The sequence below is a fragment of the Lathyrus oleraceus genome, chromosome 1 (genome assembly GCF_024323335.1).
Source record: "Lathyrus oleraceus cultivar Zhongwan6 chromosome 1, CAAS_Psat_ZW6_1.0, whole genome shotgun sequence".
NCBI lineage: Eukaryota > Viridiplantae > Streptophyta > Magnoliopsida > Fabales > Fabaceae > Lathyrus > Lathyrus oleraceus.
In genome coordinates this window covers 375,483,085-375,555,173 of record NC_066579.1, presented here as the reverse complement: position 1 = coordinate 375,555,173, position 72,089 = coordinate 375,483,085, and the positions used below count along the sequence as shown (strand labels likewise).

General features: G+C 41.1%; 1 protein-coding gene and 1 pseudogene across 1 annotated transcript; both read right to left on the bottom strand.

The window, feature by feature from the left end:
- Window positions 1-28,106: 28,106 nt before the first annotated feature.
- Window positions 28,107-47,736, bottom strand: LOC127137656 (histone-lysine N-methyltransferase ASHH2). Its single transcript, XM_051064098.1, has 2 exons — window positions 47,147-47,736; window positions 28,107-28,775 (listed from the first exon to the last, which is right to left on the bottom strand). Exons 1-2 carry the CDS (start codon window positions 47,642-47,644, stop codon window positions 28,122-28,124), a joined length of 1,152 nt encoding a protein of 383 aa, XP_050920055.1. The 5' UTR covers window positions 47,645-47,736; the 3' UTR covers window positions 28,107-28,121.
- A 1,909-nt stretch (window positions 47,737-49,645) lies between these two features.
- Window positions 49,646-62,298, bottom strand: LOC127108007 (uncharacterized; annotated as a pseudogene).
- Window positions 62,299-72,089: the final 9,791 nt, after the last annotated feature.

Here is a 72,089-nt window from a genome sequence, read left to right as displayed (position 1 = left end):
TACTTGTTCATGTTTCATTCAATTATTCACTCAACTTGCAAAATTCATTTCTCTCTCAAATTAAATCCAAAAATCATGAAAATTGTTGCATCATCTTCACATGGATGTCTAGTATTTGATTATGATTTTTAATTAATTTTTCATTGGCTGGATTTTAATTGGTAATTGGTTTCCTAACATGTATGCACATTTGACACCCTTTGCCATTTCTTTTGTGAAATTGTCATGATGTATCCAATGAGCCTGAATTTTTTTGTGGTGAAACTAGACTCATTTACCTTTGTTTCCATATAGAGTTTATGCATTTCTCATATGTGGTTTGTGAGTTACAAAGTTTTGAAGGGAGGTGTTGCATTTGGTGCTACATGAATGATATGCATTTTCCCAATTTTTGTTCACATACTTCCCTACATCCAAATGACCCCAAATTTTGCATGATCCCTCCCTTACATGTCTAATTCATGTGTGAATTTTCTTGGAATTGATTGTGCTGTTTTCCATTTATTTGAGAATTTTCTTCCCTGCCTAGTTAAATGTTGACTTTTTGTGATACGCATTGCCATATCCTTTGGGAAATTCTCATACCATATTGTATGATCATGAAATTTCATATGTGATAACTAGACATCTTGAGCTTTGCATTGGTGTTAATCTCATTCATTTCTCATCTGTTTTCAATTTGATATAGTTTTTTGAAGTTGACCCATGTTTGTTGACTTTCATTGTGCTTACTTGAAATTGTGTTGACTTCATGATTTTCATTGACTGCCTTCCTCTCATCCAAATGCCATGAAATTTGACATGCTTGCCATGCTAGATGTTAGGATTGAATGTGATTTATTTGATGATTTTTGAGATTGTTTGGGTTGACTTTTGAATGAAGTCTTGCTGTTGACCTATTTGTGCTTTCCTTTGCCATGCTTTGCATCCTTTTGTGTATGAAATGATAATAATGCATGATTTGAATGTGGGCCCAATTGTGATAGCTTCTTGAATGTTTGACCTTGACTTTGGTTGACTTTTCTTTGCTGTTTTGACTTTTTCATTTACCCTTGACCCTAGGCTAGTCCTAGTGGTCTTTTGAGCTTACAATTGAGTTCTGGTTTCAGGTTAAGCACCAATGCCTCAAAGATCATTCAAACTTGTTTGAACTTGATTGTGTATCATATGCTAACCTTTGTTTTGTAGGTTTGACTCATGTGTTTGAGTCTTGTGCCTTGCACAGTTGACCATCTGTGTTGACTGTTTACCAATTCCTTTTGATTTAGACTTTTGAACTGTTTGCTGATTGTTTTGACTTTTTCAGGTACTTTAGTTGCTTAAGTTCTCTGAACTTAATTTGCTTTGCTTTTTAGCAACTTGCTTGAGGTATAATCTCTTTTACTTCATGTAGTCTGGAGACCCGGCCTGTTATTTGGCCGGGCAAACTGTCTGAAGTCCTCCTTAAGAGGCCATGCTTGTGTGTGTTTAAAATTGTCCCAAGCAGGAAAAGTCCTTCAAGTAAGGCAATTGGTGGAAGGTAGGGATATGCAATCTATCCCCCACTACTCTTGTTGTGTCATCCCTCTGCTCACACTGCTGTGTGTGGATGCATTGGGATACAAACCCAAGATCTTGTACAAAGTGTACAGTGTCAGAGTCTTCGAGTATAGAAGGGTTCCCACTTTCTGGACCCATGCTCATTTGTCTATTAGCTCTCCCTGGCCAGGGATAAGAGCTGTGAGGTCTCATCCTCACTTCATCCTTTCATCTGCTTCACCTTAGCCTCTCAATGGCAAGGTTAAGAGCACACTTACCCTATTCCAATTGGCCCTAGTGCCTAACCCTTGTATGAGCCTCTTGTATGCATATAGAGTGTGCTTCTTGTGATTGTGATTGCCTGTTTGCTTTGCCTCTTTAGGTGTAGCTTAGACTTGCCCTTGTGCAAGGTAGGTTGTGCTTGACTTGCTTCCTGTGCAAGTCAAGTCTGTGTGGCTTACTCTCTGTGTGAGCCATGCTTAGAGTTGTTTTGCCGAACTACGGCAACTCTGATTCTCATGTTCAGATGAGATACGTAGGCACGAGATGCGATGTCTTGTCGAGTTTGACTAACAACTAATCCGTGCTTGTTTTCGCCCTCGTTGCGATCCTTTCTCTCGCCCTCGTTGCGATCGAGACTTTCCCTTTCTCTTGCCCTAGTTGCAATCGAGTCTTTTTTCCCTCCAGCCGAACTACGGCAACTCTGATTCTCATGTTCAGATGAGATACGTAGGCACGAGATGCGATGTCTTGTCGAGTTTGACTAACAACTAATCCGTGCTTGTTTTCGCCCTCGTTGCGATCCTTTCTCTCGCCCTCGTTGCGATCGAGACTTTCCCTTTCTCTTGCCCTAGTTGCAATCGAGTCTTTTTTCCCTCCTGCCGAACTACGGCAACTCTGATTCTCATGTTCAGATGAGATACGTAGGCACGAGATGCGATGTCTTGTCGAGTTTGACTAACAACTAATCCGTGCTTGTTTTCGCCCTCGTTGCGATCCTTTCTCTCGCCCTCGTTGCGATCGAGACTTTCCCTTTCTCTTGCCCTAGTTGCAATCGAGTCTTTTTTCCCTCCTGCCGAACTACGGCAACTCTGATTCTCATGTTCAGATGAGATACGTAGGCACGAGACGCGATGTCTTGCCGAGTTTGACTAACAACTAACACTAACTCTTTTCTCTCACCCCTGTGTGATTGAGATCTTTCTCTTCTCTCGCCCTCGTTGCGATTGAGACCTCCCCTTTCTCTTGCCCTTGTTGCAATCGAGACCCTTGCTTCCTGTGCAAGCCTTGTCTAGGATAGGTTGGCCCTTGTGCCATTTAGCTAGAAACCTTAACTTAGGGTTGACTTTGCATGACAACATCTAGGCTCGAGTCGTAGTCTCCCTAGAGTTGTGTCTCCCTCTGTTATCTGGTTAGGCTAGATCCTTTGTCCCTGCGTAGGGGAACTACATCGCCTTGATCTTCACACCAGATGAAGTATGTAGGCAGGAGATTGAGCTGATCTCTCCGGGCGCCTTTTCTTTCTTTTGTGTGTGTTGTCTGACCTTTGCTAGGCTCGAGTCCGTGACTCCTTAGCATTTGCTGTCTGTCTGTTTGTGTGTGTTTGACAATTATAGGCTCGAGTCCCCGACTCCCTATTAACCTGTTGTGTTGTTGTGTGCTTGGAAGCTGATGTAAGTCCATCGAGTGGCATTTGGGTTCCAGTGTGAGTTTGTTTGGTTCGGATGCTGATGTAAGTCCAGCGATTGGCATTCAGGCTCCACGTTTGCCTTTGTCTTGTTTTGTTTGTGTGCGTGTCAGCCGAGCTACGAATGCTCTGATTCTTCTCTCGTCCGAGAAGATACGTATGCATAGGATGCGACATCCTAGCGAGCATGTGTCGTTTCCCCAGTCCGAACTACTTCGACTCTGATGTCTATGCCTGATAGACTAAGTAGGCCCAGGATACGATATCCTGCCGAGTCAGTCTCAGTCAGTCTCTTTTGTTTCTTTCAGCCAGTGTGTGTGTGTTTGAGCAGTGTTTAGCAACCTTTTTCCCTTCCTTTTGTGCGTGGATCCCGTAGAGTACTACGGATGCGTAGGGGGCCTAATACCTTCCCTTCGCATAACCGACTCCCGAACCCATCCTCTTTGGTCGCGAGACCATGTTCTTTCCTAGGTTTACTTCGAGCGTTTCCTTTCCCTCTTTTGGGATAAATAACGCACGGTGGCGGCTCTGTTGTTTCTTTCTTTTCCCGCCGGTTTTTCGCGTAATGCGACAGCTGGCGACTCTGCTGGGGATCAATAGCGAGAAGTTGACCTATGCTGGTCCATCTTCCCTGAGCGAGTCTCTCCTAGCGTTCTCTAGGATTAGGGTTTTGGTTGCTTTCTGCTTATTGTATTTTATTGCATTCATTGTATATATGTACATTTATTTGTTTGCATTGATTGTGTGCATTGATGTTTGCATTCATATTCATTATTCATTACTGGCTGGCTGTCTGTTTTTCTCTGTGTGGGGGGGGAGTCAGTTGAGGTAAAAGGTCCAATACCCAGACCATGAGTGAAAATCTAGGATGATTAGGAATAGAGTGATTCATGGGAAGCGGGTGGTATGGCGCCACTTAGCGGAACATTGATATCACGAGCAGTTCAGACCCTGGTGGGATACTGTCGTTACATACTTCGGGTGTGTATATGACAGTATTTCTGCGAAAGGTTATTTATGCTGCGTTTCTCTCAGCTTTACCCTGGCCTAGACTACACCCGTGAGTGGGAAGGGTTATTCATTACAGGTACAGTTGGTGACTCCTGGTACTGATGGTGACTACGAGTTATATTTCTGGACGCCGAAGGTTTGACCCTGGTTTTGATCAGAGGGTTCCGTTTATTTCGGATCCCTGGGCTGAATTTGAGGGTACTCGCTCAGATGGTGACTCAGTGCTCCAGACATGGGTTCAGATGCCAGTTGATCAGTTTGACTTTGGGTTTCAGATGATTATGGTCAGAGTTCAAGCCGAAGCTTTGACCCTGTGCCTTGAGACGCACAGCCTGACCCGTCATGTTGCATCATTTGCATCATAGCATGTTTATTTTCCAAAAAAATAGCAATGCATGGAAAAAGTTAACTCGCATACTCATATCCTTTTCAGGATCATTCATGATAAAATAGCATTCGCAGCATATGCATATCATACACATATCATCCTTGCATTACAGACATGTTTGGGGACGTGACCTCTCACTTTGGGTTTTGACTGAGACAGGATTGTTGATCACCGCCCGCACCGCGACTAGACTCAATCATCAGGAGGAGTATGGATCAAGTTCAGACTGAGCTAGCTGAGATGAGGGCGAACATGGCCCAGTTCATGAACATGATGCAAGGGGTCGTTCAGGGGCAAGAGGAGCTGCGTGCCTTAGCCCAGAGACAGGAAGTTGTGATTCCAACATCCAACCGTGCTTCGCCTGTTGCTGCACCCGCTCATGAGACCATCAATGTTGCTGCTCCCACTAACGACTACGCCGTCGGGGAAGAGTTGAGAGGAATAAGAATCAATGGACAGCCTCTTGCTGCAGAGGTCAATGTCAGAGCTACCCGGATTCCAGTTCATCGTCCTGCTTCACTTGTTGACAAACAAGAAGACACGTTTACTCTCCTCAGTGAGGACTATGATGTTGTGAAAACCGAAGAGAGGGACAGAAAAGTGGATGCTCTCGCTGAGAAAATCCGAGTCATGGAATGCCAGAACTCCCTCGGGTTTGATGTGACCGACATGGGTCTGGTGGAAGGGTTGAAGATCCCCTACAAATTCAAAGCACCTTCTTTCGACAAGTACAATGGTACCTCCTGTCCTCGCACCCATGTGCAGGCTTACTTCAGGAAGATCTCTGCTTATACTGACGACGAGAAGATGTGGATGTACTTTTTCCAAGATAGTCTATCTGGGGCATCTTTGGACTGGTACATGGATCTGAAGCGAGAATCAGTCAGAAGCTGGAAAGATTTGGGTGAGGCCTTCCTAAGGCAATACAAGCACAACATGGACATGGCGCCAAGCCGAACTCAGTTACAGAGCTTGTATCAGAAAGATAAGGAGAGTTTCAAAGAGTATGCCCAGAGGTGGCGTGAACTAGCCGCAAGAGTGCAACCTCCGATGTTGGAGAGAGAGCTGACTGACATGTTCATTGGAACCTTGCAAGGTGTGTTCATGGACCGCTTGGGAAGTTGCCCGTTCAGTAGCTTTTCAGATGTTGTTGTCTGTGGGGAAAGAACTGAAAGCCTTATCAAAGCAGGAAGGATACAAGATCCTGGCTCTTCAAACTCTTCCAATTCTAAGAAGCTATACTCTGGGGCACCCAAAAGGGGAGAGAATGAAACAAATGTTGTGCACCGTCGAAGGAGTGCAAATAGAGGACCATATCGGCAAGTTGCTGCTGTGACTATTCCAGCAACTCAAACTCAACAGCAACAGAGAAGACCAACTCAGCAGTATCAGACTCCACAACGTCATCCTCAGCAGCAGGCTTACCAGCCTCCCATTGACAATCAAGCTGGTACGAGTAATGAGAGGAAGAAGATCATTTTTGATCCAATCCCCATGTCCTACGCCGAACTGTATCCCACTCTGATAGAGCGGAACTTGATTACTCCCAGAGACCCGCCGCCCATACCCGTCAACCCTCGGTGGTGGTATAGGCCTGAACAGCGTTGTGTGTATCATTCGGGTGCTCCTGGTCATGACGTGGATAGTTGTTTCCAACTGAAGATGAAGGTTCAAGACCTTGTGAGGTCAGGTATTCTGATCTTGGAGGACTTAGGTCCCGATGCTAATCAAGTTTGAAGATAACAAGTCCTGGGCTGGCGCCGACTTTTCTTCAGAAGGGTTGTTCGGAAAGCAAAAGCTGTTGATGCAAGAAATACTGACAGTTGTCGTCCCTGAGGGGATCTATCATAATTGGGTCACTGTGGGCTTTCCTACAGCTGTTCATAAGTCAGAGTAACAATCACTTTGTTTAAAAACCCTTCTCCCATGCCAAAAGGAGAAGTAATGACATTGTTGGCAACATTTTGTGCAATGATATTTTCATTCAAATAAATGCATGTTAAACATTTGTTTTTCCATTTGTTTTCCCTTTTCGCTTTTTGCATGAAATTGGTGATCACAAAAAACATTAAAAAAAAAAAACAAGAATAAAAGCAATCTTTTCATCTGCATAACGATTGTCTTGTTTGATTTTCAAAAAGCTTTTCATATCAAAATCTTTATGCAGGTTGTTTCTCAAACCCATTGAACATAATGATCGGACGTCATCTCCCAATTTTGAATTCCCTGTATTCGAAGCGGACGAAGATGATGTTGAAGGGATTCCTGACGAGATTTCCCGACTTCTTGAGCAAGAAAAGAAGAACACTCAGCTGCATCGCGAGAATCAGCAGAACAGCCAACTGGGGCATCAAAAAAAAAAAAGAAAGAAAAAAAATCAATCAAAAAAAAAAAAAAAAAAAACGACAAAGAAAGAGGAGGGTGCAAAAATCAAAAGAAATCAAAAGAAAGAAAAAACAAAAGAGAAGATAGCACCCTCAAAGTCCCAAGTTGGCTGAGGCTGAATTCGATCGAAAAGAAGATATCAACTGCCATGTATCATGGTCAGTCATATCAGCAGAGAGTGACGAAAGCATTCGACTAGAAGGTCGAGTCTCGAGTTCTGAGAAAATGACCTTGTGCTCAAGAAAGTCTTGTCTTTCGTACCCGATTCCAGGGGCAAGTGAACCCTCAAGCTATGAAAGTCCATGTGTTGTCAAGAGAGCCTCTTCAGGCAATGTTTTGACACTTCCAACGATGGATGAAGAAGTTCACTCGTCCTGTGAATTCCAGATGCAGTCAAGAAATACTTCGCCTAAAACACAAAACAAAAAAAGCAAAACAGCTCGCTAAGTCGAACACCCCAAAGGGCGGCTTAGGCAAAAAAGGAGCGTCTCGGTGGATTGAAAACCCGAAAGGGCAATCCAGGCAAAAGTTAGAGACATTGAAAAAAGAATTTGCATCCCGCTAGATTGATCACCTCACACTGGGGCAATCTAGGCAAAAATTAGGGATTTGGCAAGTAACTGCATCTTGACAAGACTGTGCTGTATATCTGTCATCCGTCAGGGATTCTCGATTCGTCGTCGACTGAAGCTTTGAATACATTGAAAATTCAGAATGGTAGAGGAAAGGTCATTATGTTCAATGTAGCCCTCTTCCAATATATATCACCGATTTCAAACTTGTACAAATCTATGGAGTCCTGCCCTTTGCAGACTACCATTCCATTACATCGATTTGAGCTTTTATCTCATTATTTGCACTCTTATTTGTTTCAACTCAACAAATGTTTTGCATGTTTTAATTGATAAAGTATCATTGTTTTCAAAATAAACAAAAATTTTCAAAAAAATTGTTCTTAAACAAAGCGAACCTTCACAATGATGGAAGAATACTTAGGAGACCCACAGTGCTCTCCCGAGGGTGGTATGATTACCAACAGGTAAGACAATTGTTCGTATCTCGAGCACGACTGTATCTTGGTCCTGCAGAACCTCGTATGGTCTCTCCTCAGTGAAGTTGCCCGATGCAGTGTTGTTTGAAGTTGTTCGTCTTCGTGTTCCCGGCAGTACAGATTCTTCCTCCAAATCCCTGTTAGCTCTATTGTGGGGCATCCCCAGTAGAATGCTGTTTGAGCCCTATCGTGGGGCATCCCCAGCAAGTTTGCTATTTCGGACATTATTGTGGGGCAGCTCCCCTAGCAGAGTGTTTACTGAAGACTTCAACTTTCGCTCTCACCAGCAGAGCATTCTTCTCCTCTCCACCAGCATGGGTGCTTTTCTTGGAAGATTCAGTATTTGGAGGATCGACATCCCCGTAATTCGGCATTCCCTCAGATAGATCCCTCAGTGGAGTTGTTCGCGTAAGGAGCTTTATCAATGCCTATGTATCCTCATTAGAAATCTGGTTGCTTCTTGGTATCCCTGATTTCCAGCACAAGTTGTTGTGGCGCATACGCCTGTATGTTAAATTCTGTTCTCCGGTTGTGACTGACGATCCCTCCGGAAGCCTCCGGTGGCCTTCCTCCCTTGCAGGATAAGTGTTCCCTGATATCCCAGTCCCCAGTGGATTTTCTTTGCTCTCCGGTAACTTTGGTTTTCCCTCCGGAAGAGTGGTGCCGGATGGTTGATTCCTGGACCCGCGTGTTGAGCATGTCTGTTTGTCAGCATTCATCATACACTCATCATGCATAATGCATACATGCATAATCATAGCATTCGGATACTCATGGTGCAGCTGTTGCCGGGTATCTGTTGATTGTTACCTCCTGCTATTTGGTAATACAAATCTCTCCAGTAGATTTTCCTCAAGCAGATATGGGTGTGTCTGATCTCTCCATGTAGAGTCTACCCCTTAAGCAGAAAGTGTCTATCCTTTCCTGCCATTTCCCCACTGAGATACATCCTCGTGGATGACGGTTGCTTCCGTTCCCTCCCTACACGGGATGGGTTTTTCCCTATTGAGTTCTTTCCTCATTAGGATGAGTCTTGTTTCAGTCTGCCTTTTTGGATCAATCCTGAATTGGCTTCCTATTGGCTGTCTCTTGTGCTTCCCTGGGGCATAAATGAATAGTCGCTCACTAACCGGCACTCATTCATCTTATCCTCAGCGGAATTTGTTGGCCTCTACCTACAAACCGGTAGTTGTAAGTCCTATCTTTGTGGTTTTCTACCCACTAGCCGGTAGTTGTAAAATCCCACTTTCATTCCCGGGCGGATATTGTTTGTTGGCTTCTACCTACGAACCGGTAGTTGTAAGTCCTATCTTTGTGGTTTTCTACCCACAAGCTGGTAGTTGTAAAATCCCACTTTCATCCCATGGCGGAGTTTGTTTGTTGGCCTCTACCTACAAACCGGTAGTTGTAAGTCCTATCTTTGTGGTTTTCTACCCACTAGCCGGTAGTTGTAAAATCCCACTTTCATCCCCTGGCGGATATTGTTTGTTGGCCTCTACCTACAAACCGGTAGTTGTAAGTCCTATCTTTGTGGTTTTCTACCCACTAGCTGGTAGTTGTAAAATCCCACATTCCTCCCCTTGTTGGGGTTAACCCTTTTGCTCATCCCGATGATGACTGGTTACTTTTCCGTGGTTTTCTGCCTACAAACCGGTAGATGTAATCCCCCCTTTGTGGTTTTAATGGTCTTTTCCCCTTGGATACTTGCCTTGATCAAGCAGTATTGTCCCCATTGGGTTTTCACCTTCTTTTTGGATACTTGCTCCGAGTAAGCAACCTGATTGGTCATCTTTTGCATACCTAATCTGGTACCCAGAGGCCTTTCTTTTCGGTCGATTATTCATTTAACAACCTACAACCCGGTTATGGATAATCTGCCATGCGAGTGTATTATCTACGTTCTGACGGCTATAGATAATATATCTCATGCACTCTTTGGTCAATCTTTCGATTGTTATCACCAGCAGAGTAAGGGTCGTATTCCCTGAGGAATCGAATGTCCATCCTTTAACAAGTTTGCCTTCGCTCTCTTTAGGATGTTTTCGGTCGATTATTCATTTAACAACCTACCACCCGGTTATGGATAATCTTCCATGCGAGCGTATTATCTACGTTTTGACGGCTATAGATAATATGTCTTATGATTTTCCGGTATTCAGACCGAAGGAGTTTCCGACGATCAGGTCGATGTACTCATGGCACTCAGGCCAATTTTCCAGTATTCAGACCGAAGGAGTTTCCGACGATCAGGTCGATGTAATCAGGGCACTCAGGCCAATTTTCCGGTATTCAGACCGAAGAAGTTTCCGACGATCAGGTCGATGCACTTATGTTTTTCCGGTCTTCAGACCGAAGAAGTTTCCGACGATCAGGTCGATGTACTTATGGCATTCAAATCAATTCACGCTTTGGTCGGTCACTCGTTTCATACCTACAACCCGGTATCCATGGTGTTCCTTCCTGTTTGCTCGCTGTCGTGACCTTGATCCCCGAGTGGAGCGGATTTCACGAAATATTTCTCCAGCAGAGTTCATCCCACCAGTGGATTGGACAGGTTTCAGTAGCAGGTCGATACCTGCATCCCCAACTGAGTTGTTTTTACTTGTGTTGTGTGGGTCGTCCCCGGCGGAGTAACAGTTATTCCCCAAAGCAGAGTTTATTGTATCTGAGGTTTGTACGAGCCTTATCCCCAGAGAGTTGCCTGGATTATCTTCCCCAGCGGAGCATTTATTTCCCCAAGCGGAATTTTTTGTGGATTGATTGGGCTATCCCCAGCAGTTTACCGTTGTTGTCTCCTAGCAGAGTTTGCTTTGTTACTCCCCAGCGAGTTGCCTTGTCTTCCCCTAGTGGATTTGTGTTGTTGGTTCCCCAGCAGTTGATTTGCTCCCCCCAGTGGATTTATCTTGAAGATTCCTCAGCACAGTCGTCCTGTGTATCTCTCCCCGCAGAGTTCTCATCATACTACATTGCATATAGTAATCATTGCATCTTCAAAACTGCGTAGCATTTCCATCCCATATGGAGCATTACGCCATAGAAAAATTCAAACATATGCATTCATGTGCTCGAAACCCCATCAGACCATATCCCCGGCAGAGGCGGATCATCTTTTTTCAACATCAGCACAGCAAATCAGCTACAGTTGCTTCGACAGTATTCAAATTTGATTATCCCCACAGAGGTTTATTTCCTCACCCGATGGTGACAGAGGTTTATTTCCTCACCCGATGGTGACAGAAAATTTGTTTCTCCCCAGTGAGACCCCTATCAAGTGATCAGTCTTGCCTTAACATATCTCAGTTTTGATCTTGTGATACCAGTAAGTGTCATGTCAGCACCCGCGTGTGTTTTATTGTTTGGTGTCGGTAAACGCCATTGTTTCGGTGTCGGTAAACACCGAGTCTCACCCAGTCATCGGTAAATGTCTGGTCATTTTTTGGTGTCGGTAAACGCCATTGTTTCGGTGTCGGTAAACACCGAGTCTCACCCAGTCATCGGTAAATGTCTGGTCATTTTTTGGTGTCGGTAAACGCCATTGCTTCGGTGTCGGTAAACATCGAGTCCCACCCAGTCATCGGTAAATGTCTGGTTATTTGTTTGGTGTCGGTAAACGCCATTGCTTCGGTGTCGGTAAACATCGAGTCTTTCTTTCAGTCATCGGTAAATGTCTGATAGATCCCCAGCTAGAAATCCCCAGTAGAGTCATCTGTAAATGTCCTACCCGGTTTTCAGTTGCAAATATTTGTTTGTCTCTCACCAATAAAGTCTCACCCCAGTCATCGGTAAATGTCTGGTCATTCTTTTTGATGTCGGTAAACATCATCTTTCGATGTCGATAAACATCGAGTCTCATCCCAGTCATCGGTAAATGTCTGGTCATTCTTTGTACTCTTGTTAATAAAATCAGAATCCCCAGAAGTCGTCGGTAAACGTCTTGTCTGGTATCACCACGAAGATTTTGTTCCTCCCCAAGCGGAGATGCCATCGGTAAATGGCTCAGTTCTCTTCGGTATCGGTAAATATCGAATTCCCAGTTGCAGCTGCCATCGGTAAATGGCCTTGATATCGGTAAATATCAAGCTTGCTTTGAAGCCACCATCGGTAAATGGTCTCGCTTCCTTTCAACATCAAATTTGTTTCCCAGCAGCCATCGGTAAACGGTCTGGCTGAAGTTGATATCGGTAAATATCAAGTTTTAACCATCGGTAAATGGTTTTGGTTTTTCAGAAATTTGTTTTCCCCAGCCGCCATCGGTAGGTGGTCTCGCTGAAGTTGATATCGGTAAATATCAAGGTTCCAGTCCTTCAGCCATCGGTAAATGGTTTTTGCTTTTCTGAAGCTGTCATGCAGTTGTCATCGGTAAATGACGCGGTTCCTTTGTATCATATCCAGTCGGTGCAAATTTCTACGGTTCTTTTGTATTCAATCCCTGTTTACCCTGAAAGTCTGACAGCCATTTGCTATCATCCGTTCGGGTTCCCAGCTGATTGAATAGGGGCAGCTGTAGCACCTCAAATTTGCACCTATCATTGTACACACATTCTCATATTAGGTCATAGCATATCATGATACATTGCATAGCATTGCATTGTCCCCAGTTGCCTCAAGAGCAAGCAAGCCAAGAATTAGGTCAAACTGATCAGGAGATCAGTCAACCAAGCAAGCAAGTGTGTTTCTCAAGGGGCCAAAGCCCTAGGGTTTGTCCATCAAGTTCACATGACTTGGAGGTCCATTTGAAGTGTTCAAGTCAAGGGTTGAAGGCTCAAAGGTCATCAGTTCATGCACAGTCAGGCAAAAACCCTAGAAAGTCAACAATCAGTCAAAGCAGTGGATGGTGGCCATCCTTGTTTCATTTGGGCACCATGATCAATAATCAAGAGTCCATACAACTTGGGACATCATTTGAAGTCAAGGTCTCAAGGAATTAGGGTTTGGAATTCATCAGAAGTGTACAGTCAGTCCAAAACCCTAGAAAAGTCAAAGTTGGTCAACTGTGTTTGATTCTTTGGTTTTGATGGATGGAAATGGTTTGAGAGAGCTTATTCATGTCCTAATAGACCTCATGTGTCATGGCAATCAACCTCATTGAAGAATTTGAAGCCAATCAGAAAATTTCCCAAAATAGAAAGTGGACCTGTAATTTTAACTGCCAAAAATGGAAACTTCTTGATCCTCAACTTGTATTATGATACAAGTTTCAAATGAATTTTTGCCTAACATGAAAGTTGAAGATCTTGTTCTCCCATTTTCAAAAAGTCCAAGAACTCTCAAATCCCATGTGTGGTTGTCAAGATATGATCAATTCAATTTCAAAAATTTGTGAACTTCAAAGGGCCATATCTCTCAAACCATAAGGCCAAATTTGGTGGGGTTTTTTCCTACAAACCACATTTTTCCTCCTCTTTCCAAAAATGTAAACATCATGTACCTAAACCTTGCCAGTCAAAATGGCATTTTTTGACCTTTTTCATTTAAAAATCAAGTTTGACCAACCATTGACTTTTTGAATTATTGATTTTCACACCATTTGGCCAATTGGGAAATGTTTAGAATGACATTTGAAACTTGTTCCAAGCCTTAACTCATGCACATACCACCATTATACCATCATTTTGGCCAAAGGTGCAAACTTGGCATTTCTTGCAATTGGTTTGAAATAAGCAAAACAAAGTTGGCAATTCATGAGCAACATAAAAACAGCAGAGTTTTGGTCTGTTGGCAGCTGGTTTCAAGGCCCATTCGTGGCAGTCCATCACACCTCCATTTCCATTTGCTCACAATTAGTAAAAATGCAAAATGCTTCATTTAAGATAAGCTTGCTTAGCACTTGATTAACAAAGACTAAACAGCAAATAAATAGGATGTTTTCAGTCATTTCAACCCTAAGACACACAGCAGCCACGACCAGAATTCCCTCTCCTCTCCCAATTTGCATTTTTTGCCAAAAGAGAATTTCTGTCAAGAACCTCAAACCACTCGAGCTAGCTCTCCTTCCTTCATCACTTAGTCAACCTTGTGAAGCATTTGGAATCATCAATCATCATCTGCACAGCCCTTTCCTTGTTCTGTTTTTTTTAAGCATCCAACCATGGTGAAAGGAGATTTGAAGAGTCCTAAGCACTGCTGAGCCAAGCAACCTCAAGTTTTCATCATCTCAAGGCATTGTGAACTCCTGTTTTGAGCTACATCCACCAGAACAACACTGTTTTCATTTTTCTTCAAAAACAAGTAAGTGATTCGACCTCAACCATTTGCCTTGCCATGATATGTTTATGAAAGGTCTTTGTATGCTGGTTTCAATGCAACTTGTATCATTCAAAATGATGGTCTTATGATGGAGAAATCTGGATTTCTTTTTTTTTTATGTACAAATATATTTCTGCTCGATTTGCCATGCTTGCATTGATTTGATGAGATTTGATGCTATATTCTTGCTGCCTGATGCTTACTGATGCTATTGCCATGGTTAATTTTAAGTTCTGGGCACTTTGATTTTTGCTCATGTTTAGATGTTGATGAAGATGATACCCTGTTGTTAAATCCTGCCCAGAAATTCGTATGAATTTATGTTTGGTTTGTGGCTGTTTTGATGTTGCATGAACATTGTTATATCATTGCCTTGATGTTTGCCATGCCATTCGAATGTTTGTTTGATGATTGAACATGATGAACATGAAGCCATGCTGCTGTTCTTTAAACCCTAGAACTATGCCCAGAAAATCCACATGAATTGTGTTTGTTATGTTTGGTTCATGGCTGTTTGATGTTGCATGATGTGTTTCAATGCCATACTGTCATGATTGCTTGGTCGAATCTGGTTTGATGTTGTTGATTACCATTGCCTTGCTGCATAAACCCTAGGGTTTTTGTTAAACCCAGAACTTTGAAGTTCATTGGCCCGAGCACTGTTCCATTGGCCATCAGCCAATGAGAACATTTCGTTCTCTCCCCCAAAACGCAGCGTTCCAATAAGTGACACGCTGAATTACAAAATTGCCACTGTTGACCCTTGTTTGACTCATTAAACCATGCTACTTGTTCATGTTTCATTCAATTATTCACTCAACTTGCAAAATTCATTTCTCTCTCAAATTAAATCCAAAAATCATGAAAATTGTTGCATCATCTTCACATGGATGTCTAGTATTTGATTATGATTTTTAATTAATTTTTCATTGGGTGGATTTTAATTGGTAATTGGTTTCCTAACATGTATGCACATTTGACACCCTTTGCCATTTCTTTTGTGAAATTGTCATGATGTATCCAATGAGCCTGAATTTTTTTGTGGTGAAACTAGACTCATTTACCTTTGTTTCCATATAGAGTTTATGCATTTCTCATATGTGGTTTGTGAGTTACAAATTTTTGAAGGGAGGTGTTGCATTTGGTGCTACATGAATGATATGCATTTTCCCAATTTTTGTTCACATACTTCCCTACATCCAAATGACCCCAAATTTTGCATGATCCCTCCCTTACATGTCTAATTCATGTGTGAATTTTCTTGGAATTGATTGTGCTGTTTTCCATTTATTTGAGAATTTTCTTCCCTGCCTAGTCAAATGTTGACTTTTTGTGATACGCATTGCCATATCCTTTGGGAAATTCTCATACCATATTGTATGATCATGAAATTTCATATGTGATAACTAGACATCTTGAGCTTTGCATTGGTGTTAATCTCATTCATTTCTCATCTGTTTTCAATTTGATATAATTTTTTGAAGTTGACCCATGTTTGTTGACTTTCATTGTGCTTACTTGAAATTGTGTTGACTTCATGATTTTCATTGACTGCCTTCCTCTCATCCAAATGCCATGAAATTTGACATGCTTGCCATGCTAGATGTTAGGATTGAATGTGATTTATTTTATGATTTTTGAGATTGTTTGGGTTGACTTTTGAATGAAGTCTTGCTGTTGACCTATTTGTGCTTTCCTTTGCCATGCTTTGCATCCTTTTGTGTATGAAATGATAATAATGCATGATTTGAATGTGGGCCCAATTGTGATAGCTTCTTGAATGTTTGACCTTGACTTTGGTTGACTTTTCTTTGCTGTTTTGACTTTTTCTTTTACCCTTGACCCTAGGCTAGTCCTAGTGGTCTTTTGAGCTTACAATTGAGTTCTGGTTTCAGGTTAAGCACCAATGCCTCAAAGATCATTCAAACTTGTTTGAACTTGATTGTTTATCATATGCTAACCTTTGTTTTGTAGGTTTGACTCATGTGTTTGAGTCTTGTGCCTTGCACAGTTGACCATCTGTGTTGACTGTTTACCAATTCCTTTTGATTTAGACTTTTGAACTGTTTGCTGATTGTTTTGACTTTTTCAGGTACTTTAGTTGCTTAAGTTCTCTGAACTTAATTTGCTTTGCTTTTTAGAAACTTGCTTGAGGTATAATCTCTTTTACTTCATGTAGTCTGGAGACCCGGCCTGTTATTTGGCCGGGCAAACTGTCTGAAGTCCTCCTTAAGAGGCCATGCTTGTGTGTGTTTAAAATTGTCCCAAGCAGGAAAAGTCCTTCAAGTAAGGCAATTGGTGGAAGGTAGGGATATGCAATCTATCCCCCACTACTCTTGTTGTGTCATCCCTCTGCTCACACTGCTGTGTGTGGATGCATTGGGATACAAACCCAAGATCTTGTACAAAGTGTACAGTGTCAGAGTCTTCGAGTATAGAAGGGTTCCCACTTTCTGGACCCATGCTCATTTGTCTATTAGCTCTCCCTGGCCAGGGATAAGAGCTGTGAGGTCTCATCCTCACTTCATCCTTTCATCTGCTTCACCTTAGCCTCTCAATGGCAAGGTTAAGAGCACACTTACCCTATTCCAGTTGGCCCTAGTGCCTAACCCTTGTATGAGCCTCTTGTATGCATATAGAGTGTGCTTCTTGTGATTGTGATTGCCTGTTTGCTTTGCCTCTTTAGGTGTAGCTTAGACTTGCCCTTGTGCAAGGTAGGTTGTGCTTGACTTGCTTCCTGTGCAAGTCAAGTCTGTGTGGCTTACTCTCTGTGTGAGCCATGCTTAGAGTTGTTTTGCCGAACTACGGCAACTCTGATTCTCATGTTCAGATGAGATACGTAGGCACGAGATGCGATGTCTTGTCGAGTTTGACTAACAACTAATCCGTGCTTGTTTTCGCCCTCGTTGCGATCCTTTCTCTCGCCCTCGTTGCGATCGAGACTTTCCCTTTCTCTTGCCCTAGTTGCAATCGAGTCTTTTTTCCCTCCAGCCGAACTACGGCAACTCTGATTCTCATGTTCAGATGAGATACGTAGGCACGAGATGCGATGTCTTGTCGAGTTTGACTAACAACTAATCCGTGCTTGTTTTCGCCCTCGTTGCGATCCTTTCTCTCGCCCTCGTTGCGATCGAGACTTTCCCTTTCTCTTGCCCTAGTTGCAATCGAGTCTTTTTTCCCTCCTGCCGAACTACGGCAACTCTGATTCTCATGTTCAGATGAGATACGTAGGCACGAGATGCGATGTCTTGTCGAGTTTGACTAACAACTAATCCGTGCTTGTTTTCGCCCTCGTTGCGATCCTTTCTCTCGCCCTCGTTGCGATCGAGACTTTCCCTTTCTCTTGCCCTAGTTGCAATCGAGTCTTTTTTCCCTCCTGCCGAACTACGGCAACTCTGATTCTCATGTTCAGATGAGATACGTAGGCACGAGACGCGATGTCTTGCCGAGTTTGACTAACAACTAACACTAACTCTTTTCTCTCACCCCTGTGTGATTGAGATCTTTCTCTTCTCTCGCCCTCGTTGCGATTGAGACCTCCCCTTTCTCTTGCCCTTGTTGCAATCGAGACCCTTGCTTCCTGTGCAAGCCTTGTCTAGGATAGGTTGGCCCTTGTGCCATTTAGCTAGAAACCTTAACTTAGGGTTGACTTTGCATGACAACATCTAGGCTCGAGTCGTAGTCTCCCTAGAGTTGTGTCTCCCTCTGTTATCTGGTTAGGCTAGATCCTTTGTCCCTGCGTAGGGGAACTACATCGCCTTGATCTTCACACCAGATGAAGTATGTAGGCAGGAGATTGAGCTGATCTCTCCGGGCGCCTTTTCTTTCTTTTGTGTGTGTTGTCTGACCTTTGCTAGGCTCGAGTCCGTGACTCCTTAGCATTTGCTGTCTGTCTGTTTGTGTGTGTTTGACAATTATAGGCTCGAGTCCCCGACTCCCTATTAACCTGTTGTGTTGTTGTGTGCTTGGAAGCTGATGTAAGTCCATCGAGTGGCATTTGGGTTCCAGTGTGAGTTTGTTTGGTTCGGATGCTGATGTAAGTCCAGCGATTGGCATTCAGGCTCCACGTTTGCCTTTGTCTTGTTTTGTTTGTGTGCATGTCAGTCGAGCTACGAATGCTCTGATTCTTCTCTCGTCCGAGAAGATACGTATGCATAGGATGCGACATCCTAGCGAGCATGTGTCGTTTCCCCAGTCCGAACTACTTCGACTCTGATGTCTATGCCTGATAGACTAAGTAGGCCCAGGATACGATATCCTGTCGAGTCAGTCTCAGTCAGTCTCTTTTGTTTCTTTCAGCCAGTGTGTGTGTGTTTGAGCAGTGTTTAGCAACCTTTTTCCCTTCCTTTTGTGTGTGGATCCCGTAGAGTACTACGGATGCGTAGGGGGCCTAATACCTTCCCTTCGCATAACCGACTCCCGAACCCATCCTCTTTGGTCGCGAGACCATGTTCTTTCCTAGGTTTACTTCGAGCGTTTCCTTTCCCTCTTTTGGGATAAATAACGCACGGTGGCGGCTCTGTTGTTTCTTTCTTTTCCCGCCGGTTTTTCGCGTAATGCGACAAAGGTAACTCGGCAGGATGTCGCATCCTGGTCCTACGTAGTTTGTCGCACAAACATCAGAGTCGACGTAGTTCGGGGGAACGGGAAACGTGCTCGCTAGGATGTCGCATCCTATGCATACGTATCTTCTCTAACCAGAGTAAGAATCAGAGCACTCGTAGCTCGGCTAACGCACGCCAAACAAAATGCTAAACGAAGATGTTGAGACGTCAAAGCAAACACACAACCACAAAATGGAAACGGAATGCCAATCGCTGGGCTTACATCCAACTCCACAAAAGAAACGCAAACAGGAACCCGAATGCCAATCGCTGGACTTACATCTGACTCAAAACAAACAAACACACACGGGAAACCGACTGCCAATCGCTGGACTTATGTCAGACTCCAAGCACACACACAAGAAGAAGGAGGGTCTTAATTGTAACTAGGGCAAGAGAAAGGGAAGGTCTCAATCGCAACGAGGGCGAGAGAAAAGAATTAAAGTTTGTTGTCAGTCAAACTCGACCAGACATCGCATCTCGTGCCTACGTATCTCATCTGAACATGAGAATCAGAGTTATCGTAGTTCGGCTAAACTATTTCTGTTTGTTTTGTGTTTTTTATGTGAACAACGTTACTACGCAATCTACCGGATGCTCGACCTTGGGAGACTTACTCACCTGTAGTAGAAGGAGTTAACGTGTCTTTAAGAGGGGATCAAATTTGTTTGTGTTTTAGGAAAGCTCACGCAAGAAAGGAAGTCCTAGACGAAGGAACCGTGCTACCTTAATTGGCATGCAAACGAGAGACTATGCGAAGTCTAGCAATCCTATGGGATACAATCACACCACACACAAACATATACAACATGAAGTAAACACACCAACAAGGGGCTCAAACATCAAAGCTAGGCTTTAGTCAAGGGGTCATATCAACCTCGACAAACAAGCCAACTGGAAGGGTATGAAGGGCTCTTAACCACTGACATTGACCGTCAGGGTGAGCAGATGAAAGGTAATGAGGATTGCTCCTCATAGCTCTTAACCCGGGCCTGGGTGAGCTTGAATCAATGAAAACGTGGGGGTTCAGAATGAGGGAACCCTCTCCACTGACTGACTCTATATACAAAAGATCTTGGGTGTTTATTCAAAATGCATCAACACAATGGTGTGAGCATGATGAATGAATCAACTGAATAGCAGGGGATGGATTGGACATCCCTTCTATCTGCCAATGCCTCTTCACTTAGGAGGTCTTTACCTGTAACCATGCCTCATTGAGGTCTTAAACAAACAAGAACATGGCCTCTTAAGGAGGGCTTCAGACAGGTGCCTGCCAAAAACAATAGGTCTTCCAGACTACATGAAGTTAAGAAATTACCTAAGCGGTATGCTAACCAAGCAAAGCAAACTCAAACAATGAGTTATAAGTAGCTAAAGTACCTGTAAGAAAAGCTAACCAATCAGTACTATGTTCAGACAAACAACCAATAGTCAACAGATAACAATAGTCAGACAATCTCAATATGAACAATCAAGTAAGCCATAAGAGGTAAACACTCAAGTAAATCACCCAAGGACCTACAAAAGAACGAAAGGTTAGCAAAAATAGCAAATAGCCAAGCTCAAATGATGAGGCAACATCAATCATGTGGATGAATGCTTGAACCTGAAATTCAAAGCTTCAAATGTAAGTACAAACCTCTAGGTCAAAGCCTAGGGTCAAAAGTAAATCAAAAATTCAAAACAGAACTTGATATTCAACAAGAAGCATCCTTAATCAAATGAGAACATGTCATAAAAAGTTCCAAATCAAAATCATTAAGCAAGGTCATGTAATGAGCAAAGTATGTCAAAGACAATTTCAAAGCACACAAATGATCATTAAGAATCAAAATTCCAAATCAAAACAGAAATGAATCAAATAATTCTGGAAAAATTCATGAGCATACAACATGCCAAATGCAATCATCATACCAAAAATCATAAACAGAGGAGCTCATTTAATATGGAAATGAAAATGATCAAATAGGACATCCAATTGTGCGACATAAATTGTCACACCATGTTAACATGTACACAATACAGGAATGGAGCATGGGAAAAATATCAAACCAAGCCTAAATGGTCAATTATCATGTCAAGAATCATCACACAAAATTTGGTAGCAATTTGATTATTTTTGAGCATTTCACATAGGAAAGAACAAGGCAATGTCACAAAAACACACATGTTTAATTAAACGATCACCATTCAAAAACCAGAAAGTGTAAAATCATGAAATCAAAACCAAAAAATAAATGACATTCATGTGAACAATTAGCAAAAAGAATGGATTCATTTGGATCATTTTCCAATTAGATATGATTTTCTAAAGTTGGCAAAAAAATGTTTGAAATGAAAATGATCATGTACATGAAATGGGAGGGAAAAAATAAATGTGAGGTAAAATTTGAAAAGTGGAGTCAGCCAGGATCGAAGTGTGTTTGCACTGGAAACAGAAAACAAAATTCAAAATAACCATCTCCAGGGATCGAAGTAGGTGTGCGCCCGCTGGATGAAATGCTGCCGTTTCACACTCAAAACCCTAGCGAACCAGAGTGGACGCAAGGCCGATGCTATGCCGTTGCTATGGGTGGAAACAGCCGTCTTCTTCGCGAAGACGGCGAGGCAACAGTATGAAGTTCATGAGATTTTTCCAGAATTTTCCAGAATTCACAAATAATTATACCAAAACGAAGCTCATGCAACGTACATCAATAATCCAATGTCAATTCATGCTAAATCATCACAACAAATGCCAATCGAGCAAAATAAGTTTGATGTTCAAAACTTCAAACCAGCATATCTCTCTCAATTCTTATCCAAATCGCACGAAATTTATATCCGATTAATCAACATTCAATGTTCTACAAGATTATCCACATAAAAGAGAGAATTAAAAGGATCGAAAATATGACCTCTTGAAGAACAGTTTGAGAAAACGCACGATTCAAAGCTTCCAATGATCCAAATCAACTCCTGAGATGTTATCTTGAATCTTTGTGTAGTAATTATGGCTTGGCAAGTGCTAGATCCAGCTCAATTCACAACCTCCATGTTCATGTTCTTGAGATTTAAGTGCTTGATTATGGCTTGAATTCTTCAAACAGATACTGGATTCACACTCAATCAAGCTTACTGATCATGATTCTTCAATAAAATCAAGGTGCTATGTGGAAGAAATTGGAATTTCAATTGAGAGAAAAAATTTTGTGTGAGATGAAAACTAGATCTAGAAATGGTGAATCTGAACAATTCTGTTAGGATTATGTTTATATACCATGTGCTAATCTCAATTTAATTAAAATTAATCATGATTAATTGGAATTAAACAAGATAAGGTGTTTGGCCAAAAATGACATTTTGCATGGTGCATGGAGCAATCCCACGTGAACAGTGCTACATGGCTGATCAATTTCACTTAAAAACTTCCAATTAACACAATGGCAATGGTAAATAGTTCCCATGATGCACCAATTTCAAAATTTTGAAATTCCCTCCAAAAAAGGCATGGAAAAGCAAATGATTATGTGATGAGATTTCATGAAATGTGATGAATGATTTGGAAATTATAGGTAAAGAGAAGAATATTGCAAAAAGAATCACTGAAAGGTACATTATCAGAGGCCTCCCAGGAACTGGAGGTACAAGGATTGGAGGTTTCTGCAAATATTCTTTTATCTTATCAAAAGCTTTTTGACAGTCATCATTCCACCTGATTGCTTGATCTTTTCTTAGCAATTTGAATATCGGTTCACACGTGGCAGTTAGGCGAGATATGAACCGTGCAATGTATGTAAGAACAAAAATTGTTCTACAACAGATTCTAGGATTTTGATGATAACAAAGGATGAAACCAAAAATGGCACTCTAACGAAAAGTTTCTAAGTGTGCAAGACTCTAAACAAAAAGAAAGAAATCTGATCGCTTCATCAGATACAGAATCAAATCAGATACAAGTTACTAAGAATATTAGAAGCATCTGAAGAAACGTGCTCTAGAAGTTCTGACTCTGAGCAAAACAGCATATCAGAATATCAGAAGCATCTGAAGAAGAAGCGCGAATTAGAAGTTCTGACTCTGAGCAATGGCATATTAGAAGATCTCAACGTCATTTGAAGACTACACTAAAAATCTAAAAGAACAGGACTATCAGAAGCTTTGAAGTCACATCTCACAGATCTCAAACTAACAGAACAACGCTGACTCTGACAAAGAATTTCCATATCCAGAAAGAGTAACGGCAACTACAACTTCAAATGGAAAGAAACAATTTTTGGAAAGAAGTTATTCAGGGAGACAAATCTGTTATGGCAAGAAACAACAGAAGTTATGGCATTAAACTCTCATAAAGACAAAATATCTGCCATCACTACAACGGTCGTTTCACCTCTATATAAAGACGAAGAACCTCATTGAGAGACACACCTGAACGCACAGAAATACTCTACTCTCTCTTAATCTTTCACGAGATTTTGCTCATAACGTGAAATTTCTTATTTGTTCTAATCGCTAAAATATTTGCTTTATTCTAGAAGCACTCTAGATTACAAATTCTGCTTTTATCTAAGTTGTTTTTATTCCTCAAGTGACTCTGCGCAGTCTGTATACTTGGGAGGACTAAGAGATCCTTCTCTTAGACGTTGGTTGTAATAATCTTTCAAGATTAGTGGATTAAGTCCTTTTTGAAGGTGAAATCACCTTGGCCTGGTGGACTGGAGTAGCTTTGTGTTATAAGCGAACCAATATAAAATCCTGTGTGATTTTATTTTTGCAAAAGCACTTATTTTCCAAAACCATTCAAACCCCCCTTTATTGTTTTTCTCACCTTCAATTGGTATCAGAGCTTCGGCTCTGTTATTGATTTTCTAATCAAACACTTAACCGTGTAGAGAGATCCAGAACGAGAAAAACTATGGCCCACACAAATGAAAAGGGTACTTACAATGTTAAGCCTCCTGTCTTTGATGGAGAAAAATTTGACTACTGGAAAGACAGAATTGAAAGTTTCTTTCTAGGCTATGACGCTGATCTCTGGGATATTGTCACAGATGGATACAAACTTCCTGTAACTAATGCTGGAGTTGAAGTTCCCAGAAGCAAAATGACAGATGATCAGAAGCGCGAATTCAAGAATCATCACAAAGCCAGAACGATACTCCTAAATGCTATATCTTACAACGAGTATGAAAAAATCACCAACAGGGAAACAACTAAAGATATATTCGACTCCCTGAAGATGACTCATGAAGGAAACTCTCAGGTCAAGGAAACAAAAGCTCTGGCTCTCATCCAGAAATATGAAGCTTTCAAAATGGAGGATGATGAAGCTGTAGAGGTAATGTTCTCTAGATTCCAAACTCTTATTGCAGGTCTCAAAGTACTAGACAAAGGATACGCAACAGAAGACCACGTCAAAAAGATAGACAGAAGCTTGCCAAAGAAGTGGAGACCCATGGTCACTGCCTTAAAACTACCAAAGGATCTGAACAACATCAGCCTTGAAGAACTTGTTAGTTCTCTCAGAAGTCATGAGATAGAATTGGAGGAAGATGAGCCTCAGAAGAAGAACAAGTCTGTAGCGTTGAAATCCAGATCTGAAAGACAAAGGTCTGACAAGAACAAAGCCTTTCAGGCCGAAACAGAAGATGCTGATGACTCTGAATAAGAAGATTCTGATGATGAAGAAGAATTATTCCTCCTGACCGGAAGAGTAAAACAACTCTGGAAAAAGAGGAATAATAACTTCAGGAGACCAAGACCCAGAGGGGATCGATCAGAATCAACATCAAAAGGTAAAACTAACAAAGATGTTACCTGTTATGAATGTAAAGAAACAGGTCACTACAGGAATGAATGTCCCAAGTTAAAGAAAGACAGTTCCAGAAAGGAGAGCTTCAAGAAAAACTCCTTCAGAACCAAAAAGGGATTGATGGCTACCTGGGATGATAGCGAATCCGATTCATTCGAATCTGACTCTGATGAACAGGCTAATGTAGCTCTCATGGCTACCACATCCAAGAACACCTTAGATGAAGAATCTGAATCAGAAGAGGTATTTTCTAAACTCTCTCGATCTGACTTAGAATCTTGCTTGTTTGAAACTCTTAGCTCATATCAGAAACTAAAACAAAAATTTAAAGCTATAAAAGGCTATCTTGAAGAAAAATTTGAAGAATGTGACAAACTTGAGATGACAATTCTAGAACTAAAAGATGAAAACAAAGTTTTAACATCACTAAGAGATGCAGCAAAGAAAAATTGTTTAAAACTAGAAGAAGCATTATCTCAAGCTCCACAAACTTCAAACACGATAATTTATAAATACGAAAAGGCCTTTCAAAAGTTTCTGAAAAATGGGATAGGAAGGAGTGTAATGGCATCCATGATTTATGGAGTCAGTCAGAACAATAAAAGAGGAATTGGGTATGATCCTAAGGAAGATAAAACTTCTACTAGTGACCAACCTAAATCCCCATTTTCATATCACTATACACACACACAAGAACAAAAATTTGATAATGCTAGAAAGCCCAAGGTAATTAGAAACTCTGGGAAAACTAATCATAAAGGATCCAAGAGACTCTGGGTACCAAAAGATAAGATTGTTTATGTTGCAGATATCTTATGCATCAAAGTTCAAACACCAGTCATGGTACCTGGACTCTGGATGCTCGCGACACATGACGGGAAGAAAGTCTATGTTCCAAAGCCTGGAACTTAAAGACGCTGGATTCGTTGGCTTCAGAGGAGATCAGAAAGGAAGGATCAGAGGCTCCGGAACTATTGGTAATGGTACTCTTCCCTCTATATCTGATGTTTTATATGTAGAAGGATTAATGCATAACCTGTTATCCATAAGTCAATTAAGTGATAACGGTTATGATGTAATCTTCAATCAAAAAACATGTAAAGCTATAAATCAAAACAATGGTTCTGTTCTATTCACTGGCAAGAGGAAAAACAATATTTATAAAATCAATCTTTCTGATTTAAAAGAACAAAATGTTAAATGTCTAATGTCTGTTCACAAAGAGCAATGGGTATGGCATAGACGCTTGGGCCACGTTAGCATGAGAAAATTATCTCAGCTAAATAAACTCGAGTTAGTCAGAGGTCTGCCTAAACTGAAGTTTTCTTCAGATGCTCTATGTGAAGCATGTCAGAAAGGAAAATTTTCAAAAACATCTTTCAAAAAGAAAAATATTGTTACTACCTCCAAGCCTCTGGGAAAACTAATCGTAAAGGACCTGTCTCACCTCGAAAAAATGATAACACGACTTTAAAGCGAAGCGCGATCGCACGCTCGCAATGATGGACCGAACAGAGTCGCCACCAAACTTTATTTATTCCTAAAAAGGAAAGGGGAAATATCGATAAAATCCAGGACAAAATGACAATGATTATGGTCGTCGCAACCAAATCAGGGTTCGGGAGTCGATTACGCAAGGGGAAGGTATTAGCACCCCTCACGTCCGTTGTACTCAACGGGAACCATTAGGTCAGTAGTGCGCATTAGTGTTAGTTTAAAATGTTAGGCTTTTCAAGTTATTAGGTTGGAAAGAAAGAATAAAAAGAAAGGAAAATGTTTTTGAATTATTCAACGAAGGACTAAACCTAAGTTTTTTATTAGTGGGCCTGACAAGATTTACAAATCCTGCTCCTACGTATCTCAACAGAGAAATCAAGGCTTACGTAGTTCTGGGTAGAAAAATGTTTGTTTGTTGGTCGATTTTAGCGAAAGCTACTTTGTGTCAAATCGACGAAAACATTGTTTGGACTACCCAAAACAGGTGGAAAAACATCGCCTTGCATTATTTTGAAACAAAGTACCTTTCGTTTGTGAAAAGGTTTAAGAGATCAATCGCACGGCGGCGAGAAAAGAAATTGATTGGTTTGAGGTGTTTTGAATAATGGCGAGAACTTGGATGAGTGAGATATACATCTCGAATCCTAGTCTCAAGAGTGCACGGTATACACCATGTTCCATTTCCATCTTATTTGCAAAAATGTTTAATAAGGATTAAGTGTTTTTGAATTTGATTGAGAAAGGGTTTGAAGAAACCGCATTGGCAATTTTAGACGATGGCGAGAGCCAAGATAGGCGAGGCATACGTCTCGAATCTTAATCTCAGGAGTGCACGGTATACACCATGTTCCATTTCCACCTTTATTGAAAAAGTGTTAAATAAGAATTAGGTATTTTGAGTTTTGTTGTGAAAATGACTTGACCCTAGATCAAGTATTGATGGACGTTTAAGAGAAATTCGAATGAGTGTTTGAGAGAAAACAAAGTGGATAAATTTGGATGATGGCGAGAGCTAGGATTGGCGAGATATACATCTCGAATCCTAGTCTCAGGAGTGCGTGGTATACACCACGTTCCACTTCCATCTTTATTGAAAAGGTCTTAATTATGAATTAATATTTTTTGAGTTTTTATTAGAAAAAATGGCTTGACGTTGAATCAAGCGTTTGATGAAAGTTTGAAAGAAATGGAATAGAATAGGAGGGAGAAATGGATTGATTTGTTTACTGAGAAAATACTCGACGTTGGATCGAGTCATTATTTTTGATCTTTTAAAAATGGTTGATTTTATTCTTGTGTTAGTAGCTAACTAAACAGTCAAACAAATAAAGAAATGAAAAGCAGTAAAATTATTACACATCGGGGGAGTGGGGTACATTTTGTCAAATGGGGATTCACAGTACTGGAATAATTAAATCGGGCCCAAATAACAGATAATGCAATGCATGAGTGTAAGTGCAAGGGACATGTCTCATTGTAAGAAGGCCCAAGAGTAAGCCATGTGAAGAAAATAAATAAAACAACAAGTTATATTTACAACACACTTAAAAAATTAAATCGAAAAAATGGTAAAATCGGATTTGCACGGATGGAAATTGAGGGACACACAAAACCTAAATAATGTGCTCAAAGCCGGTTTGTGCATGTTGACAATAATTGAAATGTCATATGCGATTAATCGAAACGCGGCGAAATACTATCAATATATCGATAAAAATAATCATGGATGAACAACATGGGAATCGTTGAATCCATAAATTAAAATCGATGTTTAACAATTAAAATAAAATAAAAGGGTAAACATTATGAGGTCATTAAAATCGTTGGAATAATTGATTTTGGGTATTTGTATTGCAACAACTTCGATGTGGATTAAGGTCGTTTTCGGTTCTCTGATTCTCATAATAACAGCAGCAAAACGCTTGGGATTATTGACTGCATTACAAGCTTGTGATGGGCATCTTCACAAGACTGAGTTGGCTGACATGCGGAGGAGTTCCGTTAGCTGGGCAACAGACCATGAGTTCCGTTGTACTGTTTAATGACCGTATTGGACATGAAAACCCTGGTGGAATTTCTTCATTAATGCTCCGACTTTCATTGGTGGAGCCAATAACAGCATCAGAATATGAATTTGTTTCGGCCGGTTGATCCCATCGGCTCTTGCGCTTGCATTTTTTCTCCCCTTTGATTTCAACTCCATTCAAAGATAGTGTAGAGCAACTCTCCGGGGCACCAGCATCTACTGAAGTTGAAGTTGAAGTTGTCACAGGCTTTGACTGCTGACCACAATCAATTGCTTCCTTAGGTCTTAATCGCTGTTCTTGCCTATGATTATGAGATGCTGAAAATCTATTACAGTTGAAATTTCTGTGAGATTCCCTATTATCATCCCTGTCCATATAGCCACGTTTTCTGCCATGTCTTGGAATCCATCTGTCTCGGAAGCTTCGAGCAATTTGATGGACCTGTTTGTCATCGTGCTCTGTCAGAGACAACATTGATTCCCTAAAACTCTCCATTCCACGGCAAGGAGGGCCGCTCTTGATATGTTCCGGTGTCAAAACCTTGCCTGCTGCCAGATACTCCAAGACCTTAAGAAGCTTTCGAAGTATTGGAATTTTTTTGAAGTCTTGCCTGTACTGCTTCATGATCTTATGCAACATCTGTAAGCCATTTTTACTAATTACATCATTCAGCACGACTCTAGATTTTGTTTTCAGAAGAGCGTCAAGGATCATGGAAAGATCTCGACTGCTCTGAATTGCTTCACCATTAAGTCTATCACCTGAAGCCACGGTGAGAAGCAAAAGTTTAAAGTAGCCTTTGGTGGCATCTTTTCTTTTGCTTATTCCCCCATTAAGATCCAGCAACTCATTAAGTTTCCCCTGAACTGCTTCAAACCGTGCATTGGAAGAACCTTCGACTACTTTTTTGTGTTTGGTAGATGACACTGGCAATCGATTGGCTTGCACTTCAGCTATGAGGGAGTTTGCAACATTAGCACTGACTTTAGCCTTTTTACCCGAAGCACTTCGTTGAGTCTTCACATGCAGATGTGATTGTGAAAAACCATTTCCGCCTTCAACCATTTCAGACTTGGATTCTCTACTATCAGTAGAATTCGACAACACTTTGCTGACAGCTGGTATGGGTTTGCTTGTTGTAAGCGATTACATCATTTTCCTTTCATAAGAGATACATATCTTTTCATCACATTCCTTGGGTAATTTCTCAGAAAATAAGCTTCCTGTGAGTACTTGAAGAAGTGCACCATTGCTGGATGCATGGTGTAATGTGGTTACCACTCAATTCTACTTTTTCTACCGTACCGTCGAAAGAATCGACACGAGGCGTGAGTGTTTCTTCAAGAATATTTGTCTCGTCAATTGTGTCGGAATTGAATTTCACCAAAATGTGTGTTTGACATTGTATGAAGTTTTAAAGCAATCACGATTTTCTGATGGCGTCGGCTTGAACTCTAAGACTCCTTTGCATCGGTATACTCTAACCGAATAGTCCGAATTTTCCCAAGGTAGAAGAGATAGCGACAAAACTGTTGGTTTGATCGGTACTTAGACGACTTTCAATGATATCAAAGGCACTACCAAGCTTTTGCTTCCGCCGACGGTACATTGTGAAAGCTAGAATGCCTACTGTTGACACTGCTATTGATGCCAGAACTAAGTCGATAGTAACAGACACTGTCTTTTTTGATTTCGACGAGTTTTGGCACCGAGTTGTATTGCAAGGCAAATTTATGTTTGCAGTTTCGAGGATTTCCTTTGGCGTAACACCAACTCCTGCTCCATAAGGTTCAGGCCTTCATCTCTTTTTCAACCCGAAAACATTTTCGGGACAACTTTGAAAAGTGCTTATCACCAACCATACAAATTGGACACGATGGATCATACTTATCTGCTTCAGCAGTCATAGTCTCTAAGCATTATGCATGGAATGTGTGACCGCGTATTAGTACGGCTACAAAAGAGAGATCACTGTTGGCAACAAACTTCTGGTTGCTCCATGCTGATTTGTCGGACAAAAACTTCGTGCAAGCTCCACAAGATTGTAAATCCATGGATGGTGAATATGACAACCTGCTACTGGATCGACTAATCTTTCGACGGGTAACGGTTGCGGATCAACTCAGCAATATCGTCGACAAATTTCTCTGATGTAAACTGAATCAAGTACTTAACATATGCAGCAATTTGATCCTTCATTTGCTGACCATCTTGGAAAGAGAAGCAGGCCCTTCATCGGAAACACTCGCAACATTAACAGATCCATGGTGTTCTACTGTTATTTCATCCTCTACAATCTCACCTTGAGAATCCAATATTATTTCCTTTATAGCATGTTCCTCATGGCTATCGTCTTCAAAGTAAATTATATTTTGCAAGGATGTTAGTTTTGATCTTATTGGTTCTAACTTATTCAACAGTTTTGCGTCATAGATCGAGATATATATGATGGGACCATAGCAAAAAAAAAGTGTTGATGTCAAGCCAGCTCCGGAACCCTTAACCTCCTTCATTAATAGATAAGTTTCCCACGAGGCAAAGGCTGAGAATAAGTGCTGTAAATACACAAACAGTTTCAACCGAGAGGTATGTTCAAGGAATTCAATACCCACCAGAAGGTGCCTGCTGTTAAGGTCAAACCAGGATAGACAGTCCCACCAATGACAAATTCAGTCATGCCACATCGCTCCAATAAGCGATGTCCGGTGGTGGATTCCCATTCTTGCATAACAGGTTGAGGAAGTGCAGAGGACCCACACATCATTAGACGTAGGTTCCTTGCGCTAGATGCAGAAGTGGCTCGCAGCTCTGGATCCATGGCATGATAACCTTGTATTAATCGAGTGCACATAGTTGGAACTCCGGTGAATACAGTTATAGCATCACAGCCTCATATCCTTCAGTTGGATATGACTCACGCCATCTCTTCCAAATTCCACTGACACTAAATTTCGGAAGAAAACTCAACTGTGGAACCGACGTAGAGAGGGGCGAATAAACTATTGAAAAGCCCATGGACATGATGTAATGGTAGACAATGCAAAAACCGGTCAATTGATGTGTACTCCCATGCTTTTGTCGAGGCTTGGACCTGAGCAAGGATGCTTCTGTGTGTATAAACAACTCCCTTAGGTTTACCTGTTGTCCCGCTAGTGTACAAAATCAGTGCTGGATCTTCACTTGATCTTTCAATGTTTTCCAGGAAAATTCTATCTGCATCACTTTCTCCATTTTTTGAATGTCCGTTGTTGCTCTTCTCGGAGGACTTATTAGAAACGAGCGGAATATGAAAAAAAAACCGAGGAGATGTTTTGCATTAACTCACTATGATCTTCAGTACTTAGTATTGTAGACACATCCGAATTATTCATCACATACAGGAGCTCTACTTCTGGATAGCTGACTGCAAGTGGTACAGCAACACCTCCGCTAAACCAAGTTGCAAGTATTCCGGCAACAAATTTGGCAGACGGCTTAGCTACAATTCCTATTCGAACTCCTCCAAGATTTCCCTTCACATCATTAAATACCTCGCTGAAAGGAATTCTCAAGTTGATCCAGCGGTTGAAATAAGGTGGCTTTCATATTTTCTTGAAACGGCACTCAGATTCAAGCATCACACGACGGTCCCAGCTAGACCATGTAACCACAGTAAAGGATGCCTTCTTTATTCCCTTTTTCTCGAGCCATTTGTCATGCCTCAGTAGAGCCTCACTCAATGTAACACCTATGTCTACCTGAATTTGCTGGATACCGGTCAGATCCTTGTAGAAGTCACTCAGAAGCTGATTGCGAGTAGGCTTCACATAAGTTTGAAAACATGCTTCCAGCTGACCAGTGACACTACTCACCATGACAGATGGACACTCAATTATTTCTTGAGGATGGGGATTTTTATCCTTATCACAGGTTGCCTCAAAGTTTATGACCACAAAATACTGAAATTCTTGATATTGCTCCCGCGAGTAACCCTGAGATAACATATTAATTGGATCACACTGGAGCTGGTTCTCGATAGGATAAGGATAAAAGTGGCTCTCAAAAGCATTCATTTGACACTGCTGCAGCTGGTGAGGATTAAAATGGCAGGCTGTCCAGGCACTGTAGTCATGGTGATAAGCAGGTTTACTGTGAAATTCATTGGAGTGCTCAAGAAACTCACTGCCTAAATGACGGTTGGATTCGGGAACATTCCCAGCTGAATGAGGACCAGGCTCATCTGTAAATTATGTATTTTTTGGATAACCTACGATTTGCAATGAATGAAAATTGGTGTTTCTTGTAGCAAGACAAGGATCTCTCTTTGCATCTTAGAAACTTCATGTATTCATGTGATGAGATGCTTTTTGATTATAAGTTATTCATATGCCATGTACATGGATGATAATGATTGAATGAATGAATGAAGTAATCGAACTATGAATGAGCATGTGGAAATTCTTGAATATGAATGGAATTTTTTTTAATGTGAAATGAAAAAAATATGAATGTAAATTTGGAACTTGAAAAACGTAAAAAATATGAAATAGTAAACGTGAACATGAATGAAGGATATGAAGGTGAATGAAGAAAGAACGCAAACGAGTGATTGATGGGGAGAAATTTTCAGGGTCAAAATTGGGGTATGACAGTTGCCCCTATTTAAACATCCTCCACTAGAGGAAAATGAAACAACACTTTTTATCGGATCGCAGTGGGGGATGGTTAAATAACATGGAGACCCAGATTTTGAACCTGAAAAATGAAAATGCTATAATATGATATGCATGGATGCAGGGTTCTTTTTTTTGTTTGTTTTAGAATTGATATGTTAGGGACACGGAGATGCTACTAGATAGACCAATCTGTGGGGAATGTTGATGGTCCACAGGGTAACGGACAAAAGGGTAAAACAAACTCGCTGGGGATAACAATCATGTTGGAGAGTCAGACACACATTGGAGAGTACTCAAAGTGAAACTCGATGAACGACACTTAGAATACAAGAGATTTCGGCAGTAAGTTCATACATGACTTACTAAACCCGAATAAGAAAAAATTCTACAACAGGTTCATACATGACCTGATAACACTGAAACAATCATAGAGAAATATTCTTCAAAACAGGTTCATACATGACCTGGTAATACTGGAATGAAAGCTCAACAGCAGGTTCATACATGACCTGACAATGCTGGGGAATATCAAGAAGTTCTGACAGCAGGTTCAGACATGACTTGACAACAAACAGAAAAATCAAAAAGAGTGTATCAACAAGTTCATACATGACCTGATGACCAACTTGAACAATTTGAGAAAATTTCCACAACAAGTTCATACATGACTTGACAATATTGGAACAAAAGGTTCAGCAACAGGTTCATACATGACCTGACAACATTGGAATAATCAAAGAAAAAGATTCTTCAAAACAGGTTCATACATGACCTGGTAATACTGGAATAAAGGCTCAACAACAACGGGTTCATACATGACCTGACAATGCTGGAATAACAAGAAGTTTTGACAGCAGGTTCAGACATGACCTAACAAACTCAGAAAACTTCAAAAATAGTATATCAACAAGTTCATACATGACCTGATGACAAACTTGAATACTTTGAGAAAATTTCCACAACAAGTTCATACATGACTTGACAATATTGGAAAGATTCTTCAAAAACAGGTTCAGACATGACCTGGGAATATTGGAATACTCAACAGCAACGGGTTCATACATGACCTGACAATGCTGGAACATCCAACGAATTTTCAACAACAGGTTCATACATGACCTGGTAATACTTGACTATTCAAAGAATTTCAATTAACAGGTTCATACATGACCTGACAACACTTGACTATTCAAAGAATTTCAATTAACAGGTTCATACATGACCTGACAACACTGGAAAAAACTCAAAGAAAACTTTCAACAACAGATTCATACATGACCTGTTGATATTGGAAAACATACAAAGCAACATCATTGGAGTTTTCTAACACAAAAACCTCCAAGCTTCTGGGAATTCCTCAAGATGATGAGTCATACATGACTTTCACGGAACCATCAGGAAAGACAGCGTAATTAAACTCTCTGTACGTGCCAACAACAATTGGACTTTTGACCGTAAGTAATGGATCACAACCAACTTTTAACGGATAGGTGCCAACAACAATTGGACTTTGACTGTAAGCAAATGGATTACAACCACCTTTTAACAGATTTCTGCCAACAACAATTGGACTTGAAAATGACTGCGAAAACCAGATGATGGTTTAAGGGCACCAAATTCAAATTGGAATTAGAGGTTAAAGGATATAAGATCAACAACAAGACCTGGGTCAATGCAAAATGAGCACGAAGTATATTTCTGCTATGCATGATTTGGATTTTGCTTATATGCATGATGTATGAATGATCATGAAATGCAAATGCTGACAATATACAGACTGAGAATTAGGGAAAGATTTATGGAGGTACTGAATCCTCAACACCCATAACTCAACCAAAGGAGTGAGTAAATGCATCAAAGGAGGATCTATCAAGCTGAACAGTTACAACTGGCCCAATAATCCTTCCAGAGAATGATAAATTTGTGCTCTCTGGAGATAGTTATTGATCATCCAAGGGGCGTCTTGCAACTTGAGACTTGCGGGGAAAGACGAAAGATTTCCTTTTAATATTTCCACATGTCAAAGCAAAAATTGTGTTTCTCAATATGTTGAAAAATTCTTTTTTTGAGTTCAAAATTTCATTATTAACAAATAAATGACATTTTGCATAATAAAGAAAATCAGAGAAAAACAGCAAATGATAGAATTTGATGGGCAAACTTGTATTTATTCAAGAATGGTAGCACGCAAATGGCGTAGCTCCATGGAATGTTACAAATTTGAAAATGGCAATAGGGAAAGGTTTACATTGAATCACAATGACTACTACTATCCCTAATAACAATGGCTCCACGAGACCTTGCTTCTGAAGGGAGTAACTAGATCGATCTTCCACTTTCAGCTCTTCTGTGTTGATTAGTGACGAACTGATGCAGTCTATGCCTTTTGTCCCTAATTTTTGCCAGGATCGCCCTTTCGGGTTGTCAATCCACCGGGACGCTCCTTTTTGCCTAAGTCGCCCTTTCAGGTTTTCAACTTAGCGAGCTACCATTTTTTTTATCCCTAACTTTTGCCTGAACCGCCCTTTCGGGTTTTCAGTCCACCGGGATTTGTCAAGCATAGTATCTTTTGACTGCATCAGAGTTCACAGGGTGAATGAGCTCTTCGCCATCCATAGTTGTGAGAAATAGAGCACCTCCAGAGTATGCTCTTTTTACAACGTATGGGCCTTCATAGTTGGGAGTCCACTTCCCACGTGAATCTTTGTGTACTGGCAAGATCTTCTTGAGCACGAGATCTCCTTCCTTGAACTCTCGAGGACGGACCTTTTTGTCAAATGCCTTCTTGATTCGTTGTTGGTACAATTGTCCATGGCACAGAGCGGTCATACGCTTCTCATCAATGAGATTGAGTTGATCATAGTTATTCTGGATCCATTCAGCTTCATCCAGCTTGGCTTCCATCAATACTCTCGTGGAAGGTATCTCTACTTCGATTGGGAGGACTGCGTCCATCCCATATACTAAGGAGAATGGGGTTGCCCCTGTTGAAGTGCGGACTGAGGTCCGGTATCCATGCAAAGCGAAGGGTAGCATCTCGTGCCAATCCTTATAAGTTTTCACCATCTTTTGCAGGATCTTCTTGATATTTTTGTTGGCAGCTTCAACAGCACCGTTCATCTTTGGACGGTATGGAGAAGAATTATGGTGGTCAATCTTAAAACTCTAACATAATTTTGTCATTGTCTTATTGTTCAAGTTTGAACCGTTGTCGGTGATGATCTTGCTTGGGATTCCATAGCGGCAGATAATCTCCTTCTTGATAAAGCGAGCAACCACATGTCTCGTCACATTGGCGTAGGAAGCAACCTCTACCCATTTAGTAAAGTAATCGATGGCGACCAGGATGAAACGGTGACCATTGGAAGCCTTCGACTCTATAGCACCAATCATGTCGATGCCCCACATTGAGAAAGGCCAAGGTGATGTCAAAACATTCAGTAGTGTTGGTGGTACATGCACCTTATCAGCATAAATTTGGCATTTATGACATTTTCTTGCATAGCTGAAACAATCAGACTCCATGGTCAACCAGTAATAGCCAGCTCTCAAAATCTTCTTCGCCATGGCATGTCCATTGGCATGGGTCCCAGAGGTTCCTTCATGAATTTCCTTGATTAACATGTCTGCTTCGTGTGTATCCACGCATCTGAGCAGAACCATGTCATGGTTTCTCTTGTAAAGCACATCATTGCTCAAAAAGAATTTGGACGATAACCTCCTCAGAGTTTTCTTATCCAACAATGTAGTATCTTCTGGATATTCTTGACTTAAAAGATATCGCTTGATGTCATGAAACCCTGGTTTACCATCAGTTTCTTCTTCAATCAGCTGATAGTAAGCAGGCTCATCTCTTCGCTCGATTCGAATAAGTGGAGCTTCATTATGGAATCTGACTTGGTACATTGACGCTAATGTTGCCAAAGCTTCAGCCACCTAATTCTCTACTCTTGGGATGTGATGGAAAGTGATATCGTCGAAGTATTTTATCATCTTCACAACATGAGCGCGATACGGGATCAGCTTCGCATCGCGAGTTTCCCATTCTCCTTTGACTTGATAGATCACTAAGGCTGAATCCCCATACACCTTAAGGATCTTGATTCAGAGATCAATTGCAGCTTTAAGACCAAGGATACAAGCTTCATATTCAGCGACATTATTTGTACAATCAAAGCACAACCTTGCTGTGAATGGGGTAAAGCCACCATTCGGATTCATCAAAACAGCTCCCACACCATGACCATTATAATTGGAAGAACCATCGAACGCGAGCTTCCATCGAGATCCTGGTTCTGGTCCTTCATTTGGGCCTGGGATCTCACAATCCTTTATCACCATTATATCCTCATCGGGGAAATCAAACTTCAATGGCTGATAGTCTTCAACTGGTTGGTGAGCAAGATACTCTGCTAACACACTTCCCTTGATTGCCTTCTGGGTTACGTACTCTGACAACGGGAAAGTCTTCCAGTCAAGGCAGGTTTCTCAAAGATATACTTTATTGGATCCATTTTCGAGATCAACAAAGTAGTATGGCAAACCATGTACTGCCTTAAACGACGAGCGGCCCATGCTAGCGCACAACAAGTTTTCTCCAAAAGTGAATATCGACTTTCACAATCAGTAAACTTTTTACTCAGATAGTAAATAACATGTTCTTTCCGACCAGTTTCATCATGTTGCCCCAGCATGCATCCCATTGATCCTTCAAGCACAGTCATGTACATGATTAATGGCTTTCCTGGGACAGGAGGAATCAAAATAGGAGGTTCTTGTAAGTATTGGCGAATCTTCTCAAATGCATTTTGACAATCAGAATTCCATTCAACGGCTTGGTCTTTTCGAAGTAATTTGAAGATAGGCTCACACGTGGCCGTCATATGTGAGATAAACCTTGAGATGTAATTCAAACGTCCAAGGAAACCCCTAACTTCTCGCTCGGTGCGTGGAGCGGGCATTTCTTGTATAGCTCGGACCTTGTCAGGGTCTACCTCAATTCCTCGTTGACTAACAATGAAACCAAGCAACTTTCCTGAACGGACACCAAATGTGCATTTTGCAGGGTTTAATCGTAATCTAAACTTTCTGAGGCATTCAAATAACTTCTTCAGATGGCTCATATGATCTTCTTCATTCTGAGATTTAGCGATCATGTCGTCAACATAAACCTCTATCTCCTTGTGCATCATATCATGGAAAAGAGTGACCATAGCTCTTTGGTAAGTTGCCCCGGCATTTTTGAGACCGAAAGGCATTACCTTGTAGCAAAACGTGCCCCAAGGGGTGATAATAGTGGTCTTCTCCATGTCATCTGGAGCCATCTTGATTTGATTGTATCCAGAAAAACCATCCATAAAGGAGAATACAGCAAAACTTGCAGTGTTGTCTACCAGAGTATCAATGTGCGGTAGAGGAAAATCGTCCTTCGGACTAGCTCTGTTCAGATCCCTCTAGTCAACGCACATCCTCACCTTGCCATCCTTTTTGGGTACAGGTACAATATTAGCTACCCATTGTGGGTACTTCGCCACTGTGAGAAAACCAACATCAAATTGTCACTTGACTTCTTCACGAATCTTCAGAGCCATATCTGGTCTTGTTCTTCGGAGTTTCTGTTTTACTGGCGGGCATTCTGGATGAAGCGGGAGCTTGTGCTCAACGATGTCGGTGTCTAGACCTGGCATATCCTGGTATGACCATGCAAATACATCCACATATTCTTGTAACAGCTTGACTAATCTCTCATTGATGCTTGCTTCAAGCGTGGTGCCGATTTTGACTTCTTTCTTCTCTTCCTCTGTGCCAAGGTTGATTATTTTCACCGGTTCTTCATGTGGCTGAAGGGCTTTGGACTCGTGCTCGAGCAGCCTTGCCAATTCGTCGGGGATGTAACAATCTTCTTCACCCTCTTCTTCCGCTTGGTAGATAGGGGAATCAAAGTTATGAGAGGTAGTAAAGTCATTGGATTCAACGGGGTTATCATTTATTCTGCATGTTTGAATGATTGATTTCTTTTAGAAAAGTAGAAATAAAAGATGCATAAATGAAAGGTGTTGTTTTTTTTTTGTTTTTTGTTTGTTTTTGAAAAGATTGCCATTTTCTTATGAGAAAGCCAAGTAAATAAAAATAAAAAAGAAATTAACAAAATGTCTTTCATTCATTGATAATGATTATTTGAAAATGAAAAGAGGCCCTACAACATGATCCATTAGCCTTGGGCAGAACTAAGGATTTTAAAGGAAAAATACAACAATTATTACTTTGACAAAGGAAAATTTTTGGGGATCTCAACCGCCTTCCAGTTGTTTAAAGCTGTCTCACACCGGTAAACCAAACATGGCTCATCTTCATTTGCGGTGCTATCTTCAATTGCATTGACTTGATCTCCATGGATGAATCCTGTGCTGAGGAATACTTCCTGGATGCTTCGGGTGTTGTCCTTTGTAGGGACTCGGGCTCCTTTCGCAGCGGAAGGCACATATCCCAGACCAAAGCGATCATGCTTCTCACGAATATCAATAAGTTGACCCCAACCTTCAGGGTTTCCTCCTTCAATACTAGACTTTGCGCTTTTCAGAGAAGCGAAAGATGAACAAGCTTTCCCAACATGGTCCTTCATTTCCACAAAAGTGGCATTGGCTATTTCAAGAGCTTGGAAAGAAGTTTCCAAAGCGTCCTCATCAGCCTCAATGTATCTGAAGGATGAAAGGTGACTGACCACAAAGTCCTCCTCTCCAGAAATGATGATTAATTGATTGTCCACTACAAACTTCATTTTCTGATGTAAGGTGGAGGTAACTTCCCCTGCAGCATGAATCCAGGGACGCCCCAATAAGCAGATATATGCTGGATTAATATCCATGACTTGGAAATTAATCAGAAATACATGAGGGCCAATCAATATGGGCAATTCAACCTCTCCAATCACTGTTCTCCTGGAATCATCAAAAGCTTTCACTACCAAGGCACTAGGCTTCATAGTTGGTCCTTGATAAGATAACTTGGCGAGTGTTCTATTTGGCATAACATTCAGAGAAGATCTGGTATCGACCAACACTCTTTCCAAAGCATCATCTTTGCATTTTACTGAGATGTGGAGAGCACGATTATGATTTTGTCCATCCTCAGGTAATTCCTCTCCACTGAAGCTCAAAGTATTGCAGGTTGTGATGTTCGCAACTACCCCATTAAATTGGTCTACTGTTATGCTTTGCGTTACATGAGCTTGAGCAAGCACCTTCAACAAAGCCTCCCTATGGGCTTGGGAGTTCAATAACAGAGATAGAATAGATATTTTAGATGGTGTCTGATGCAACTGGTCCACAACCTTGTAGTCACTTTTCTTGATCAACTTCAAGAATTCAACAGCATCTTCGGATTGAACCACTTCGGGTTCTTTAGTGGGAGCTACAACTGTTGATTCCTTGGTCGGCCCTTGAGGAGCCACGTTGAATTCGGGCGTATAGATTCGACCACTACGGGTCATTCTGCTCATCCCTGCAATATTGGTGATGTCTTCACTTACAGCTTTTGTCGCTTCAACGTCTGAACTTCCCTCAGCTACCTTGTCTACAACGGTAATCTCATATTTCCAAGGCACGGCCTTTGTGCTCTCATATGGAAAAGGCGTGGGCATACATATTTCCACAGGCGACAGCTTACTATTCACTGGAACCACTCCACCACTATAATATGGGATTTCAATTGGTTCAGGTAAATTGAAACAAGGTTCAATTACCAACAGATCTTCGTTCTTCACATCACTGGATATTTGAACACTCCCTTATCCATTAAATTTTGAAAGTTGTCTCGTACCACCTGACATCCCTTTGGGTGTGTGGCACACTCTTCACAATTGTCGTGATCAACATTAACCAGACCAGCTTCCACCAATCGGGCATGGAATGCTGCCAAAGGAGTCTTAACATCCTCCACCTTATCAACCGTAACAACAGTAGATGCATCTTCAATGGTGTTCACCGCAGGATCTCCATGGGGAGGAAGAGGATTGTTCTTCACATTCGGTCCCATGTCCTTAAAAGACAAGATCTTGCTTTCAATCAATTCCCGAACCCTATGCTTCAGAGCGTAACAACCCTCTAAGTCATGCCCGGGGGCACCTTCATGGAAAGGACAATGTGCATTAGGGTTGTACCATGGAGGAAGACGGTCAGGTGGGGGTCCCATAGGTCCGGGAACCACCAAACCCTTTTGCAACAAGGAGGGATAAAGCTCAGTGTACGACATTGGGATTGGATTGAAGGTCGCCCTCTCCCCTTGCCTCCTATTCTGGTTCTGAGCATTTTTCCTTGGCGCTTGAGCTCTCGGTTCTTGATAAACAGGAGCTGCTGGTGCTTGTTGATAAGCTGGCGGAGCCGCAGCACATTGTTGAACTGGAGTTGGTCGATACGCTGGAGGCGCTTGATAAGCCTGAGCAGGCTGTTGATTGAATGCAGGCGTCACAGCAGCCACGTACGGCTGAGGAGCGTACTGGACTGGATACATGGGTTGTTGATAGGGAATTGGTTGTTGAACATACTGCTGAGGTGAATATTGTTGTGGTCTCCTTCTTGGAGGAGCTCTTTCTTGACCATCAGTCACAACATTCGTTTCCCCTTCCTTCTTTCTAGGAAACCCTCCAGAGAACTTCTTTGGATTGGCATTTGAAGTTCCAGCTACAGCCGCCAGTTTGCCATTCCTTACACCATATTCAACACGAGCTCCTATAGAAACAAGCTCGGAGAATCCCAAAGAAGCACTTCCAACCATCTTCTCATAGAATTGAGGCTGGACAGTGTCGATAAACAATTCGGCCAATTCATTCTCAGCAAGAGGTGGTTCAACCTAAGAAGCCAGTTCCCTCCATCTTTGAGCATACTCCTTGAAGGACTCCTTATCATGCTGAAACATGCTCTGCAACTGTCTTCTGTCAGGCGCCATATCCATGTTATACTTGTAGTGTTTTATGAACGTGTCTGACAGGTCTTGGAAACACCTGATCCTGTTTTGATCCAAACTTAGATACCATTTGGAAGGAGCCCCACTTAAACTGTCCTGAAAACACTGGATCATTAACTTGTCGTCCTCCACGTGTGCAGCCATTTTGCGGTAATACATGATGAGATGGCTTTTTGGACAAGTGTGCCCCTTGTATTTGTCGAAGTCCGGAGTTTTGAATTTTGCTGGATTCACCAACCCGGATACAAGGCACATTTCTTTGGCAGCAGATCCAAAGACGTGGTCTCCTTCTAGATCTCGGAATTTCTTCTCAAGGAGCTGCATGTTCTCCTTTACCTCTCTGAAATCTTCAAACCTTACTTCGTCACCAGCAACTGTTGAGTCAACAGTCTGATACATGTGGTTTTGATCTTCATAATGAGGAATATGCCTAGCATAGGCAGCTGGTGGAACCACAGTATGGATAACTGGACGTGCGTCGGTGTAGATTGGTAATGGCACGGCTTGTTGGACTGATTGCCCCATTTCGTGCACCACCTCCGCTCGGGGGACGAAGTCATAAGGTAGCCCATACGGAGGATGGGTTGAGGGTAACGTCCTCTGAGGTGGGACTTCCACTGCTGGGCCCGTGGTCTCTGAAATTACGGTCGCTTGTGGAACCTCAAACCTGAAGGTTAAAGCTTGCAGCATCTCTCGCATCTGGGACATGCCTCCTTTGATTTCGTCTAGTTCAGCTCTAACTCAGGCGCTCTCTTGCTCTTGTTCAGCCATTCTTTGTCTTGCTCTGGCGCGAGTATTATACTGGTGTTGAAAATTCAGCGTGAAACTGATGGAAGAAAGGGCGGTGTGAAACTCTCTTTTTTTTTGAAAATGTATGAATGCATGTATGGATGCATCTTGTTTGCAAAACTCTTGGTTCAAACTAAAAGTTTTGCTTTTTATGCGTATGCAACGAATGAATGGATGCAATGTTTTTTTGTTTTTTCTTTGGATAGGTTCAAAGGTCCGAGGTATGGATAAATTTGATTGCTTTTCCAAAACGGGGTTCTCACCGGGTATGATCTAGGGCTTTGTTACAAAGGATCCCTAGAGTCATTGATTCACAAGAATGTTTGACGCTTACGGGAAATACTTTCTGGTCGTCAACTCCATCAAGGGAATCTATTCTGGGTGAGGTTCTCGTACTAACTCTTATGAAGTATTCACCTCGGGAGTCCGCACTACGCAACCATCGACTCGGTTCTAGACAGGGTACTCAGAGTCATGGATTCAAAAGACTATTTGACGCTTACGGAAAATGCTTTCCGATTGTCAACTCCATCTAGAGAATCTATTCTGAGCGAGGTTCTCGTATCGATTCTTACGAAGTATTCACCTCGGGAATCCATACTACGCAACCATCATTTCTAGTTGGCCAAAGGTTCAATGTTCTAAAAGGTTCTTAGAGTCATGGACCCCTTTGAAACATCGAAGCTTACGAGGTATACACCTCGGGCGACAATATTTGCAAAAGAATCTACTCTAAGTGAGGTTCTCGTACCGACTCTTACGAAGTATCCACCTCGGGAGTCCGTACTACTCAACCATCGCCCTATCTTTATGTTTTTTTTTCACTCTAGACTCGGGTGTAGAGTCTTTCCCACATGGTTTGCAATCAAAATCCAAGTACCCAACACGGTGGAACCAATATATAACAAATATCAATATAACAATAAAGATATTAAAAATCAATAAATAAGGGAAAAGCCACAAAATTAAACAAACAAATGCACACAAACGTCCTAACTAGGCTTGACTCACTTAGGGATTGGACTCCCCAGCAGAGTCGCCATCTGTCGCACCTCGAAAAAATGATAACACGACTTTAAAGCGAACCGCGATCGCACGCTCGCAATGATGGACCGAACAGAGTCGCCACCGAACTTTATTTATTCCTAAAAAGGAAAGGGGAAATATCGATAAAACCCAGGATAAAATGACAATGATTATGGTCGTCGCAACCAAATCAGGGTTCGGGAGTCGATTACGCAAGAGGAAGGTATTAGCACCCCTCACGTCCGTTGTACTCAACGGGAACCATTAGGTCAGTTGTGCATATTAGTGTTAGTTTAAAATGTTAGGCTTTTCAAGTTATTAGGTGGGAAAGAAAGAATAAAAAGAAAGGAAAATGTTTTTGGATTTTTCAACGAAGGACTAAACCTAAGTTTTTTATTAGTGGGCCTGACAAGATTTACAAATCCTGCTCCTACGTATGTCAATAGAGAAATCAAGGCTTACGTAGTTCTGGGTAGAAAAATGTTTGTTTGTTGGTCGATTTTAGCGAAAGCTACTTTGTGTCAAATCGACGAAAACATTGTTGGACTACCCAAAACAGGTGGAAAAACATTGCCTTGCATTGTTTTGAAACAAAGTACCTTTCGTTTGTGAAAAGGTTTAAGAGATCAATCACACGGCGGCGAGAAAAGAAATTGATTGGTTTGAGGTGTTTTGAATAATGGCGAGAACTTGGATGAGTGAGATATACATCTCAAATCCTAGTCTCAAGAGTGCACGGTATACACCATGTTCCATTTCCATCTTATTTGCAAAAATGTTTAATAAGGATTAAGTGTTTTTGAATTTGATTGAGAAAGGGTTTGAAGAAACCGCATTGGCAATTTTAGACGATGGCGAGAGCCAAGATAGGCGAGGCATACGTCTCGAATCTTAATCTCAAGAGTGCACGGTATACACCATGTTCCATTTCCACCTTTATTGAAAAAGTGTTAAATAAGAATTAGGTATTTTGAGTTTTGTTGTGAAAATGACTGGACCCTAGATCAAGTATTGATGGACGTTTAAGAGAAATTTGAATGAGTGTTTGAGAGAAAACAAAGTGGATAAATTTGGATGATGGCGAGAGCTAGGATTGGCGAGATATACATCTCGAATCCTAGTCTCAGGAGTGCGTGGTATACACCACGTTCCACTTCCATCTTTATTGAAAAGGTCTTAATTATGAATTAATATTTTTTGAGTTTTTATTAGAAAAAATGGCTTGACGTTGAATCAAGCGTTTGATGAAAGTTTGAAAGAAATGGAATAGAATAGGAGGGAGAAATGGATTGATTTGTTTACTGAGAAAATACTCGACGTTTGATCGAGTCATTATTTTTGATCTTTTGAAAATGGTTGATTTTATTCTTGTGTTAGTAGCTAACTAAACAGTCAAACAAATAAAGAAATGAAAAGCAGTAAAATTATTACACATCGGGGGAGTGGGGTACATTTTGTCAAATGGGGATTCAAAGTACTGGAATAATTAAATCGGGCCCAAACAACAGATAATGCAATGCATGAGTGTAAGTGCAAGGGACATGTCTCATTGTAAGAAGGCCCAAGAGTAAGCCATGTGAAGAAAATAAATAAAACAACAAGTTATATTTACAACACACTTAAAAAATTAAATCGAAAAAAGGGTAAAATCGGATTTGCACGGATGGAAATTGAGGGACACACAAAACCTAAATAATGTGCTCAAAGCCGGTTTGTGCATGTTGACAATAATTGAAATGTCATATGCGATTAATCAAAACGCGGCGAAATACTATCAATATATCGATAAAAATAATCATGGATGAACAATATGGGAATCGTTGAATCCATAAATTAAAATCGATGTTTAACAATTAAAATAAAATAAAAGGATAAACATTATGAGGTGATTAAAACAAAATGTGAAATAGAAATTAAAAATGCTGTAAAATCAAATATGGTGCACACAGGTATTAAACCCAGGACCAAGGGTTTGCCAAAGCATTCCTTTACCAACTCAGCCATACAGACATCCCTGACATAAGATCTCATGCGCTAACAGATAACATAAAGAAAAACGGACCAAGCCCTTTTAAATAAAACAAAGTTGAAAACAGTAGCAGAACTCAACAAGTTCATCTTAACGCACAGAAGTACCGTTTCTTTCCATTTTCAATATCAAAGATTTAACAGCAAGATATTATCACGAACAAACAGTATTGCTAGATGAAATCGAATTGGAACAACAATCATGGTTCCCTCAGAAGGAAGCAAAGCAGAATCGAAACATAGAAATAAAGTTCGGAAAGGAAGCTAACCGGTTGCGGCAAGCTCGACCGACGAATGTGAGTAAGCGTTGCCTTCAATTCTCTCCTTTTCTTTTCTGAATGGTAGCCGCCAATCCTCTTCAAAATTAGGGTTTTTCAGCTCTCTCCGATCTTATGAACAATGACCTCTCTTATATATCTCCCATCTCCTCTGCTCTGTTTCCTGCTATGCAGTGGAGGTCTGTTAGTACATAGGACGTCTGGGGATTTTTGTCTTTACTCAAGCTAGTGGTCCCTCTCTCAATTCTCTTCATTTCGAAACTTCACCGCTAGTAAAAAAATTTCACCATTGTAAGTTACTCAGCTGAAAAGTTTGCATTTTGGAATAATTGATTTTGGGTATTTGTATTGCAACAGCTTCGATGTGGATTAAGGTCGTTTTCGGTTCTCTGATTCTCATAATAACAGCAGTAAAACACTTGGGATTATTGACTGCATTACAAGCTTGTGATGGGCATCTTCACAAGATTGAGTTGGCTGACATGCGGAGGAGTTCCGTTAGCTGGGCAACAGACCATGGCATTCCATATGAGACAGGCAAACGCGAATTGAATTTCTGTTTTGGCTGACCAGTAACTAAACTAGAGGGCCATCCAGGATTACTTGCATTTAGCAAAACCGGACCACCAGAGTTTATTGTACTATTTAATGACCGTATTGGACATGAAAACCCTGGTGGAATTTCTTCATTAATGCTCCGACTTTCACTAGTGGAGCCAATAACAGCATCAGAATATGAATTTGTTTCGGCCAGTTGATCCCATCGGCTCTTGCGCTTGCGTTTTTTCTCCCCTTTGATTTCAACTCCATTCAAAGACAGTGTAGAGCAACTCTCTGGGGCACCAGCATCTCTTGAAGTTGAAGTTGAAGTTGTCACAGGCTTTGACTGCTAACCACAATCAATTGCTTCCTTAGGTCTTAATCGTTGTTCTTGCCTATGATTATGAGATGCTGAAAATCTATTACAGTTGAAATTTCTGTGAGATTCCCTATTATCATCCCTGCCCATATAGCCACGTTTTCTGCTATGTCTTGGAATCCATCTGTCTCGGAAGCTTCGAGCAATTTGATGGACCTGTTTGTCATCGTGCTCTATCAGAGACAACATTGATTCCCTAAAACTCTCCATTCCACGGCAAGGAGGGCCGCTCTTGATATGTTTCGGTGTCAAAACCTTGCCTGCTTCCAGATACTCTAAGACCTTAAGAAGCTTTCGAAGTATTGGAATTTTTTTGAAGTCTTGCCTGTACTGCTTCATGATCTTATGCAACATATGTAAGCCATTTTTACTAATTACATCATTCAGCACGGCTCTAGATTTTGTTTTCAGAAGAGCGTCAAGGATCATGGAAAGATCTCGATTGCTCTGAATTGCTTCACCATTAATTCTATCACCTGAAGCCACGGTGAGAAGCAAAAGTTTCAAGTAGCCTTTGGTGGCATCTTTTCTTTTGCTTATTCCCCCATTAAGATCCAGCAACTCATTAAGTTTCCCCTGAACTGCTTCAAACCGTGCATTGGAAGAACCTTCGACTACTTTTTTGTGTTTGGTAGATGACACTGGCAATCGATTGGCTTGCACTTCAGCTGTGAGGGAGTTTGCAGCATTAGCACTGACTTTAGCCTTTTTACCCGAAGCACTTCGTTGAGTCTTCACATGCAGATGTGATTGTGAAAAACCATTTCCGCCTTCAACCATTTCAGACTTGGATTCTCTACTATCAGTAGAATTCGACAAAACTTTGCTGACAGCTGGTATGGGTTTGCTTGTTGTAAGCGATTACATCATTTTCCTTTCATAAGAGATACATATCTTTTCATCACATTCCTTGGGTAATTTCTCAGAAAATAAGCTTCCTGTGAGTACTTGAAGAAGTGCACCATTGCTGGATGCATGGTGTAATGTGGTTACCACTCAATTCTACTTTTTCTACCGTACCGTCGAAAGAATCGACACGAGGCGTGAGTGTTTCTTCAAGAATATTTGTCTCGTCAATTGTGTCGGAATTGAATTTCACCAATAATGTGTGTTTGACATTGTATGAAGTTTTAAAGCAATCACGATTTTCTGATGGCGTCGGCTTAAACTCTGAGACTCCTTTGCATCGGTATACTCCAACCGAATAGTCCGAATTTTCCCAAGGTAGAAGAGATAGCGATAAAACTGTTGGTTTGATCGGTACTAAGACGACTTTCAGTGATATCAAAGGCACTACCAAGCTTTTGCTTCGGCCGACGGTACATTGTGAAAGCTAGAAGGCCTACTGTTGACACTACTATTGATGCCAGAACTAAGCCGATAGTAACAGACACTGTCTTTTTGGATTTCGACGAGTTTTGGCACCGAGTTGTATTGCAAGGCAAATTTATGTTTGCAGTTTCGAGGATTTCCTTTGGCGTAACACCAACTCCTGCTCCATAAGGTTCAGGCCTTCATCTCTTTTTCAACCCGAAAACATTTTCTGGACAACTTTGAAAAGTGCTTATCACCAACCATACAAATTGGACATGATGGATCATACTTATTTGCTTCAGCAGTCATAGTCTCTAAGCATTCTGCATGGAATGTGTGACCGCGTATTAGCACGGCTACAAAAGAGAGATCATTGTTGGCAACAAACTTCTGGTTGCTCCATGCTGATTTGTCGGACAAAAACTTCGTGCAAGCTCCACAAGATTGTAAATCCATGGATGGTGAATATGACAACCTGCTACTGGATCGACTAATCTTTCGACGGGTAACGGTTACGGATCAACTCAGCAATATCGTCGGCAAATTTCTCTGATGTAAACTGAATCAAGTACTCAACATATGCAGCAATTTGATCCTTCATTTGCTGACCATCTTGGAAAGAGAAGCAGGCCCTTCATCGGAAACACTCGCAACATTAACATATCCATGGTGTTCTACTGTTATTTCATCCTCTACAATCTCACCTTGAGAATCCAATATTATTTCCTTTATAGAAATACTTGAGATCTCAGACATTGCAGCAGCAGAGGAGTTTAGCTTTTGGTGGTTTTTGATGATCCAGAAATAGTTGTGTCCAGCATGCTATTCAGTGGAAGATTCATGGCAACGAATTTTGGCTAAGTGTACATCTCATGGTTCGGGATGTACTTTTGGCGGATCTCCTGTTGTTTGCAGCAGGTGTGGGATTTAAAAAGTGCATCTCCCTTGGTTCCTTTCTTGATTTTATTAGATGTGTCGGTCAAAGTCATAGGAGTGCCGTACCCAATTGCAACATCTGCAGCCATCATAACAGACTCTGCTGCCATTTCAAAAACATGAGCAAAGGGTCAAGTATGTCAAGCACACGTCCTTACTACCCAGATTTGGAATCACTGTCATAACAGCTGATGTAGTGGCTACAATATTCCCGTGCGTAATCATGACACCCTTTGGCAGACCTGTACTGCCACTTATATACATGACAACTACAACAACATTCTTGGAAGGCAAGCTTGGTTTGACAAGACTTTCTTTCCCAAGTTTCTCAACTTCACCGAAAGATGCAATTGTATAGTTGCTCACCCCTTCAGAAAAAGCATGTTCCTCTTGGCTATCGTCTTCAAAGTAAATTATATTTTGCAAGGATGTTAGTTTTGATCTTATTGGTTCTAACTTATTCAACAGCTTTGCGTCATAGATCGAGATATATATGATGGGACCATAGCCAAAAAAAGTGTTGATGTCAAGCCAGCTCCGGAACCCTTAACCTCCTTCATTAATAGATAAGTTTCCCACGAGGCAAAGGCTGAGAATAAGTGCTGTAAATACACAAACAGTTTCAACCGAGAGAGGTACGTTCAAGGAATTCAATACCCACCACACGGTGCCTGCTGTTAAGGTCAAACCAGGATAGACAGTCCCGCCAATGACAAATTCAGTCATGCCACATCGCTCCAATAAGCGATGTCCGGTGGTGGATTCCCATTCTTGCATAACAGGTTGAAGAAGTGCAGAGGACCCACATATCATTAGACGTAGGTTCCTTGCGCTAGATGCAGAAGTGGCTCGCAGCTCTGGATCCATGGCATGAAAACCTTGTATTAATCGAGTGTACATAGTTGGAACTCCGGTGAATACAGTTATAGCATCATCAGCCTCATATCCTTCAGTTGGATATGACTCACGCCATCTCTTCCAAATTCCACTGACACTAAATTTCGGAAGAAAACTCAACCGTGGAACCGACGTAGAGAGGGGCGAATAAACTATTGAAAAGCCCATGGACATGATGTAATGGTAGACAATGCAAAAACCGGTCAGTTGATGTGTACTCCCATGCTTTTGTCGAGGCTTGGACCTGAGCAAGGATGCTTCTGTGTGTATAAACAACTCCCTTAGGTTTACCTGTTGTCCCGCTAGTGTACAAAATCAGTGCTAGATCTTCACTTGATCTTTCAATGTTTTCCAGGAAAATTCTATCTGCATCACTTTCTCCATTTTTTGAATGTCCGTTGTTGCTCTTCTCGGAGGACTTATTAGAAACGAGCGGAATATGAAAAAAAAACCGAGGAGATGTTTTGTTGGCAATGTTTTGCATTAACTCACTATGATCTTCAGTACTTAGTATTGCAGACACATCCGAATTATTCATCACATACAGGAGCTCTACTTCTGGATAGCTGAGTGCAAGTGGTACAACAACACCTCCGCTAAACCAAGTTGCAAGTATTCCGGCAACAAATTTGGCAGACGGCTTAGCTTCAATTCCTATTCGAACTCCTCCAAGATTTCCCTTCACATCATTAAATACCTCGCTGAAAGGAATTCTCAAGTTGATCCAGCGATTGAAATAAGGTGGCTTTCATATTTTCTTGAAATGGCACTCAGATTCAAGCATCACACGACGGTCCCAGCTAGACCATGTAACCACAGTAAAGTTGGCCTTCTTTATTCCCTTTTTCTCGAGCCATTTGTCATGCCTCAGTAGAGCCTCACTCAATGTAACACCTATGTCTACCTGAATTTGTTGGATACCGGTCAGATCCTTGCAGAAGTCACTCAGAAGCTGATTGCGAGTAGGCTTCACATAAGTTTGAAAACATGCTTCCAGCTGACCAGTGACACTACTCACCATGACAGATGGACACTCAATTATTTCTTGAGGACGGGGATTTTTATCCTTATCACAGGTTGCCTCAAAGTTTATGACCACAAAATACTGAAATTCTTGATATTGCTCCCGCGAGTAACCCTGAGATAACATATTAATTGGAACACACTGGAGCTGGTTCTCGATAGGATAAGGATAAAAGTGGCTCTCAAAAGCATTCATTTGACACTGCTGCAGCTGGTGAGGAATAAAATGGCAGGCTGTCCAGGCACTGTAGTCATGGTGATAAGCAGGTTTACTGTGAAATTCATTGGAGTGCTCGAGAAACTCACTACCTAAACGACGGTTGGATTCGGGAACATTCCCAGCTGAATGAGGACCAGGCTCATCTGTAAATTATGTATTTTTTGGAATAACCTACGATTTGCAATGAATGAAAATTGGTGTTTTTTGTAGCAAGACAAGGATCTCTCTTTGCATCTTAGAAACTTCATGTATTCATGTGATGAGATGCTTTTTTATTATAAGTTATTCATATGCCATGTGCATGGATGATAATGATTGAATGAATGAATGAAGTAATCGAACTATGAATGAGCATGTGGAAATTCTTGAATATGAATGGAATTTTTTTTAATGTGAAATGAAAAAAATATGAATGTAAATTTGGAACGTGAAAAACGTAAAAAATATGAAATAGTAAACGTGAACATGAATGAAGGATATGAAGGTGAATGAAGAAAGAACGCAAATGAGTGATTGATGGGGAGAAATTTTCAGGGCCAAAATTGGGGTATGACAGGACCCAAGAGACTCTGGGTACCAAAAGATAAGATTGTTTATGTTGCAGATATCTTATGCAGCAAAGTTCAAACACTAGTCATGGTACCTGGACTCTGGATGCTCGCGTCACACGACCGGAAGAAAGTCTATGTTCCAAAGCCTGGAACTTAAAGACGCTGGATTCGTTGGCTTCGGAGGAGATCAGAAAGGAAGGATCAGAGGCTCCGGAACTATTGGTAATGGTACTCTTCCCTCTATATTTGATGTTTTATATGTAGAAGGATTAATGCATAACCTGTTATCCATAAGTCAATTAAGTGATAACGGTTATGATGTAATCTTCAATCAAAAAACATGTAAAGCTATAAATCAAAACAATGGTTATGTTCTATTCACTGGCAAGAGGAAAAACAATATTTATAAAATCAATCTTTCTGATTTAAAAGAATAAAATGTTAAATGTCTAATGTTTGTTCACGAAGAGCAATGGGTATGGCATAGACGCTTGGGCCACGTTAGCATGAGAAAATTATCTCAGCTAAATAAACTCGAGTTAGTCAGAGGTCTGCCTAAACTGAAGTTTTCTTCAGATGCTCTATGTGAAGCATGTCAGAAAGGAAAATTTTCAAAAACATCTTTCAAAAAGAAAAATATTGTTACTACCTCCAAGCCTCTGGAACTTCTTCACATTGATTTACTTAGTCCTGTGAAAACAACATCAGTCAATGGAAAGAAGTATGGACTAGTCATTGTTGATGATTTCAGTCGCTGGACATGGGTTAAATTCCTAAAGCACAAGAGTGAGTCTCACTCTGTATTTACCAGTTTCTGCTCCAAAGTGCAAAAAGAGTTTGACTCTAAAATTATTAAAGTCAGAAGTTATCATGGTGGGGAATTTGAAAATAAATTTTTTGAGGAACTATTTGACTCTAATGGAATATCCCATGATTTCTCCTGCCCTAGAACTCCACAACAAAATGGAGTTGTAGAGAGGAAAAATAGGACACTCCAAGAGATGGCCAGAACCATGATCAACGAGACAAATGTAGCTAAGCACTTTTGGGCTGAAGCTGTAAATACAGCGTGTTACATCCAGAATAGAATATCCATAAGACCTATTCTGAACAAGACTCCCTATGAACTGTGTAAAGGAAGAAAACCAAACATTTCCTACTTTCATCCATTTGGATGTTCCTGTTTTATTTTAAACACTAAAGAACATCTGAACAAGTTTAATTCCAAAGCACAGAAAGGTATTATGTTAGGATACTCAGAACGCTCTAAAGGCTACAGAGTATACAATACAGAAACCAAAATTGTGGAAGAATCAATTCATGTCAGATTTGACGATAAGCTTGACCCTGAAAAGTCAAAGCTAGTTGAGAATTTTGCAGATATAGAAATCACTCTTGCAGGATCTGACAAAGTTCCAGAAGCAACTGCCATTCAAAATCCTGAGGAAATCAATCTTCCATTAATTCCAAAGAAAGCTAAAAGTCGCCATAACATATCTGAAGAATTGATTATGGGTAACAAGGACGAACCTGTCAGAACCAGATCTACCTTCAAGACCTCTGAAGAGACTCCTCCGGGACTAGTGTCTCTGATCGAGCCTATGTCCTGTGATGAGGCACTTCAAGATAACGACTGGGTTCTAGCCATGCAAGAAGAGTTAGATCAATTCACAAAGAATGATGTCTGGGATCTTGTTCCCAAGCCCAGAGGCACTCACGTTATTGGAACCAGATGGGTATTCAGAAACAAGCTGAATGAAAAAGGAGAAGTCGTCAGAAAAAAAGCTCGACTGGTAGCTCAAGGTTACAGTCAACAAGAAGGTATTGACTACAATGAAACCTTTGCTCCAGTCGCCAGGTTAGAATCTATTCGTCTTCTTGTATCTTTCGCTATAAATCACTCTATCAAATTATATCAAATGGATGTCAAGAGCGCATTCCTTAATGGTTATATATCAGAAGAAGTGTATGTCAACCAACCTCCAGGTTTTGAAAATCCAAATTATCCAGAACATGTTTTTAAACTTAAAAAATCTTTATATGGACTTAAACAAGCTCCCAGAGCTTGGTATGAACGTTTAAGTAACTTTCTTTTAGAACACAATTTTATCAGAGGGAAAGTTGACTCCACACTCTTCTGTAAAAACCTTAACAATGATCTCATGATATGCCAGATATACGTTGATGATATCATTTTTGGTTCAGCTAACGCCTCTGTGTGTCAAGAATTCTCTGAGTTAATGCAGGCAGAATTTGAAATGAGCTTAATATAAGAACTCACGTTCTTCTTAGGAATTCAAATCAACCAAACTCCAGAAGTCACGTACATTCATCAAAGCAAATATATAAAAGACATTCTGAAGAAGTTTGATATGGATGAATGCAATTCTACAAAGACCCCCATGCATCCAACATGCATTCTTGAGAAAGAAGAAATCAGTAAAAAGGTTTGTCAGAAGCTCTATCGTGGTATGATAGGCTCTCTTCTCTATCTGACTGCTACTCGTCCTGATATTTTATTCAGTGTCTGTCTGTGTGCCAGATTTCAATCAGATCCTAGAGAAACTCACTTAACAGCAGTTAAGAGAATTCTCAAATATCTGAAGGGAACCCCTAATCTAGGCTTGATGTATGAGAAAACATCAGAGTATAGACTATCTGGTTGTTGTGATGCAGATTACGCAGGAGACAGATTGGAACGAAAAACCACCTCTAGAAATTGCCAAATCTTGGGAAACAATCTGATATCCTGAGCCAGCAAAAGACAATCAACCATAGCTCTATCAACCGCAGAAGCAAAATATATCTCAGCATCACTGTGCACTACTCAGATGCTCTGGATGAAAAATCAGTTAGAGGATCTGCAAATCTTTGAGAGTAACATTCCTATCTTTTGTGATAATACTGCTGCCATTTGTTTAAGTAAGAATCCCATTCTACACTCCAGAGCTAAGCACATTGAAATAAAACATCATTTTATCAAAGACTATGTTCAGAAAGGGATAGTAACATTGAAGTTCATTGATACAGATCATCAATGGGAAGATATCTTTACCAAGCCTTTAGCTGAAGATAGATTCCTCTTTATCTTAGAAAATCTGAACTTTCAAAACTGCCCTGAGAAAAATGTGCCTCTGAAGTTGTTAAATGAGACTCTGACATAAACAAATGAATTCTGTCTCTGACTCTGATACTTCCACCTAGTTAAGAAGCTATCTGAATTAGAAATCTCCAGGAACCACTCGTTTGGTATTCCTGAAGATCAGATAAATCAAACACGTGGAGTGACTTGCGTCTAACCTTGGAACTTCTAGACAGCTGTCCAACAGTAATCAAGGAACAGACTCTTGAGATCTCCTCGAGCAGTGTGCGAACTGTTGGGATTAGACAATCATTTATGAGCCATAATCATTTCTCCCTCTAAACGTGCTAACTTGGTTTGTGTGCTTAAACTCTGTGTTCTGTGTCGTTTTGCATGTGCCCTTTTGGGTATTTAAACACTCTTTTCCCACTTTGCACACACTTCACTCTCACTCACTCGTTAACCCTAGTCTCTCAGGCATTTCTGCAAACAGTTCATCTTCATCTCAGTTCTTCATCATCTCCATGGATTCTCAACAACAATCTGTGTTCAACTTCTCTCAGCAAATGGATTCTAGCAACCCATATCAAAGCACCAGCAACCCTACTCCAACGGTCATAAGCGTTGTTCCAACACAAATCTACAAGGAGCCTCACATTCTTGATCGTGAGCCCCACATCAACCTTGCAACTCCTTTTGACAAACTGGAAGTGCTGTGTGAATCCCTAGTGGATTTTGATAACATGAAAAGAAATGGCGTAGACCTCACCGAAGAACTTCACAAACAAGGTTGGGGAAACTACTTTCAACGCCTCTACGGTCCAGTTTACCCATATCTCATTAAGGAGTTCTGGAGATTTGCTGATGCTGACGATCATTTCATCGTCTCCTACGTTCTGGGAGTAAAGATTGTGATCACTGAAAAGTCCATCGCTGCCTTGCTGAACATGGAGAAATCTGGAGGTAGAAGGATTTACAACATCAATCCCAGGGCGAAATACATATCTCAAGAAATCAATCCAACAATCTTCAAACTCAACGCAGAAGGTAACCCCTCAAAGAACAAGGAACTACATCAGAACCTCCGGGTTTGGCTCAAAATCATTCTGGGTACAATCCATCACCGCCCAGCGTCAAATTCATCAGATTACATCAACACAAATCAAAAATGCATTTTGTACTGCATTCACAAAGGTCTGAAGTTATGCCTCCCTGCACTTCTATTCAAATACCTCAGAGATTCTGTACGAGAAACCAGGAATCACATGAAGCCAAGAACGTACATCCCTCTGGGAAGACTAATCTCAGATGTACTGATAGAAAATGGTCTCGTGGACCATCTGGTAAAACACATGCTCATGGAAGACGCGGCAATAAAAATCGGAAGGCCTCTGAACTCCAGGAATTTAAAGAGCATGGGGATTCTGGAGAAGGTCATCGTTAGACCTACTCTGGACACCTCGTGGGAAGCCTTAAAAGATCAGAGGGAAATTCCCAATGGTCTATGAATGTTCTACAAGGAAGAACCCAAAGAAGCAATTCTCCATTATCTCCAACGTCTAAAGGATGAAGGAGTGGACATCTCAGAATTCAGGTTGAGCGAACTGTCAGATACAACTCCAGAGTTCGTGAGGGTTAAAAGAGGTCCATCTGAGAAGACGTCGAAGGCGAAGAAAGCAAAGCTAGGAGAATCCTCCGAATCAAGACCTCCAGACCTCTGCATAAGTCTTATGGTTAGTCTGCCTCTCCTGCTACTTTTGTACAGCAACTTGCTTCTTCCATTCCTCTACCAACACCCCACTACACCACATCTGAAACCCCTCCTTCAACGACCAGAACATCTCAACCTCTACCAAAATTCAATCTTGCCAATACCTCCTTACCCATATCTGAAGCTGAACAAATGAATCAAACCACTTCCTCATCCTCAGCCCCAGAATCACCTCCCTACTTTATCATCTCTTCTGACACAGAACTTTCTGACCCCGCTTCTCCTACTCTAGCCCAACTTCAGACTTTAAACCGTGCTTCACAACAACCACAACAACCTCCACTTGAACCTGAAGTAACCTCACCATCCACAGAACAACCAACCATCACTCCATCTGACGTTCAACCCTCTGACCTCAATACCTCTGACATTACCCCTCCAAACACTTCCGTTGAAGCTCAAACTCTCAACCTAAGCCCTCCAACCTCTTCACCTCCACCCTCTGAACTAGAAAACTCCCTGCCAACCTTAGAGGAAGCAATTATGCTGTTTGCAGGAGCATCAGTGGAAAAGGTCAAGTCTCTGACCATAAACTCTGACATCAGTGATGATCCTTCCTCTGTGAGGACACACTGGAACAGAGTCATTGGCTGGATGACCTCTGAGGCTTTTAAACTGAAAAACCTCTCTAAGCAAGTCAGAAACGACTTTATCAGAGACGCTGAGGCTAGACTACAGGAGCGCTTAGCCAGAGAAGCTGAGGAACAGGCCAGAAGGGAAGCAGAAGAAAAAGCTAGACAGGAAGAAATTCAAAGGGTCAAGGAAGCTGAAGCTAAAGCTCTTACTGACGCTGCTGCTGCTGAAGCCGAAGCACAAGTCGCTGCTGAAGCTGAATCTATTCGTGCTGCAGAACAGAGTGCTCTGACTGAGGGGGAGTCATCTAATTTTGTCCCTCTAGTTCTCAAGACTGTGGAGGAACTCCAGAAAGAGCAGAAGGAAGTTCGTGCCAGATTGGATCAACAGGACTCAGTCAACGTCAACATTCAGAACCTGCTGACACAACTGCTTTAGAGAATGCCTCCTCCTCCCAACCCTTAGGCACCTAGGATTTTTCTCTTGCTTGTTGATTTTTCCTATTTAGTCTCTAATGTTTTTTCTTCTATCTGGATATATATATATATATATATTTTCTTCCTGCTTATTATTTGCTTACTAAGTCTTTTTGATTCTGACAATAAGGGGGAGAAATCAAACAGCTATGATGAAAAACTTGTCTAATTTCCTTAAGTACTCTACAAACATACTATTCAATAAAAATCTATCTAACAATCTTCGACTTAGAAATTTGCAGAAAGATATCTAGAAACTTCATTGCTTGGAAGCTCTGGTAGGAACTTCTGAACTCCCTAGCCTATCTCAGGGGGAGCTCATGTCTATCTGATCTAATAAACTCTTATCTCTAATTGTTTCATCTGTCATTTGAGTTTGTTTTGTCATCATCAAAAAGGGGGAGATTGTAAGAACAAAAATTGTTCTACAACAGATCCCAGGATTTTGATGATAACAAAGGATGAAACCAAAAATGACACTCTAACGAAAAGTTTCTAAGTGTGCAGGACTCTAAACAAAAAGAAAGAAATCTGATCGCTTCATCAGATACAGAATCAAATCAGATACAGTTACCAAGAATATCAGAAGCATCTGAAGTAGAAACGCGCTCTAGAAGTTCTGACTCTAAGCAAAACAGCATATCAGAATATCAGAAGCATCTGAAGAAGAAGAGCGAATTAGAAGTTCTGACTCTGAGCAACGGCATATCAGAAGATCTCAACGTCATCTGAAGACTACACTAAAAATCTAAAAGAACAGGACTATCAGAAGCTCTGAAGTCACATCTCACAGATCTCAGACTAACAGAACAATGCTGACTCTGACAAAGAATTTCCATATCCAGAAAGAGTAACGGCAACTACAACTTCAAATGGAAAGAAACAATTTTTGGAAAGAAGTTATTCAGGGAGACAAATCTGTTATGGCAAGAAACAACAGAAGTTATGGCATTAAACTCTCATCAAGACAAAATATCTGCCATCACTACAACGGTCGTTTCACCTCTATATAAAGACGAAGAACCTCATTGAGAGACACACCTGAACGCACAGAAATACTCTACTCTCTCTTAATCTTTCACGAGCTTTTGCTCATAACGTGAAATTTCTTATTTGTTCTAATCGTTGTAATATTTGCTTTATTCTAGAAGCACTCTAGATTACAAATTCTGCTTTTATCTAAGTTGTTTTTATTCCTCAAGTGACTCTGCGCAATCTGTATACTTGGGAGGACTAAGAGATCCTTCTTTTAGACGTTGGTTGTAATAATCTTTCAAGATTAGTGGATTAAGTCCTTTTTGAAGGCGAAATCACCTTGGCCGGGTGGACTGAAGTATCTTTGTGTTATAAGCGAACCAGTATAAAATCCTGTGTGATTTTATTTTTGCAAAAGCGCTTATTTTCCAAAATAATTCAAACCCCCCTTTTTGTTGTTTTTCTCACCTTCAATGTAGTTCAACCTCCCTAAAAACCCACGGACCCGCTTTTCCGTTTTTGGTTCAGGCATTTCTTGAATAGCTTTGACCTTCGCTGGATCAACCTCAACCCTTTCTCACTGACAATGAAGCCTAACAGCTTCCCGGATCTCACCCCAAACGTACACTTGTTTGGATTCAGCCTCAGTTTGAACTTTCTCAGCCTTTCAAACAACTTATGCAAATTTACCAAGTGCTCCTCTTCTGTCTAAGACTTCGCAATCATATCATCCACGTACACTTCAATTTCTTTGTGCATCATGTCAAGAAAGAAAGTCGTCATAGCCCTCTGGTAGGTAGCATCGGCGTTCTTCAGCCCAAATGGCATCACCTTATAGCAGAACATGCCCCAAGGTGTAATGAATGTCGTCTTTTCCATGTCCTCTGGCGCCATCTTGATCTGATTATAGCCAGAAAATCCATCCATGAAAGAGAAAACCGAAGATTGAGCAGTGTTATCAACCAATACATCAATGTGAGGTAATGGGAAGTCATCTTTTGGACTGGCTCTGTTTAAATCTCTGTAATCGACACACATCCTGACTTTACCATCCTTCTTCAGCACGGGAACGATGTTGGCCACCCAAGGGGGATAGTTGGTAACTACTAGAAAACCCGCATCCCACTGCTTTTGAACCTCTTCTTTGATCTTGACAGCCATATCAGGACTATACGAAGCTTCTGCTTTACCGAAGGACAATCTTCTTTGAGAGGTAGCCTGTGCACCACAATATCTGTATCCAAACCAGGCATATCTTGGTACGACCATGCGAATATCTCCACATATTCTCGCAACATTTCGATCAGCCTTCTCTTGACAGATTCCTCTAAAGCAGCCCCGATCTTGATCTCTTTCTTGGCATCCTCGGTACCAAGGTTAATAACTTCTAACTCCTCCTGATGAGGTTGGATGACCCTTTCCTCCTGCTTCAATAATCTGACCAATTCTTTGGAGAGTTCACAATCTTCCTCACTCTCCTCTTCGGCTTGGTAAATGGGATTATCGAAATCATACTGAGCCATAACAGAACTGTTTATAATGCAGTCCGCGAGATCAATTCTGCATGAACGATGTTCAATGCTTTATTTTAGAAAAAGAGTTCAAGAAAGTCACAAAAACAAAAGAACATTTCCATTTTTATTGTTTTTGAAAATGAAAATAAAAACAGAAAGATAGTGAGCACAAATTTGATTGCAAAACGTCCTTTATTAATGATAATCATTGAAAATTCAAACATGATGTGGCCCTACAATGAACCAATACGCCTTGGGCAGAGCGTAGGGTTTTATGCAGAATGAAAAACAAAAGAAAATTACTCTGTCTGAAGAGTAACTGGGACTATTTCTTCGGCTGTCCAATTATTCACCATCTCCTCTGGAGCACACGGGCGCACCCAGTTGTCCACATCATAATCACTGTCACCGTCTTCACTACCAGTTGCAAAGACGTCGCCATGATTCATCAACCCAGCGCTGGTGAAGGCACTCGGCCCTTTCTGAACATCCTGCTCTGCCTGAAGAGGTTGATAGCCAATACCGAATTTGTCTTCCTTCACGAGCAGGTCAACCATCTTGCCCCAGCCTTCTGCATTGCCAGAGTTGACAACCTCCATAGCCTGCTTGTATGATGCGATTGAGGCACCTGACTTCTTCTACTCAACAAAAGCCACCTTCTCAAGATTAACGGTCTCAAACGCTTGACAAAGAGTTTCATGGATCTCGCCATCCATCTCCACATACTTGAAGGAAGATAGATGACTTACAAGAATGTCCTCCTCGCCGCACACAGTCACAACCTAACCGTTCCACACGTACTTCAGCTTCTGATGGAGAGTTGATGAAACTGCCCCAGCCCCATGTATCCAGGGACGCCCCAATAGACAACTATATGCTGGTTGAATATCCATCACATAGAAGATGATATCAAATACCTCCGGGCCTATCTTCACTGGCAACGTGACTTCACCGAAAATAGATCGCTTAGATCCATCGAAAGCTCGGACTGTCAGATCGCTCGGAGTGAGGACAACCCCTTCAACATCAATCTTGCTCAAAATCTTCTTGGGAAATACGTTCAAAGACGAGCCAGTATCCACTAACACATGCGACAATACTGCGCCTTTGCACTCCATGGTGATATGCAGGGCTTTGTTGTGATTACGACCTTCAGGTGTCAAATCCAAGTCTGTGAACCCCAAACCATGTCTCGTGCTCACATTTGCAATAACACCCTCCAGCTGGTTGACAGAAATGTCTTGAGGCACGTAAGCCAGATTCAACATCTTCAGCAAGGCGTTACGGTGTGCCTCAGAACACAACAACAGAGAAAGGATAGATATCTTGGACGGAGTTTGGTTCAGTTGGTCCACAATCTTATAGTCACTCTTCTTAATGATCTTCATAAACTCCTCTACATCTTTCTCAAAGGAGCCTTCAGGCGCCTCCTTCTGCACAGGTCCTTCTTCCATCACAGCTTGCTTACCTTTTGCTTTGGCAAGAGCCTCAGCATTGCTATCTCTCAAAGTTTGTGGCGCAAACAGACGACAACTCCTTGTAAACCCTCCAGGTCCTCCCACATTGTCCACAGCCGGACCAACTGTTACTGGAGCTTTAACTGGCACACCAATGGTCACTGGAGCCTGATTCACTGGTCTGATCTGACTTTCTGGCCTTCTGTTGTTACGGTAAGCATTATCATACTTCCAAGAAACGGCCCTACTGTTCTCAACAGGTCTTCTATCAGAAGCAACAATAGTAGTAGGAGTACCAACCGTTACTGGTGCAGATATGGTTACTTGAGTACCAACAGTTACGGGTGCACTAACATTTCTCGGAGCACGTCCGGGACCCTCAGACGATTTGAAGTAAATGGTGACAGTTGATACCACCCCACGATCTTTTACAGCCGGAGCAAACTGCAGGCAACCATCATCAATTAAACCCTGGATACCTCTCCTTAGCTTGTCACAACCATTCCCACGTTCATCACAGTCTGAACAACCATCATCGCAGCCCGGGAACACTCCCCCTTTCAACAGACGTTCCTTCACCACCAACAACAAGGTTTGCACATCATCAACATTGACTACCAAATCCACAGCGTCCTCACTTTCCATATTGTTCACCCTGGGCCCACCATGTTGAGGCATAAGGTTGTTCACAACATTCGGAACAGGAGCAAAGTTGATTGTTTTGGCATCAATCAGATCCTGGACCTTATGATGAAAAGCCCGACAATTCTCAATATGGTGCCCCGGTGCACCGGAATGGAAGTCGCAACGGATGTTGGCGTCATACCCAGCAGGAATTCTTGTCAACGGAGCCATGGTGCGAAGCTCAACAAATTTCAACCTGAGCAGTTCAGGAAGCAATTCAGCATACGTCATGGGCAACGGATCAAAATGACGTTCGGGCATTCTCTGCCTTGATTGAAATGGGCGTTGCTGTTGTTGTTGTTGCGGTGCTCTCTGTTGTTGTTGCTGAGGTTGAGTTGGGATGGTCACAGCGGCAACCTGACGATACTGTCCTCTGTTTACATTCCTTCTGTGATACACAACATTAGTCTCCCATTCCCTCCTTCGGGGTGCCCCAGAAAATGGCTTCTTAGAACTGGAAGATGAAGAACCAGAATCTTGAATCTTCCCTGCTTTGATAAGGCTCTCAGTCCTCTCTCCGCAGATAACCACATCGGAAAAGATACCAAACGGGCAACTCCCCATCCGGTCCATGAACACACCCTGCAGTGTTCCAATAAACATGTCAGTCAGCTCTCTCTCCAACATAGAAGGTTGCACCCTTGCAGCTAACTCACGCCATCTCTGGGCGTACTCCTTGAAGCTTTCACAAGACTTCTGGAACAGACTCTGTAGTTGGGTCCTGCTCGGAGCCATATCCATGTTGTGCTTATACTGCGTCAAGAAGGCTTCCCCAGATCCCTCCAGCTTCTAACAGACTCCCTCTTCAGGTCCATGTACCAGTCCAAAGACACTCCAGACAAGCTGTCTTGGAAAAAATATATCCACATCTTCTCATCATCAGTGTATGCGGAGATTTTTCTGTAGTAAGCATGCACATGGGTGCGAGGACAAGAAGTGCCATTATATTTGTCAAAGGATGGCGCCTTGAATTTGTAAGGAATTCTCAGCCCATCAACCAAACCCATATTGGTTACATCGAATCCCAAAGAGTTCTGACACTCCATGGCACGAATTTTCTCAGCTAGGGCATCAACCTTCCTGTCCCTCTCTTCAGTTCTTACAACTTCATCGTCCTCACTTAGGAGGGTAAACATATCCTCCTGTCTATCAACCAGCGGAGCAGGATGGCGAACCAGAGCACGGGTTGCTCTGGCATTGACAGTCTCTTGAGCAATGGGTTGTCCATTAATTCTGATACCTCTCAGTTCATCACTCACAGCATAGTTGTTGACAGGGATAGTAGCAGCAACAACGTTGTCATTAACAGGGACTTCCGGCGAAGTACGGTTGACAGGTGGAACCACAGCTTCCTGCCTCTGGACCAGGGCTCGAAGCTCCTCTTGCCCTTGCGCAACCCCTTGCATCATATTCATAAACTGGGCCATGTTAGCCCTCATCTCTGCCAATTCAGCCTGAACTTGGTCCATACTTCTCTGTTGATTCAGTCTTGTTGCGTAGCGGTGCGGACGACGATAAGCAATCCTGCCTAAGCCAGGAACCAGAGTGAGAAATCTCAACAAGAAAACCTGTAATGCAAGAATAATATGTGTATGATGCGTATGATGCGCATGATGCGCATGATGCATATGCTATGTATATTCCTCAGGCGTTCAAGAGCCCTATTCACTTTTGAAAAATGAGAACCTGCAACATCAACAACAAGGAAGCAACATACATTGAATGATGAGCACAAGGTGAAACATCAACAACCTCATCTATAACTATGAGAAATGAGATCATACAAACAAAGTTCAATCAAAGATTCAAATCATCAGAGTAAAACAAGGAATCCCATCCAACAATCCTGGAGGTGATTCTCAAAGTAAACAACAAGACAAACTAAAGAGGTCGTCCTCCAGGGATGAGAGTCTTCAGGTACTGGCACTGGTCTATCAACAGGTCACACTCTGAACAATCCGGTAAAGGAGTGAGCTTCTCCTTCAGTTGCTCCCTGAGTTCCACTACTTCTTCTCTGAGCTGCCTTTCTGATGCATGTCTTAGGTCTGCTTCCTTCTTCAACTGAACATCTTTGTCCCTAAGCTGCTTTTCCAAGTCCCGTAACTTCTTTTGGTAATTAGCTTCCGCTTTTTGCAACCTCAAATGCTCACGGTGTTCTTCATTCAGCATTGTCTCTATCTCCTCATAAGACCTCTTCTTGCTTTTCAATCTGCTAGCACTCTCACCTTGCACCCCTTTGAGTTTATGGGCCAAACTCAACTTATCAGCTTTGGCTTTGTAAAGCTCCATCTGGATCTCTTGTTCTTTCTCTTTCAACCGCCGATTCTCCATTAAGGCTTGTTTGTAATGCTCAGCAGGCACATTCTCAGAATGTATCAAAGGTGTTTGTTCTTGCAATGGCTCCATTTTATCATAGGGTAACAACAAAGTTCCAACTCTATCCTTGACCCAATCAAGGTAAGCAGGCGTAGCAATGGAAAACTTCTTCCCCAGCACAAATCCATCTTTGACACCAATGTTCTTCCAAGCTCTTCCCATTTGCTCCAATCTAGCTGGGTCACTCTGTTTCTCAAAGTACACACTCTCAGTTATGTCAGCATCTAGTGGCCTTCCATTCATGACAAACCCCAACTGACGGAGAGAAAGAACCGGGTTGTAATTGATGCAACCCTTAGTCCCTATGAGTGGCACATTACAAAACTCTCCACAACTCATGATGACATTACACACATTCAACCTCTAAGCTTGCCACCTGATATCATAGGATGTGAGAGACATGATCCTCTGAGTCCACTTATGATTGCTCTGGGTATCCATAAAAGGTCCACTAGTCGGCAGAAAGGACAAGAACCATCTGAGGAACAATGGGAGACAACACCTGATAGCTCCACCCTTACCATGCCTGCTGCGTATAGCATAATAAGTGTCAGCTAAGAATGTAGGAACCGGATTTCCTCCAATGAAACTGGTGATAGCAGCAAGATCCACAAAATTAGGCATGCTAGGGAACAACACAACTCCATAGATCATGATAGCCAACTGAGCGTTGAAAGCTTCCCAATTTCCTTTCTTCGCTTCTTCCTTAGCCATTCTCACCAAAAACTTCAAAGACAAACCCACAACCTCACCACTTGGTTTCCAATTGTCACTCACTTCTTTGATACTCAAATAAAGAGCCTTAGCAACAACTCTGAAATCCACCTCCTTTGGCACATCCAGGAAAGGTACCTGGTACTTGATCGGGACATTCATCAGGATAGAATACTCCTCAAGAGTGGGCGCTAACTGATAATCCTGGAAAGTGAAGCAACGGAGCTCTGGATCATAAAACTGTAGAAGAGTCTGCAGAGGTACTGGGTCTACCACCATCTTCAATAGTGTCAAGATATCCCCATACTGATCATCAAACACCTTCTGATTACCCCCGGTCACAAGATTGCTCAACTCTACCAAAGATGTCAACGGCTCACGGTGAAAACTATAGGTGCAAGTCTTCCTCTTCAACTCTGGAATGGTTGCCATCTCTCACAGTGAACAGACTCCTGAATGAACCTGAGAAATGATATGCATGAGGAGATTAACTTTTTTTCTTTTCCATTCTCTTTTCTTTTTTCATTTCTTTTTTATTGCATTATTTTTTTGAAAATAAGCATGCTATGGTGCAAATGATGCAAACATGACTGGTTGGTTGTGTATCACGGAGCACAGGATCAGAACTTCGGCATCGGAACCGGAAACCACAAACCCAAGTCATCTGAAACCCACAGTCATCTGGAACCCATATTGCAGAACCAAGTCACCAACAAGAACCAAGAGTCACCAACAGGATACGGTCACCAACAGATTAAGTCACCACGGTACCTGTAATGATCATTCCCTCCCCACTCACGGGTGTCATCTAGGCCAAGGTAAGGTCAAGAGAAACGCAGGATAAATAACCCTTTCAACGATATCATCATATACACACCAGATGTATGTAACGATAATACCTCATCAGAATCTGAACTGCTCGTGATATCATGTTCCGCTAAGTGGCGCAATACCACCCGCTTCCCATGAATCACTCTATTCCTAGGTGTCCTAAAGTTCACTCATAGTCTGGGTATTTGGCCTTTTACCTCTTGTAACTCCCACCCCACAGAGAGACAGATACACAACCAACATAATGAAAGTATGATGTGTGCAAACATAAATGCAAACATATACAATTACAGCATAATCATAAATGCAATAAATAAAACAGTAAAAGCAACCAAACCCTATCCTAAAGAGCGCTAGGACTGACTCGCTTAGGGAAGATGGACCAGCAATAGGTCAACTTCTCGGGATATGTCCACAGCAGAGTCGCCAGCTGTCGCATTACGCGAAAAACCGGCGGGAAAAAGAAACAGAGCCGCCACCGTGCGTTATTTATCCTGAAGGAGGGAAAGGAAACGCTCGAAGTAAACCTGGAAAGGACATGGTCTTACGACCAGAGATGCAAGGATCGGGAGTCGGTTATGCGAAGGGAAGGTATTAACACCCCTACGCATTCGTCGTACTCGACGGGATCCACGCTCAGAAAGGATAGAAGAAAGGTTGCTAAATAACTGCTCAAAACTGCACACACTGGAAGGAAACACATATGAAAGACGGAAGAAGGTAACTCGGCAGGATGTCGCATCCTGGTCCTACGTAGTTTGTCGCACAAACATCAGAATCGACGTAGTTCGGGGGAACGGGAAACGTGCTCGCTAGGATGTCGTATCCTATGCATATTGTCGCGGTGTATTCGTCACTTTATGATTTATTGATTAAACCAAAAGCAAAGTATACAAAAAATCGAGTCGCCACCGCACTTTTATTTATCCAAAGGATTGCCTAAAAAGCGAACAAAAGCCTAAGAAGTTTTACACATAGAAAACTAATGAAAAGATCAGAGAATCTGGGTAAGGGGTAAATTATGCAATGGGAAGGTGTTAGGCACCCAAAACGTCCTAGGTACTCCTAGGGAGCCCTTTTCACAATTGTTGTATGAAAATGTTATCTGTTATGAAATATTTATTTTGCAAACATGAATGGGATGATGAAAAAAGAATATACAATTTTTATTGTTTTTGTGTTTGAACGGATGAACCCGTTGCCTACGTACCTTCCATCAAAGGTAAGGATCAAAACGCCGTAGTTCGGCTAAAAGATTTCCAAAAGTGTGTGAATTGATTTTAAAACAAAAGCCCTAAGGTCTTTCATTATCCACGAGAGAAAACTCAACCTATGCAAACAACAAGTCCACCATGTGAGAATAGCTTCGACATACTAGAGGGGTTAACCCTGTTTTCAGTATGGAAGTCTTACAGTTCGATCACTAAGGACAAAAGGCGAGATTAACATCAACCACTAAGATAATTGAGATCTATGGCTAATGTATGAAAACTTGATTAAGAAGTGGGCAAAGCCACGAAAGCAATTGAATGGGTGAAGTTAATTGATTATGAGTATTCACAAAAGTATGGTCAAAGTATGATTAAGATTCAATTCAGAAAGAAGTGTTACCAAAAGTGAAGTTCAAAAATCAAGGACTTAAGGTCCAGGTTTCTAATTTGAAAAGACATGAAGATGTTTGCACAACATTTATTTCAAGTTTTTGAAAACAACATGTGAAAAAATTTAGGACAAAAAGGATGGATGAAGAAGTGTAAAACTTTCTAGAAGTTCACCTCTTGAAATCATATAGAAGATGATTCAAGTGTGTCCTTTGGAATAGGCAACGAAATAAGCAAGCAGATAAAGCAAGGTGATACCAGATGCCATCAATGGACTTATACCAATCTCACAAACAAAAGCGGATACCGGATACCAATAAATGGATTTACACCAATCTCCTAAAATAAAACAATGATACCGGAAGCCAATAAATGGGCTTACTCCAATCTCACTCAACAAAACAAAACATGGATGTTGGATGCCAATCTATATGGACTTATACTAACCTCCAACATATGATCATGGGAGACAAATGCCAACAACGTGGGCTTACAATTGAATCCTCACATACAACAAACAAGCAAGCAAAAGAGGACATGAGTGGCCAATGAAGTGGTCTTATACTCAATCCCTTCCAAATCATAGGAACAAAGGCAAAAGAATGGACTTACAATTGTCCTCAATGGGCAAACCAAAGATGGTCACAAAGATATGAAATGATGATCATGCTATAATGAGCAATTAATGATGATAAATGCACAAAGGCAAACAAGCAAACATGTACATATGAAGCAATTAATCAAACAAAGTCATTTAGCACACTCTATATACACACAATTTTGGCTCAAGCAAAGGGTTAGACTTTGAAGTCAACTGGAATAGGGTAAGTGTTGCTCTTAACCTTGACATTGAGAGCCAAGGTGAAGCAGATGAAAGGATATGAGGGGTGTGCCTCATTGCTCTTATCCCTGGTCAGGGAGAGCATTGAATATCAGAAGGTGTGGGAGTTCAGAAAGTTGGAACTCTCTCCACAAGTTAATGACTCGATAGATATTGGGTTAAGATCCACAATGCTTCAACATGTAATGTGATCAAAGGGATGACACACAGACTAACAGGAGGTGGATTACACACCTCTTATATCTGTCAATTGCCTTATCAAAGGACTTTTCCTGCTTGGGGACAAAAATAAACAAGCACAAACATCGCCCCTTAAGGGGGACTTCAGACAGGTGCCTGGCCAAGTAACAGGCCAGGTCTTCCAGACTACATGAAAAAGAGATGGTATACTTATATTAGCAAAGCCCAAAATAAGTTCACAAAGAACTTAGCAACTAATGTACCTGAAATCAATCAAATATAATCAGTACACCAATCACAAAGTCAAAACAGACAAGATAAGAGCCAACAGTCAACACAATCAATCACATGTGCAAAGCACACACTCAAATCAAATGAGCTAGAGGCATCCTACAAAACAAACCAAGTTAGTCCATAACAATCAAACAAACCAAAATCAATCAACTTGAATTAATCTCCTTAAAGCAATTGCTTCTTCACCTGAAAACAAACTCAAATATGAGAAGTAAACCCTTAGGCCAAAGCCTAGGGTCAAAGGAGGAGAAAAAATTTAAAACAGGACATGAAAATTGATCAAAATCAAGATTAATAAAATAAGAACAAAGTCCAATTGGCCTCATATCAAAACTATACACCAAATTCATTTTATAAGCAAAACATGTCAAACAAGGCAAGTTAAGAACTCAATGATGTAAACAGAATGAACCAACTCAAATCAAATCACAAATGGCTCAATAAATTCCAGGAAAAATCATGCCTAAACAGAACACATTCAATGAACAACACACCAAAATTCATGGCATTTGGATAAAGGGAAGCAAGTCAATTAAAATCACTAAGTCAAAGCATGTTCAAACAAGCTCATACAAGGCACCAAATCAAGCATCAACTTCAAGCAAGCATAAAACAGAAACCACACATGATAAATGAATGAAACCAAGGCCATGGCATCCTTCAAGATGTCTATAATACACATGCCAAATTTCAAGTCCATCCAATAAACCCCAAGGATTTCACAAATCATATGATATCATGACTCACAAAAGGTTCACAATTGGTCAAGCAGGGGAGAAATTCTCAAACAAATTGAAAATGCATTCAAAAATTCCAGGAAAAATCACAAGCAAACCTAACATCCATAAGTATCAACATGCAAAAATCCAGAACAATTGGAATTAAAATAGCATGGTAACAAAAATCAGCAAATTGGACAAGCCATGGTGTGACACACATTGTCACACCTCCAAAAATCACATCATATCTCTACATCCAGACATGCAAAAATCACAAACTCTATACCAAAAGATTCATCAAAGTGTCTAGATTACACATGTAAAATTTCAGCTTCATAGGATCAAGCATCATGATTTCACAAGCAAAATGGCAAAACATATACAAATTGGACACACATCAACAAACCCTAGGCAATTTAAAAATCCACACGTGCACAAATTCTGGAAAAATCACCATAAAAAGCTAGAGATCATGAGGAACAATGTGCAAAAATTCCCATCTCATTTGGACAAATATTGAAGGAGCTATGATTTTTCTAAGATCCGAATACAAAATGAAATAAAAAATGAAAATGAAAATGAAATAAATGGATTAAATGTGATATAATGGCAAAAGCGTAAATATGATGCCACTTAAGTGAAACGCCGCGTTTCACTAACACAAGTGTCACGGCGCGGTTGGCTTCATGGCATAGAAACACCAAAAACATGCAAATACACGGCCAAATGGATCAAAGCATACGCTGAAAACAAAAACCTAACACATTCATCGTGTTCTTGCTGTTCATAATCATCAAGATCCAATGTTCACATAAATGCATAAAAATTATATGGATCGATTCATCTCATCATGCACAACACTAATCCAACATCAATTTCATCTAATTTTACTCATATCAAAAGGATCGATCAAATTAAGTTCTAACAACCAAACTTTAAATCAAGAGAACTTTCTCAAAACCTAATGAAAATGCACGATTCAAAGTTCATCATGCTCAGCAACAAAAGATCTATCAGATGCACATCATAATTTTAGCAATTGCAAGATTCGAGTTCCAACCTGAATTGAAGTGCAAAACTGGAAATGTGTTTTTCAAGGCTTCAAAGGTGAAAACAGATGATCTATGATGATAAGGAAGATGAACGGAAGCAAGAAAATAGCTCAGCAGTGTCCAATTCTTCTTAGAACTCCAACTGCCATGGAAGGTGCAAGGTTCCAACAATCAAGATTCAGCATGAATTATCCATGATCTTGCTTCAACAGATCTTCATCATGCTTGCAAATGATGATTAACACAAGAACAAGCAAAAGGAATGGTGAATTTCAATGAAAAAAAGTTGGAAAAAGTTTGAGAGAATTTGAGAGAATTTGAGAGATTTTGAGTTTGGATCTGAAATTGTGAAATTGTTGATGCAGAATTCTGTTAGGATTAACACTTTATACCACCTGTTAATCACACTTGTTAAACATGATTAGGCAAAGTGCAATGGATTAAGTGAAATAAGCATGTTAATGGAAATTGGCCAAAATGCCCTTATGATCATGTACCAATGGAACAGTGCGAAAATCAATTGAAGCAAGTCCAAAATTCTGTTTTAAGGCCATTGCAATTGGTTTGGAGTGAAAATTATGTGTACTTTTCAAATTCACCTTTTTCCCACCAAAATTCAAAATGAATTCACTTGAAAATTGCACTTTTTGTATGATGATTTTTGATGAAATGTGATGAAGGATTATGATAGTAGGGATCAAGAGAAATTTGCTCAAAAAAGAATCACATGAATTGGCCTTTTGATGCAAAAGTTATGCCTTGTTGAAGTTCAAAATCCATTGCCAATGATTTGATCACAACTTGCCAACCATAAATGAGAAATGGAATGTCTTGGACATTTTGGAAAGGTGAGAGCAAGATCTTCAACTTTCATGTTGGACAAAATTTGATTTGAAGCTTTCTTGATGATGTAAAGTTGAGGAGAAGACCTTTCCATTTTTGGCAGCTTGAAATTACAGGTCACTTACTATTTTTGGAAACTTTTTTGTGTGACCTCAAATCCTCCAATGTGGATCTTTGAAATGTAATATGAGGCTTGTATGGACATGAATGAGACCTCTCCAACCATTTCCCACCATCAAAATCCCTGATTTTATGCACAGTTGACTTTGCTAGGGTTTTGGTTGACTGAACAATGCTTTGA

Bases quoted from the DNA above. Each gene is read 5' to 3' on its own strand.
- LOC127137656 (XM_051064098.1), bottom strand. From the start codon at position 47,644: ATGGTTGAAGGCGGAAATGGTTTTTCACAATCACATCTGCATGTGAAG. The intron at 28,776-47,146 runs GTCTTAGAGTAT...AAGCTTCTTAAG, and splicing joins TACTTCGAAAGCTTCTTAAG to GTCTTGGAGTATCTGGCAGC.